This window comes from Trifolium pratense, linkage group LG6 (genome assembly GCF_020283565.1).
Source record: "Trifolium pratense cultivar HEN17-A07 linkage group LG6, ARS_RC_1.1, whole genome shotgun sequence".
NCBI lineage: Eukaryota > Viridiplantae > Streptophyta > Magnoliopsida > Fabales > Fabaceae > Trifolium > Trifolium pratense.
This window is the reverse complement of record NC_060064.1, coordinates 37,230,388-37,299,762: the sequence shown is the minus strand read 5'-3', so window position 1 is coordinate 37,299,762 and position 69,375 is coordinate 37,230,388. Positions and strand designations below refer to the sequence as shown.

Here is a 69,375-nt window from a genome sequence, read left to right as displayed (position 1 = left end):
TTTTGTAATTTACTTTTTTTGGTATAATACTTTGTCATTTTCATAGTAGATATTTACACTCAATCTATATTTTATGTATTATAATCTTTTCTAATCAAGTGAAGCAAGTGATATTTAACAGAAATGTTGAAAACGATTATTACATTTGAATGAGCAAGTGCATGCATTAAACTCAATATGGTAAGAGGGTAATGAAACATGTGAGTCATTAAATCTAGATCCAGTAAAGTTTGGAATTATCACGAAAATTAAACCAAGGAAAAGATGGAAGGTGGAAGTTGTAGACAAGCCAAGTTACCTAATAGTTTCAAGAATATTTCTTTTAAAGGAGATTGAACACAAATCTCATCCATAAAAAACTTTTGAATTCCACATGGCCAAAAAATAACCAAAATCATAATGGACAAATCAATTACTCGCACAAAATCGAACACGACGCTGACATATCAACACCAATAATTTAAAATAATTGAATAATTAAATATAATTATATGTGTCAGTGTTGTCGATGTCAAATACCGAACACATCTTTAATGTGTTGGAGAGTCTGAGGGAAAGCGTTAGGAACAATAACGAGTCAAAACTTCAAAATCATAAGCTAAAAAGCACGAACACTTCTCGAATTAAGCGTGTTTCGGTGTCGGACACGTTTGGTGTCAAACACAGACACAACACTAACACTTATAATTACATTGAATTGTGTCATTTTCTCAAATTATTATCGATATGTAGTGTCGTGTCTGGTGTTCGTGTTTGTGTCTATGTTTCATAGATCACAAGAGAGGTCCGTCCAAAATCTTAATACATTAGATATATAAAACTAATCAGTGACACTTGAACTCGACAGAATGTGATAAGTCAGACACCAAACACGACACAGACACACCTTGGATATAATTTAGAGGACAAATAAAAGGACAAGAGTTACAATGTCAGACTTTGTAGTTTTAAGTCTCTCATATTCATTTCCTGATCTTAGATCTAGTCTGACACTGCTCTAAAGATCCTCTGTCAAAAAGATCCAAAATCCTTCTCTTATCTATTGTTTCTTTTACAACACTAAAATCTTAGACCAATTCTGCCATATTGAGTCCATAAGTGCTTTTACAGCTAAGTTTGTTCCTTTAATATGACACATCTCTGAGTTTCAAATCCACATGCATGTTTTCAAACTAATGTTCAAGGTACAAAGAACCAACACACTTCCGTATTCTATGAACTATTGCATGAAAGCTACTAGTTTCTCATCCCAAGGTAACTTTCTATGTTACTCCACCCCATACCAACTTGTTTTTTAGCTAAAATTTGTTCATATCTAATTATATATCCCTCTATCTTATAGGTATATATACATTTAGTATATGATATCATGTGTAACATAGCATAATCAAGAACAACAATAACAAGTTAACAACATATTGAGAATATTTTCATTAGCAAAAGAAATATCTATGACTATATCTTGCTGGAAACCAACTGTGGAGGGTGATGATGGAGATGTGAAAGGGAAAATTGATGGATTGTTATGGTATAAGGATTTGGGGAACCATCTTTATGGTGAATTTTCAATGGCTGTAATTCAAGCTAATAGTTCATTGGAGGATCGTAGCCAACTTGAATCTGGACCTTTGAGTTCTGATTATTTGGGTCCTCAAGGAACCTTTTTTGGTGTATATGATGGTCATGGTGGAACTGCAGCTGCTCAGTTTGTCAATGATAATCTATTCTCCAATTTCAAGAGTATGCTCTCTCAACTTTATTATAATCATATACTATATGATTTCTTTGAATTATATAGTTTTGATATATGGTGTTTTTCAAATGAATTGAGTCTTCGAAAAATTGTTTCGATAAAGAGTTGAATTAAACGCTTATAGCATGAACGTTTGCCGTAAGTGTTTACATATAAGCTATTTTTGTAAAAAAATACAGTATAGAATAAAGTCAAATTGTTTTCGTATATCTTATAAGCTGTTTTCATAAGTTATCTAGACAACTTATGGAAATCAACGTAAAATAGCTTATGAACATGTAATCAATTGTTTCCGTAAACTCTCGAAGTCTCACAAGTATTTATGCCAGTAGATAATAAACCAGATAAGCCGATCCGAATAGGCTTCATATTGAACTATTTAAACATTGGTATTCTTGAATACTAAGTTAACTTTATGTGTTAATCAGGTTTTGCAGCTGAAGATCAAGGTGTTTCGGAAAAGGTTATAAGAAGGGCATTTTCTGCAACAGATGATGGTTTTCTGTCTCTTGTAAAGAAGCAGTGGCTAACCAAGCCACAGATAGCATCCGCTGGGACATGTTGTTTGGCGGGGATAATTTGCAACGGTATGTTGTATATTGCAAATGCTGGAGATTCAAGAGCGGTGTTAGGAAGAGGGAGGAGGGGAACAAGAGAAACATTAGCTGTTCAGTTATCTGTAGAACACAATGTGAACATAGAAACTGAGAGAGACGATGTTCGGTCAAAGCACCCCTATGATTCACAGATTGTGGTTATGAAACACTCAGTTTGGCGTGTGAAAGGCATCATACAGGTACATTCTTTGAGAGATTTATCAATAAGCAATATTTTTAACTATCGAGCCAAACGCTTTTAATTAAAGAAAGGAAAGACTCAAATCTCGAAGAAAACCAATTTACTTGTATGACAGACAGAACTATCCCTTATAGAGTAGGCCATTAGCAACAACATACTTATTGGTAAACCAAAGGTATCTCTGCGCACACGGAGACTAATCCTCGAAGTAACTTACGTACATATTGAATTTGTCACCAAGGTTTTATATTGCAGTTGCAATTGCGATAGTTAATATTGTAGAGAATCAAAGTAAAATGCAGTTAGTGTAGCCTTATAGCTATAGTCGCAGAAACTTCGATGTCGCAGTTTAGATTGCTTTCAAAACCTTGCTGGTGAAATTACCAAGAAATTATATGTTTTAATACTTCTGTTGAAAACTTAGAACCACTTATTACTCGAATTTCCATGTTAACAGAACTTGTGTTTGCAGGTTTCAAGATCCATAGGTGATGCATATCTAAAGAAAGCAGAATTTAACCGGGAGCCGCTGCCGCTTAAGTTCAGACTACCTGAAACCTTTTTCAAGCCAATTCTCAGTAGCGAGCCATCGATATCAGTTCATAAAATCCAACCTGAAGATCAATTTCTCATCTTAGCTTCTGATGGTTTATGGGAGCATCTTAGCAACCAAACAGCTGTCAATATCGTTAGCAATAGTCCGCGCAATGTAAGTTTTCTTTCTGTCAATTCACAACGATGTTTTCTTATTCAAGAATACTTTTATGACAACTATCGATTCATATGTAACAGGGAATAGCGAGGAGACTAGTGAAAGCAGCAATGAGAGAAGCAGCTAAGAAGAGAGAAATAAGATTCTCAGACCTTCAAAAGATTGAACAAGGAGTGAGGAGACATTTCCATGATGATATTACAGTAATTGTTGTATATCTAAATCCTAAACTGATTGATAATACCTCCCAATGTATTTCACCTCTTTCGATCAAAGACCGTAGGCATGTCAATTCGTAGAGCAAAGAATGAAAGAACTCTAAGAATTTCATTCAGTACCTGTTTTTAGAATTGTTGTATAAAGAAAATAGGTAGATAACTTGACATCACATTCTCCCACAATAGTTTATGGTTATGGTTGAATTGAAACTTGAAGATTATCATGGAAACAATTTCTCTTAAAATCCCATGTTGATAGCTGAAATTAAGAGACTAGTAATCAAGCAAATTTTAAATGCACATGATTCTGTTTGTGATCTGATTAAGGATGTTATTGGTTTTTATTGTGTAAATCTTGTTTTTCCTGCCACTGTGGCCTCAAACTCAAGCACGGGTGTGCAAACAATAAAGTTCTGTAATTTCATTATAATTAATATGAGCGATACATTATAAAATTTGATTAAAGTACTCGGGGTTAGACATAAGAGTCGTCTTTATTAAGCTATGGACAACTCCATTGGGTTGCCTCCTAATAAATTTCACACGAAAATATGTCGAAATATAGTGTCGCCTGGAGCATTCTAAAATAATAGAACCAAGCTCAGATGAATCCTGATGAGACAAATTTATATGATCACTCGATCAGCTACTGTCTTGCAATCAACGACAAAAACAGCCTCGCTGAATCAAAGTTCAGACTTCAGATCCAACACATTACTAGTAACTAGTCCAAAGCCTCTCAAGGGAACTTAAAGGCAACATCAATGGTGCAAGAGAGAAAACATGGTGGTGCAACCCACTTCCTCGAGCTGCTAGAGTCAACATACACCCCTTTAACGAGTTCTAGCATCATCCATCAAGTTTGCTTGAACCCAGTCTACCAAGAATATGAGTTCCCTACTAACTAATTTGAGGACAGTTCTCACCTTATTGAACTAGAGTGACACCTAGCACCCCCCATATACTCTATATCAGAGTTGCAAAGGCCACCTGCTGATTCAAGACTGAGGTGGAAAGAATCACAAAACGTCAATTGGGAAACAAAAAAGCTCCATGAATGGCCCCTAAAGCTCAGTCTCACAAACCACTAGACCTCCGTGAAAAGCTTCACTGACCAGGCAAGTTATATATAATTGTGGCAAGAATGCTCAACATCTTGCTCACATATCGTGCAACACTAGTTACAATTTATCTTACGAAGGACATCTGTACATGCACAGCACAAGAACACTTTTATGCGCCGAAGGGCAATGGAGTTTCTATATGAGATCCCAAGAAGCAGCAACATGGAGTTGAGAAGTATACAGCATATCATTCATGATGGTAAGATAGGCACTCTTCACATTACATCCCATTCCAAAAGGGCCTCAAATCCTACGATCCTCCAAACAAAAGTCAGGAGACTCCGTAGTGCTAACAAGTAGTAATATTAATATATGTTTGTTAAAAATCTTATATAAATTAAGTGATGTTAACATGGCAAACTAAAATAGACTTGAAGTCAAAAATTGAATTATTTTAAACTTTTCTACTAATCAGCCGCATGGTATGATGTTCTCCAACTACAACAAAATCAGCAGCAGCAGCAGCAGCAGCAGCCGACATGTGATCCTTGGTGGTGGTTGACACCCAGTTTTGGGTAGCTGAGCTGAAATGCAATGTCGATGTCAGCTTCTTTGCGGCGAATATACCCTTCTTTTGCTTGTTGGTTGTGCAAAAGTAATGGTGAGTTTATGCATGCCAAAACCCGTTAGCATGCTTAAAATGTGACAATTTTGAAAGGGAAAAGGTATGGCGTTGTTATACGTGATCCAAGTAGCTATGCAACATGGATGAAAATATGAAATTATGGCAATGTTTGGTAAGTTCAATAAGCTAGCTTATAGTTTATTGAACTAGCTTATAAGCTTGTTTGATAAAAATGTGAAGTGTTTGGTAACGAGCTTCTCTTACTAGCTTATAGCATTTTTTGAGAAGCTATTTCAAGTAGCTTATAGCTTTTTACTAATAGTGTAGGAAATACATAATTTAGTTATATTATTGTTAATATTAGGGTCTGTTTGGTAAAAATAAGCTATAAGCTAGCTGATAGCTGATAAGCTAGCTGATAGCTGAAAAGCTAGCTTATAGCTGATAGCTGAAAAGCTAGCTTATTGAAATTAAAGTGTTTGGTAAAATTAGCTTTTAAAGTGGTTATTAAATATAAAATTACATAATTAATAGTGGGTAGTTTTTTTTTTAGAGTGGGTAGTTATTAAATTAAAGGGTAAAAATGGAATAAAGTGTAAAAAGCTATAAGCTAAAAGCTCAAACGCTACTTGAAATAGCATCTGAAAAAAAGCTATAAGCTAGTATAAAAAGCTTGTTACCAAACACCTCTAATTTTTTGAAACAAGCTTATAAGCTCATATAATAAGCTATAAGCTAGCTTATTTGTGTTACCAAACACACCCTTAGAGTAAGTAAGTTTATCCTTTTTATCATTTTTATCATTGAGGTTAAATTTGTTAGGCGACAACCAAATTTGATTGCTCGCGCTCTTGTTAGGACAGCCAATGCTTGAACTAGTCACCAACTGTTTGAGATAGATCCTCTTTGTATTGATATATTATTGCATAATGATATAAACTAGTTTGTTTGATAAAGGGAAAAAAAAACACCACATTTTTACTATTAAAAAAAAGCTTAAATGCTAAGCATCATCATTTTCAAACCGCCTGTATTGCAGAACGATTCTATCCCATGTACCACAAAGCCACAAATTATCTCCTTTCGAATGATTTGGATACCATGAGATCAAACTTGTGTTCTGACGAAATTTTTGTTGTTAGAAATCACAGATCCGAACAGCCTTAACTAGAGTACATTGTCACAGCCCCAACCCACACCTCTTCTTCCACCATCGCCACAATAAATATAAATAACCCTATAAATCTTCATCATCATTAGCAACCACCAAACAACCCAAAATCCATTCTCAACAACATACCCCTTTTTGGGTTGGCCCACAGCCACGTAAGTGTTCAAGAATCTATTTAGAAAAACAGCTTAAAATCTAATTTTGGTATGATAAAATGATCTAAAGAACAACGGTAACACATATATACCAAAGAAAAATCATATGTTTAGGATCAAGTCAAGACTGTTGCTTATCTTAAACTTAAATGTTAAGGCATTTAACTTGAAAATAAGGGGGAAATGTCTGAATTAAATTACTGGTAATTTACTAAACACATTTGCATGAAATAATGGTCCTTCCATTCAACTGTACTAACAAGCAAAAATATTAACCCCAGAATCAGAGTATATTCTATTCTCCAATCATTGGTATAGATTACAAGGTACTATTTCAGTAATAAGAGTACAGAATTTTCTCCACATCCAACACTACAGATATACAATTCTATTCCTTAATAAAAACAACTTCAAAGCGTTCACTTATCTTAAAATAACAGCAAAGGTGAAAAAATTAGAAGCTACAGCCTTACTGAAAAACTTAGTTTAAGCACCTATGTAAAAAAGCAACAGTGTTCAGTCACATTTTAAGTTCTCATTTAAAAAATTCAGATTACTGCATAAGCTAGTGCCAGAAGATAGTATCGGAAACATAGCCTCCAACATTCAGACTGATCCACATAGGCTGAATAATAGTTTTACACCAAACATGATGCATTTCTACAAGCACCAACACATAGTATGATCCCTTTTCAACTAACATGATTCAGATTCAAAGTGAATAGGCATAAACACACATCAACGAAAAACTCAGAACAACAAAGGGGGTGGGGAAAGCAATTTCAGATGCAAGTAAAAATGCAGCCATTATCAGTAGTTCCATGTTCACTCTATCCTTTCACATTCAGCTTAGTGAGAAATTAGACCAAGAACCATTCAGAAAAAAACTTGACAGAACAATATTACCCATAAAAGATGAAGTAATCTAACTTTATCCACCTCTCCCCAAAATAGAAGTCATGCATTAACCAGAAAAAAGTTCATCCTATATGCAAGCTATTCTGTAATAGATGACCTATTTCCTCAGTTATTCATCATTCCTCAAAGACACGCTAAGCAACAAAACCTAGCTAATATTACAAAATACTGGATCAGCATGAAGTTGGATCAGTAAAACCAATCCGGCACTACCCTTTGGCACAATGATAATGAGCATTTAACTAGCAGTAGATAATTATAAACAAAAAAGTTCCTTTCCAAAAAATAACTCCATTCATCTAAAAAAATTTAGGCTGTAGTTTCTAAAATTCAAATCCTTGCTGATTTTAAGATATGTTACACTATAAAAACGGCCAAGAATTACCCAAAAGTGTCACCTAGTGAGCCAATACTGAGACAACAAAAGCAGGGAACTTCTGACCACTTGAATCTATCCACGGGTTGGAGGAAGGTATCAGTAAACAATGAAAGATAGACGCTGCTGGGGACTAACAGTTCAAAAGTAGATATGGTGCGGAAGCCACTCTGTGAATATGGAAATGCTAAAAACTACCAACTGCATAAAATTTCATGAAAAAAAGGCTTATTAAAAACAATATCATAATCATAAATCAGGTCAAAATTAAAGGCATATATAATTTACGAAAGCAAAGGGTAATAGACAAGAGCAGAAGATCATTGACTTACAATAAGAAAAAAAATCCTACAACAAAAGCACCAAGCTTTAAAATCAGGTACCTCCTCCAGCATTGCCGGTGATAGCCGCCTTATAGTATAAAAAACAGAACAAGCATAAGAATCAAAGAAACAAAAGCAAAATTTATTCCATCTTTCTATAACAGTAAATATTGCAACTTCCTAATAAACCAAAGGGACTTACAGGCTCAATGTTTGCCTCAGGATTGACTTGAGAGAGTGTAGTTGATGATGAATTCGAAAACCTGGAAACAAAGAACACAATAACATAATAAGATACCAATCATACTCAATTCTTATATGAAATGGGAGAAACAAATTATGACAAGAAACACAAACCTAAGTGCTCTTGCTTTCTTTTTATCTTCCTCAGCAGGATCAGTCTTGGAACCGGGTTTAAACCTAGCAAGACGAGCTTTCTTCTTTGCATCCTCATCAGCAGCTGTAGTAGGAGTAGGCATTCCAAACCTGTAAAGAAGCACAATCAGAAACATTATAAACTTCAATTCCAATTCGAAATGAATTTTTTTCTCAAGATTTTTAGGGTTTAAAGTTAGAAAGGGGGAGGGAAATTGAATACCTTTCTGCCCTAGCTTTCCTCTTCAGATCTTCTGCTTTTGATCCTTCAGGTCCTTGTAATACAGAAGCAGTGCCAAACCTGAAATGAAAACAAACCCTAATTTCAGTAAATTTGTTTGAAAAAAAAAACAAAAAAAAAAAAAAATTGAGAAAATATTATACCTTTCGGCTCTTGAATTGCGTTTCTCTTTCTCTGATAACTGGACAGTGATACCGAATCGTTCGGCGCGACGCATCTTTTTCTGAACATCGGAAAGTGGAGCGTCGGTTTCGGGTTCAGCAGAGGGAGTGTCTTTGGATTTGTCGGCGTCTGTGTCGGCGAGGGTGGGATCTGAGTCGGGTTTGGGTGAAGTGGAGTCTAGGGTTTCGAGAGGGTTTTCATCGGTTGTGTTGGTGGTGGTTGTGGTGGCGGTTGTAGTGTCAGGGGTTGCCATTGTGAGTGGAGAAGCGACGAATGAGACGGCGGAAGAAGAAGAATCGATGGTTCTGTTAATCGTTTTCTGAAATTGTGTTGTCTGGGTTTTGTTTTTATTCTTTTCACTGACTTTTCATTTTCCTTTTTTAGTATGAATTGTTAATAATTCAAAATTATTAGTACTATTTTGCAATAAAAATAAATTTCCTTAATTGCTATTACAACCTTACAAATTATTTTGTTTGGCAACACATAAACCATAAATTTCTGTATAGTCCACATTATTTATTTTTCCATCTTAGAGGTACAAAATTTTCAATTGATATGATTACTAGGGGGTATACAAGGTGATTAATATTATTTTTTTTGTACCAAAAAAAAAGTATACAAGGTGCATTTTCTCTCCCCAACCTAATTTTAATCACCCGTCCTTTATTTGAAAAATAAAATTGTAAATATAATAATTAAAATGAAGAGTTTTTTTTTATTTTATAATAATTTAAATTTAAATGAAGAGCTTAATTAGAAGAAAAATATATGTACTACATTAATACTAAATTTTTTTTCACCACCAGTTTAATCTGATTCGGGGGTCAATTCTGACATCAAGTGGTTCCAACCCTCTCCCGATCACAGTTATGAAAAGTCGAACAGTAATCCTCCCTATAAAGTTCAGCGCATATTACCACCGAACCAACCAATTGGTAAAACTAAATATTTCTTTTATATAGGTATTTTATTATGTACAGGTAAGTCTTCTACAAGCACAAGCACTTGGACACAAATTTTAGGCACACTCACAAATCTAAAAAATTAAAAGCAAAATAAAATAGTCACATCAATTTATATATTTTTAATCATTTTCTCTTTATTTTTATATGTTTCATGTAAGTGTGCCTAACAAATGTTATTTGAGTTTGTGCCTATAGAAGACTTTCTCTGGAGAATAAGCATATTTTTACTATTTTTATACAAGTGATCACGAGTGTACTAATTTTAGTGGATCTGATACTCCATGCGACATTTAAGCATATGCTGACTACGGATTTAAGCATATGCTGAGTCATGAACAAAAGAGTTTGGGACAATCTTAATTGTATAGTACATGCTTACAAATGACTTGGATATGCCTAAAAAGTACAGTACTAGTCTAGTAGGTGTTTAAAAATCAAGTCTTAAACAGCATGTGATAAAATATAAATAAATCATTTGAAAACAATTACAAATATATACAAATAGTCAAATACATCTTCATTGCATTAGTAAGCCACATGTTATAAACAAAAATAACTCAAATATGGTTTTCATTTAAGCATACACACAGTAATAGAAATACCACGATGATACAGACCAAAAAAGAAATACCACAATGCAAAACAGTGGAAAATTATTACAACTGTAACATAATTTTCAAATGTAATGAACACAACTTTTACCAAATATTACTTGTCAAATTGATATTAAAATTAGAGGATGCCAAGTTGGTAAAATTTTCTTATTGTCATATATAATTAACACAAAAATTTAGTTTTTGAAATTTGAATGGGTTAAACGTGGCACTTCATCACATCTTCATATAAACTCAGCTGTACGATGTATTTCTGGTGCATCCTGCCAATGTTCTAGGATCAAAAGAGCGTATTCACAAAACCTACAATAAAATGGAGTTATAGAAACTGAGATCCACATGTCTCTTTTCAATATTTGACAATCCATACCTTGCACGGAGTACTGCACTGCAATCATTTTTTGCAAAATCGGCTATATAGGGAAGCACACAAGCAAATTTACAGTTACGCGGCATCTGGAAAGGGAGATTGCAAAGGTGAAAATGGAAGACGTAAAAGGCTTAAATAGATGCAGACAATTACATCAGTAGATTACATTACCGTTTTTATGCAGTTATCTGCAGACTATGCAATTACAAACACAGTAATTGCAACCAGCTTGAAAAGGACCTGACCTGATTATCAGATCAAGAATTAATAATTTTGAAAGTATCACAATCATGACAACCAAAGATAAATGGTTGAACTTACTGGTATAAACATTTCAGCATATGGTTCAAAATCACCCAAGACTCTAAGAGCACCTTTGACAAAAAGCACAAGCCTATATAATACAGCAAACAACAAACCAAAATTAGTTTGGTATTAGTATTAGTACTAAATATAATACCAACAACCTCGCCTATGACAAGGTCAATGAATAAATGAACTTTTCACTTTAAGATACATAGCAGGATTGCTTCCAGCAATCAAGCATTCAACAGAGAATATTCAGAAGGATGAACAGAAAATCAAACTTCCTAGTAACATTTAATATTCCTTTATATTATTTATTTATTGAACACATATATTGTCGTCATAACTGTTTATGACATAGTTCCATAGATGGAGGCGTGTTGACTCAACATCACCACAAACATCATTCAAACCAGTCCTAAGATCAGTACACAATTCTAAACAGGAACGTAAGCACCAACCTGCTCGAACAAGACCTTCAATACTCTGCATAATATAAATGGATCAGTGTTTTTCAGGCACAAGGATAGATGCAACATTCTTAATTACCTGATTAATTCCTTATCTGAGTATACCTTGATGGGGTCTATGGGTTTCTACATTACATCACCTTCTGCTGCTCATATTTAATAAACAAAATGCACATTTAAATAGTTTATTAATTGAAGTGTCAACATAAACTAAGAAGGGAAGCATAAGTGTGCATAAAGTGAATAACTTTTTCTATGTGAAAAACTTTCATGGGAATGATGGAATTACTCCATCCACTGATGTGAATAATATTGATAGGGTAGCATTGCCAAAAGACACAAATAGTTTTCCCCAAACAGTGCTCCACCCTACTAAAGCAGTCCCAGTAAAATCACCGAATAAAAAACACATGGAAAAGTAAAATGGTGCAAAAATCACAATCAGAACAGGAAAAACAGAGATGAACTGAATGAGAATTCTATTAGGAGCTCTAACAAACTCTTAATTCAAGTCGAATCATCCAAATAATCACTCAGATGTTACAATATATATAGCCGAAAAGAGAACTAAGAACTACAAGTAAAATACAACAGCACCTGTCAACATACTGGGTACAACAACATAAATTTTAGATTTCCTTATTAAAAGAAAAAACTAGATTGCCATTTTCACAAGCGCAGTCAAAGATTCGGGTGCTCCATATTGCATCCAGTCTTTGGTACACACAAGTGCCTCCACTGTCTCCGGACGCAAGGAACTTCGATACTGATCCATCTCTTTGCTCTTTTTATCAAAGATAGAGTCAGGAGGAACGGTAGAAACTGGAATAGCCAATATGTCTCGGGCCATCTTGGAGAGTGTGGGGTACTTAAGTTTGTTTAGCTTCCACCAACCTAACACATCAAAGTCTGGAACTCGAGGCAACAGTGATTCTTCCAGATATTGATCCAATTCAGACTTCGTCTGATGCGTAGATGTTTCCATGATGTAGGCATCAAAGTCTGTAAGACCATTGTCTGACAACAAAGATCCTCCTTGGGATCCCTCCACCTTCATGTTGCTTCCAGCATTTCCTTCTTCCGCATATGCCGGTGTTAGTGGAAGAGGAAGGGTTGCATACTCATCAAACAGCTCATGAATTCCGTCATCAACAATCTTGACATACACATGAGCATCCTCACCATAGATTTTTGTGAAACTGAACTCAACAAGCTTCATCTTGAAACGAGGATCCATAACTACAGCAATCACCAAAGCCAAACTACAATTTCTCCAGTACTTATCGATCTTTTCATGCATGGGTTTAGTAAGGTTGCTAATGAAGGGATCCTCATTCGTAACAGCACGAGCAAGATCCAAATGTAATTTCCAAACTTCATGAAAAAATGTAATAGCAGTGGGATAAGTTGTTGTCATAAGAATGTTTGCTGCATCATAAAGAGGCTTCAAGTATGTGCAAAGGATCTCAACAAGCTTCCAATCTTGAAAAGACGGGGTTCCTTTGTAATCAGGATCAGAAGTGTCTAAACACGAAAACACTTCCTTCAGTTCAGAAGCTGCAACCAACATTTGATATGTTGTATTCCATTTGGTTTGGTCATCAATAAAAAGGCTCCTTTCACTGGGTACCTGAAGCTGCTGCTTAAGATCCAGGAATTTGTCCTCATGTGATTCCGAAGACTTCACATATTTCACACTTTCCCGAATTTTATTGACAACGCCATGTGCTGAGCTCAACAAATCATATGCAATATTGCTTAAAGTACGGGCAATGCAATTTCCAATTAGCAACTGACCATTGAAAATAAGTGGATTCTTCACAGAGAGTAAAGGTCTGAGATTCTCAAGAGCAACTTCAGTCAGTGGCTGATTACAAGTAATAGTAAAAAGCCTTCCCTCCAAATTCCAATCAGAAATGCAGACAGATACAGCATGGCTGAGAGCAGAGTCAGAATCAGGGAATGGTTCCATCACAACATTGAGAATTCTCCTCTGCAACTTCCAATCACTATCAACAAAATGTCCTGTGATAAACACATAACCTACAGACTGACTTGAAGTCCACATGTCCAGTGTCAGACCAACACGTCCCGGTAATTCATCAAAATACTTCATAAGGTTTTGCTTTTCCACCAGGTAAGTTGCGACACAGTCTCCTTGAATAGTATTAAAGGTCACCATGTTGAACTGGGGTTGCAGATTTTGGACAAATGCAACAAATCCTGGATGTTCAACCATGTGAAGCGGGTAATCATGCATAATGATCATCCTAGCAATCTCATCACGACAACGATCTTGATCAAAAATCATGTAAGGTGTGCCTGAGGTTCTATAACGTCGTTTTGGTGTATTACTGGTATTGCCAGCACCACTACCCCTTGAACGCGGGGTATATGGGCCATACTGATCTGGATCTAAACTACGAAGAAGAGCTGGACATGCCCCCTTGGAAATGTGCCGTTTAAGGTGGCTGGTACCGGCAACTTTTGAGCCAGTACTGTAGGCAAAAGTTTGTTTGCATTGCTTGCAACATGCCCTTCTACATTCAGCACTAACTGCTTCTATGGTAAAGTGTTCCCAGACTATAGACTTTTTTTTCCTCCTCTTATTTGGCTGTGTCTCTGGGGTGTGTTCTTCATTGTTTGGCGAAGTTTCAGCATTTACTATTTCATAGCTGGGAATATTATTAGCATTGACTATCTCATAGTGGGCTTGAGAACTGATCAGCTGATTGTTGTGAAGGGTTTCACTATTTGCCAGGTCATAGTGAGTTATCATTTGGGAATTGGCTAGCTGATCATGGGACAGTGTTTCAGAGTTAGCCAACTGATGGTTGGCCAGTGCCTCATGATGGTCCAGATGACTGTTGGGAAGCGTATCATATTCTTGCAAGTGATTATGAGGTATTTGTTCCACATCTGTGTTATGACTGTCTGCCAGTGGTTCAGAGCTATGCGGCGATTCAGAATTAGGCTGCGACTCAGGGTGAGGCAGTTGATCTTCAGGAATCATTTGGTGATCAGCAAACTGATGATTGTCAACAATAATTTCTTGATGGGAGAGCTGATTGTTGGGATCTATTGTTGAATTGGCCAATTCGTTCTCAGTTCGAGCTTCAGATGCAACCATGTCATTGCTGATTTCGGCCTCGTGCATGACATTCACATCGCTGATTTGGTCATTGTGCATTACAGTCTCATTGTTGATTTGTGCCTCGTGCATTCCAGTCTCATTGCTGATATGCCCCTCATGCATAACAGTCTCATTGTTGGGTTGTGTGTCAGACACAGCTGCATCATTACTGATTCCTGCTTCATGCATGACAGTCTCATTGTTGGGCTGTGTGTCGAACACAACCACATCATTGCTGGGTTGAGTGTCATAAAAAACCACCTCACTGCTTGGCTGTGAATCAGATATGACCACCTCATTGCTCTGCTGTGAGTCAGACATGACCACCTCACTGCTCTGTGATTCAGACATGACCACTTCATCATTGCAAGGTGTTTCAGATGCAATCATTCCCTCATTGATGTCTTGCGCTTCAGATAAAACTACCTCTTCATCATTGTGTTGTGCTTCATATACAACCACGTCCTCATTGCTGAGCTTTGTTTCAGAAACAACCACCGACTCATTGTTGTGCTGTGTTTCCCCATTAGTTATATTCATTTCAGAATTAACCACACCATTGTTTGGCATGGCCTCAGAATCAAGCACCTGGTTGCTTGGCAGTGCCTCAGGGGAAGACTTCTTGTCAAGAGTAGCTTCGGAACCAACAAGCTGATCGCCAGGTGCTGCTTCAGAGTTGTCCATCGGCGTGTCAAGTGTTGCCTCCGAATCAATTGGCTGAGTGTCTTCTGGAGCACCAGCATTGGCTACCTGGTTGTTAGGTAGTGATTCAGAATTCTCCAAATCACTGCTCTGACATGCTTTGGTGTTGTCCAACACATTTGCATCACCACCAGTAGCATGGGTTTCATATGTAGAAAGTTCTTCATTAGGTTGTGACTCGGAATTTTCCACATTATTGTTAGACAAAATTTTCGAATCTTCCAGATCATTACTAGGTTCCGAGTCAGTACTACTGCTGTGTGACTTGTGTTTTTTTACATCAGAGGTTACCACTAATTTGTCTTCTTTAATGACGTCCATCTCGTCGGCATTGATTGACTCATCATTTACATCAGGGGTCACTACCACTTCACCTTCTTCAAGGGTAGCCATCCTGTCAGTATATGTCCTCCTGCTTTACCAAGAAGAAACAAATTATTAATGCTCAATTACACAATTACAATCAGGAAACATTTGGCATGAGTTATCAAGTTATCACATAAAAAAATACAGCCATTAAATTAGCATAAACAATTAAACACATACTGCATTTGTCTGCAATGACTATTTCACACAGTGGGAAGCAAAGAAATCAAGAACTACATGAAAATAAATAACAAAAATTAATGCAGAACATGCAAAGAAATAAACCTATTAATTTTTAAAAATATAGCATGCAATTAAAGTAGCGCAGTTATGAAAAACATAAAGTGAGGGATAAATTCTCATCAGTATATATTTAGCAAAGTGCCATGCCATGCATAACACAAAATTTATTCAATGTGTGAACAAACTCTAATACATTATAGACGAGAAAGAAATTATTTTTACATACATACTGTCATCTGGAATGAGCATATCATGGTTATAATCAAATTTTAAAAATTCAAGGCCTGATACAACAATTCTTGATTACAAAGTGAATACAAAACCCAATCATGCAGACAGCAAATGCAGTTTGTTTTTCTCTAAAAATAGCTAATTAATTTCACTTGGCTGGTTTGTGCGAGTGAGCTAATTAATTTCAGCCGGTGGAAAAAATCCGAAGAAGTCTATATTAATTAATTAATAACATAAAAATGGATAAACCAGAACATAAGGCCAGAAATTGGATCACATACATTTTTATCACATATCCCTAAGATGAATCACATTAGATTGTCAAAGAAAAAAAGATGAATGGCATATTTACTTTGCTAATAAGATAACAAGGCCCAAGGACACAGCAGTAGTAATACCGAAAATCCATTATTTGCTACATTGTATATTTTCGTCTAACTCTACGACATATATTCAGAAATGTAACACGTCAGAAAATTCAAGTCATTGTGCCTAATTTGGATAATTGGGCCTATCTTAGGCCCAGTTGAATAAGAACAGCCCAGCCCAACAATAAAATGGAAGAAATCCACGCAACAGATTATAATCACAAACACTTGGTAGTACAAGTACGCATGACATAATACATCAAGCTCGGGCAAATCTGATTTCAACAAAAGTACTATTGCTTGAGCTCATACATAGTACTATGTATGTACTATCACAGTTAACAGTTAAATTGAAAAGAAAGAAAAAAAATGCAATCTATGATCGATCTTACTAACTTCAAGGATAAGCTCAGATTAAACCATTAGTATCAGAAAGTTCGGCTAGAAAATTGAAAACGCGAGTAAAAGGATTCAGAGATGAAGAGAATTGTAAAAAATAAAAAAAATAAAAAATTGACAAATTGAAAAAAGTTCGGGTTTGAGATCTACCAGCTGTGTGTGAACTGAATCTTGACTGCTCCGCCGTGCCGGATGCGGAAGCTCGGAACCGAGCTTCGGAAAGTGACAGAAGTGAGATCTAGGGTTTAACGGAGGAGAGAGAGATTGGGCTTGGAAACAACCCGATACTAATTTGGACCTTCAATTCGTAGTGGTTAGTTTGATAGGTCTGTAAAGAAAAATAATTTAGTGCAATACTTTTTGTTTTTTTTTTGTTTTTAGACTTCTGATTTTGGACTCATAAAAGGTCTATTTTATTGTAACAAAAAAAAAAGTCTATTTTATTTTGAGCAACATAGATGGGGATATAAGTTGGATCGTCGTTATTCAATTTTTTTGCACCATTAGTTTAATCTGGTCGGAGGGTCAATTTTGCATCAAGTGATTTTGGTCTTTGCCCAATTGCAGTTATGAGGATCGGACTCTGGTCTCCTTACCAAGTTCAGCGCCAACATTTTTGTGACAAGACTCGCACATTTAAATGTGGTGAGACAGGGTTCGAACCCTAAACACTCCAATAATATCTCTGCTAACTACTATTTAAGCTACACTTATGGGTCGTCGCTATTCACCTTTTTTTAATTGCTCGCACTATAAATTATGTTACTAGAAGATATTTTTTGGTAAGATTTATATTGGCAGCAAGAGATTAAATTAGTTATTTAGTCAATATTTTTTTGAAAAAATTTGTTGGGAACGGACCATAGAGTTCGTAATTGGAGTTAAAATCTTTTCATTATTTTTATCTCCTTTGTTATTATATAGTTTTAGGAATATAAATACAAAAATGTGATATTAAATGCGTTCAAATATCTTTTATACACACAAAACATTTAAAAGCTTTGATGATAAAAAAAAAATAGAAAAAATAGGAAATAACGAGCATCCTAACTCTAGTAATCCATAGCCATAGGCTGACAGGCCACCCCCATAACTTACAGCTTAGGGGGCGTGTGAGGGATAACCCACTGAGGGGCCGCATTTTGCTTTGTTGGTTTTGTTGTTGAAATTTTAGCCCAACTTTGTCTTCTTGATGCTTGTAAGTAATTTTCATTCAACATGATCTAAATACTCTCTCTTGTGATTCATTGATTCTAACTACTTACAATCTTGCTCTCCGATTAGTAGCTACTATGAATATTATTTAAGGAGTTGGATTGGTTTGAACTCCAAATTTCTTACTTCTTCACATTTATATTGTGAGTTTAACCATTAAATTATTGGACAAAAAAATTCATTATATTTCGACCAACTCAATCGAGCTTCATGAAACTCAATTAAAGTAAATGTCTATACACACGAGAAAAAAAAAGTTTCAAAACATTTAAAAAGAAAAAAGAAAAAAAAAAGAGAAGAGAAAGTCCAACATAAATAGAAAAAGTCGCAACAATGATATCATCTCAAAGAAAATCATCACATTCTTGATTCTTATATATACCATGCTTTAGATTATATTATACTACATGCATCATCATTCAATGTTATTTATATTCAAACACGACTTCCTCCCTAACTTGTGGTCAGTGGTTGACTATTATATATTTTCCTCCAATCGATGGGATGAGATATTAAAACAACATTAGTATATATATAATATAAAAAATGTTCGTAGTACTAAAATATTAAAACTTGCATCATGTAGCATATTGAGTATTGACAATGATATTAACTAAAATTCAACAAAAAAAAGTCACAATTGGTGGCGAATATTCACACAAGCAATAATCTCATATAAAAACAGAACAATGGCTTCTCCAAAAGCATCATCACTAAGCAAATACTCTGCTCTAGCATCATATAATATCACCAATATCACTAAATCAATGGCAACTGCGTAAGATTTCTTTTTCTTTTCTAATATTCCATGTTCACAATTTTTGTTATTGTTTACCTGAGTCAATTTATTTTCTCTAACTGTTTGTGTTATGTAATTAATCTAGTGGTGTGTTTGAAGTTCGTCCTCCTACGATTGCTCCCACTTCCGAACCACCGCCTCTCTTTGATGGAACTACCAGGTTAATTTTCTCAATTTTTTCACCTTCGCTCGAAATTGAATATGAGACCTCTAACACTTTTTAGTCTTTAGTTCAAACCAGTTGATTTGCATGTTGATATGCTATAACTTATATTGTATAATTTAGATTAATTGTCTTTTTCTCTTAGGTTGTACATGAGTTATTCGTGCCCGTTTGCGCAACGCGTATGGATTACTAGGAACTATAAGGTTGTTAAATTTTAATGGTTATTTATGGTTATTTTTTGCCTTTTTTTTATATGCTCTAGTATAATACTATAGTGTTCATTGAATCATTAGGGATTGCAAGACAAGATCAAATTGGTTCCTATTGATCTACAGAACAAGCCTGCTTGGTACAAAGAGAAGGTCCACCCAGAAAATAAGGTGTTGTAACTTGCAATCCTAAGAAAAATCAACTTCTCATAACTATTTATTTTGATTGAATAATTGATGATCATAAGTTATATATATGTTTCTCCTTAATTATATTGTAGGTGCCATCTCTCGAACATGATGGCAAGGTTTTAGCTGAAAGTATTGACTTGATCAAATATGTTGATGCAAATTTTGAAGGACCATCACTAGTGCCTAATGTAAGCAAGAAAAAATAATTCCCAAACCCATGTTTTTCTTATGTTTAGTGGAGATAATTGATGTTAATTAAGAATTAATGTTTTATATAGGACCCAACCAAGAAGGAATTTGGAGAGGAGTTAATAAAGTATGTTGATACTTTTGTCAAAGATGTGTTTGGTTCGTTCAAGGGTGATCCTGTGACGCAAACAAGTAAGAAATCGTGTTATTGAATTGAGCGAGATGATAGTAACAAATTTTGTGGAAAATAATTTTTTTTTTTATTAGAGTGACACTTATATGATGATTTTATAATCGTTTATGAGGAATATGATGAATAATAGTAAATTATTTGTTCAAAAACAAATAGTAAATTATGAAAAATATGCCTTGTTGGTCATTTGAATTAGGTGCTTCATTTGACTACTTGGAGAATGCTCTTGGTAAATTTGATGGGCCATTTTTCCTTGGTGAATTTAGTTTGGTAAGTTGAAAATGATATCCATTTGTTACTTGCTAGTCATAGGAAATAAAGTAGACATTTGATATATTTATGCTCATAAAAAATAAATAAAGATGACTAATTGACCATAATTCATTTTATTAGGTGGATATTGCCTATATTCCATTCATTGAAAGGTTCCAAATTGCATTCTCAGAATTGTATAAGCATGACATCACAGTTGGAAGGCCTAAATTTGCAACATGGATTGAGGTAAATCATGGAATACCCTTAAACTTGAATCAAATTATTAATTCTACTTTCTTTCTGTTGATAGGATCAAATTATTCTACTCTAATGTATACAGGACACAATAACTGCTAATCTGAATGCATACTAGTTCACTGTTCTACAAGAAACTTGTGATAGCTTGTGATGCAAGTTATAAGTTTAACATAACAATATCTTTAAAATTGTATCTGGTCTACAATATGGACCAGATACATCAGTTATTTAATGAACCTGAAAAAATGAATATTTGCTTATACTACTGTGATGTGATCAAAGAGAGCATGAGTACGTTAAATATCTATTTCAGTATATTGGTTCCCAATAAAAAAAGAGAATTCACTTTGGCATTTTTGCAGGAGCTGAACAATAATGATGCTTATAAGCAGACAAAACTTGATAATCCACAACAATTCGTTGGCTTTGTCAAGAAAGTCTCCTTGGTAAAACATTAAATATGGATATGATCAAATTTTCTTTGTGGTTGGTTCATTTTCAAGTTATATATATGCTCTGTGTCTACTTGTTAATTTACTTTCAATACTGTTGTTATGCAGGGACAGTAGTAGCATCAGATGCAATTGTTTGTGACAGTACTAGTAGTAGTTACATGGAGTGCTCCAAAATTAATGTCGCTGCAAATTTATAATAATTGCCGGTTGTGGAAGCTGTTGTGAATTTCTAATAATGTTTCTGTACCAGCATGTAATGTACTGTATTGTGGAGTATAACCTTGTAATGTAAAATTAATAATAAACATATCTTTGAGTTTACTTCATTCTCATGAGCGGACTGTGCTCCACCCTAGTGAAAGATTATAACAAAAGGGAAATAACCTTCCTCACAAAAGATTATAACAATTTTTATTATTATTCTTTTAATATATAAAAAGGAACCATAAATGACAACTAAGGAACTAAACGATTAGTCAAAAAAACTAAGGAACTAAGAGTAGGAAAACGAATCAATCAATGTTGAGGGTAGTCTCTTCCAATAGACTCAATCTCGTTGGTTAATTGTTAAGATTATTTTTTTTGTTAAGCACATGGAGATATTGACATATTGTCAAAATTATTTTAAATGTACACCCAATATAATAGAAAGTCGAAACTTGTTAATTAAAATGTTGTCAGCAGCAGCTACTAATTTCCGATATTAATTCATCTACCATATAAATATTTAAAAGATAGTGTTGAGAGTTGAGACAACTGCTTAAAAAGAAACTAGAAATAATATATTGCGATTTTTTTATAATATTATATTGGGATTTTTTTTGTTGTTTTTTTTACGAATGGGATTTTTGTTGTTGTTGTTGTGACTTGTGAGTATTTATTTTTGTGTTGATAATTATCGGATTTTGTTTTTTATAAATATCTTTGAATTTAGAGATGAAGACATGAAACTATTCTTCACACAAAATATTATTACTAACTTCCTTTCCTATTCTCACTCAATTGTCTACCCTTTTTTCTCAGCTCTTCATGGACACTCACTCAATAAATTTCCGTCAAAATATGTCCACGTAATTAATTTGTCTTATTTATTTTAACTTAGTAATCTAATATTGTAACAGTACAATTAGTGTCTTCTCTTTATTAATTTGTTTCCAATACTAACCTCCTTTCTCTAATCTCACTCAACTGATTTCCTTTTATTTCTCACTAAGTTTGTTTCTCATTCTCTCACTTTCTAGTCTTCACACCTAATAACGATTAATTACTATTAATTTGTCTTGGTTAGTTATCATCTTTTTTTTTTTACACGTATTATCTTTTATTTTTATTTTTATTTTTATGGAGTCTTGGTTAGTTATTATGAATAAATGGGGACACACTTGAAGATAATATATAGTGAGTGAGTGTATTAACATTAAAATGTAAAATTTGTTACTATGTATAACTAATGATCCTAGATTAAAGGATATCTCTATCTCTATATGTATAAATATCAAGCAAATCCAAATACCTAATTATGCTATAAATATCTTCCTTTAATTCCTTCCTTCAAACCACACCAAAACAAACTTCACTTTTTTCTTTCTTCTTTCAGTTTCTTGCTCAAAACAAAGAAACTCAAAGATGACCAATCATGATCATCATCATTGTCATGATGCTCTTAAGAGGCTTCGTCACGAAATCATCGATAAATCATGGCTTACACTCTCACTCCCATACCATCATCATGATGATGCTTCACTTTCATGTCATGCATCACAACCATCATCATCTTCATCATCATCATCATCATCAACACCATCACCACCTCGGCCTCGGCCATCACCGTTTGTCTACACGCCGTTAACACCTCCAACTCGCCGCCCTATTCAAACAATCTTTTTTCCACAAATTCTCTTTCCAACTCTACAACTCTCTCAACCAGATCCTGACCTAATCATCCCAAAATTACCTCATCATACTTCATCACTCTCTCAAGATTCTCATCAAGAAAAACAAGAACAAGAAGTACATGTTTCTCTTCCTAATACTATTGCTAGTACTAGTACTAGCAATGGCGCGGTGCTGAAACGACGCCAAAGTAATCAACAACCATCTTGTCCCGGGAAAAGGAGAAAACTAAAGACTGACACAATACCACCACCGTTCCCTTGGGCGACATCAAATCGCGCCACATTGCACACACTCGATCACTTGCTATCGGAATTGAAGCTCAAGACTATCTCAGGAACTCTTCAATGCAAATACTGTATGTTTCAACAAGAAGTTCAACTTGATTTGGTTGAAAATTTCAAGAAAGTGACAGAGTTCATCGAGCAGAATATACACGAAATGCTGGATCGTGCACCGGATATATGGTTACATCCGGTGCTACCAAACTGTGAGAGTTGCGGAAAAGAGAAAGCAATGCAGCCATTGATTACAAAGAAGAGAAATATCAATTGGTTATTCATGCTGCTGAGTCAAACAATAGGGTGCCGCACTATTGATGATTTGAAGTATTTCTGCAAACACACCGGCACACATAGAACCGGAGCCAAAGATCGATTGCTATATTCGACTTATTTCGGTTTATGCAAACAACTTCAACCAAACATAGCCTTCTATTCCTAGAGTACAAATTTTTTGTTTGATTTCTTTGTTTTTTGAAGTTTTTTTTGTGTGTTAAGTTTTTCTTTTGGATTGATTCTTTTCATGTGTTGATTGTGTTCATTGTTATTGACATATTGTTACTTTGATTATGGAGTATTACTATTAGTATGTTTGACTATATATATAATTTAAGTTATTTATCATGCTTTTAATTAATCAAATAGATTAAAACTTATTCCATTAATTACTTGAGAAATTGTCACACTGTTTCCATAAAAATTGTCTAATGTAATAGTGATAAAGTGATTTATCATGCTTTCCATTAATCAAATATGGAATTGTTAGGAATCACTCTTGTAGATGCTTAATGCTAGTTGCGGCTATATAAAAGATTAAAAATATTCTCAACTCAACTAATTTATGTTAAGTATTTTAGTCCAATTTCAACTTGTTTGTTTTACTATTTTTCCAAAAAAAAGCTTAGTCTTCCCTACTTTTTCCATTCTTGTGAAACTGCACAGTTTGCTTGCTGCAATATTGAATCAGAATCACTCTGCATCAATGTAGTTTCATGTCACAATCTCCCACCACTTACCTTAACACCCTAACCCTAATTTTTTAGTATAAATAGAGTATGATTTCAGAGAAAAAAAATAAGAGGCTAGAAAGAGGAGAACCGAGGCTAGAAAGAGTATGATCTCAAGATATGTTGCTTTACTTGTAAGGTTAAGAATGATTCAAATGTAATGTAGTCTTTATTTAAGTTTCCTTTTCTTAGATTCAGCTTAATCTTTGACTGATGTTGATTGAATAGAAGAGCAGAATGAGTTCTTTTAACAGATTCAACTCTTTAATCAATAAATCACTATCAAGTCAAAGTAAGTGCTAGTTTTTGCATAGTTTCTTCCTTTGTTTCCACCCTGGATCGTTGCATAGTTTGTTAGCTTTTGCATTTTTTTCTTCTTTGTTTTTCTACATACCCTGTAGTCCTCACTCTTCAAAAACTAAACAGTTGACTACAAGATTTCATCTACTGATCCAATTGGGATATTGTTTGGACTTGTGCCACCACTATAAATCGTCACTTATACACAGAAATTAAAGATGGATTTTTTTGCATAAACTATTTTACATAAGATAAAAAATAAGTTATTCCAACCAAGCTCTATAGTGACAGAAATTTTTGTTGAAATTTATTTTTTCAAGTTTTTTTTTCTCTTTCTGTTTTCACCACCAGTTTAATCTCGTTCGGGGGTCAGTTCTGAAATCAAGTGGTTTCAGCCTCCTCCCGATCGCAGTTGCGCTCCCTACCAAGTTTTTTCAAGTTTTTTTGTTGACACTTTATTATCACTAGCACACCCTCCTAAATTAATAAAAGCTATCACATTATATTTGAATTACTTCATGCAGCCAAACACAGCAAAGACCAGATTCCTCAATAAGACAAACAATAAGGATTATTTCCTGAAAATATGATTATTAATTTGTTTTTTTTTTTGTTTTAGATTATTAATTTGTTTTAGTTAGTGTTTAAATCTAAAAAGAAATTTATGTTAAAAAAAATCTAAAAAGAAATTTGAATAAAGTTATAAAAAAAACAGCTTAACATACATTGAGAAAGTTTGAATAGATAACTGAAATCCTAAATCAAAGGATATCTAACTCTATAAACATTAACCACATCCAAAACCATGGTGATGCTTTTCTGTTCATCATGAAAATATATAAGGATGAATCATGACTTACGGGACTATCACTCTCACCATCTTCATCATCACATTCGTTCCCTTTTAATCCAAAATTATTCTTTAATTCAAAGAATGTAAACCACGATGATAGCACATTCATGTGATGATCATGCTCTTCTAGAAGATTAAGAACAAGATGCAGATGCATCATATCTCTCCAGCTCAATAGCACTCCGAGTCAGATGCATCTTTATCTCGTTCTCGGTCTTCTTGAAGAGGAAATTAGTGATCAATTATACATTAACCAAAATCCATCAGGAAATCATCTCTTGTTTGCTATGGATTATTATAAGTGATTGTGTCCTGTTTATTTTCACTTTGTTTTTCCTTTTGTGAACAATAGTATTATCTGTATTATATTCTTATTTTTGTAACCATCATTGAAATGCTTGGCAAAGCATGTGCTTTGTAAATTAATCATAATTTTGATTTGTTCATGAAAGATGCTTTTAAAATTATTCTCAAATGATTTGGGATTAAAGTATAAACATTTAATAGTTCACCTTTTGAATGAAAAACTATTAAATATTGAAAACAAAAATTGTGTTTATTTGTAATTCTGCCTTAACATCTCTACCATGTAATTGATGTCTCAAAAAAAATCACATGATTCTGCAATCCAATCCAATTTTTCCCCAAAATAAACATCACCAAATTCGAAAAAACACGCTCTGTATTGTGTCCTATAAATTGAGCTTAATGCATATGCTCCATCGGTGTAGATAGAAATTAACTAATTTACTAATATACATTAATGCAATATCATTGAATTAAGAACATATAAACAATGGTTATTCAATCAAATAAAGCGTGTACTTAAAAGAGATATGTGTATTCTGCTCAGCGAGAGCATACAATTTCAAACTCATCGATAAATCTCGTATTTGCAGACGTAATTTGCAAATCATCATAGCAGAATACACAAATCTGAATCTCAATATTAAATCAAAGGCACAAATTAATTTCATATAAATCAAATGAAAAATCTAACAAATGAAAATGAAAATAACAAGGCATCAGATAATAAGTAGAGTTGTGTTCCACACGGTGAATTCGGTGTGTAGGATAAGATTTTTCATCATCATATGCCAAATTAAACAATAATATATATAGAGAGAAACAAAAGGCTATAAAAGAAAAGAAAAAATGTTATAAGACTAATCGAGATTCTGTGAAAGGAGGAAGGAAGTTTAAACCCTAATCGGCGATGGTGTGATCGAGTGCAGTGAGACTCGTACGTATTTATAGGTAGAATGGTGGAGTACTCTTTTTCTTTGGGTTTAATTTACCAAAAGGCCCAGAGAAACGGTATCTTATGTGAATGTGGGCTCAAATTCTTTGGGTTTAATGTACTCTTTGTCACTTTCTACCAAAAAAAAAAACTACCTTTGTCACTTCTCTCTGTTTTTCTATGTAGACAAAGAGACAAATACTCTAAAACTCACCGCGCACAATTGTGATTATGTGAAGTCTTGATTTCAAACTTGGGTGAAGATATTCAACCTAACAATATTAATATTAATATTATCAATTAAACTAGGTCTTGCAGTAAAAAAAGAAAAAAAAAAGTTAAACTAGGTCTTATGGATAATATATTACCTCTATTACTTGTAGGAAATTTATGGATTATTGATGTTTCAACCTCCGAATAACATTATATTTTGTCATAAAGAATAACAACAATGTTATTTAAACCCAAAAATACTTGAATGAGATGATAAAAACTTTATTTCAAGATTAATCGGAAGTTCTAGAGCATTGAGGATATCCAATTTACGTTAAAAAAATATATAAAATAATAATACTAATAGTTTAAGAACTAAAGGCACAATTTTTAGCCGGTTCTTAGGATGAGAACACAATTTAATAGGTGAAGCATAAAAAATCAGGTATTCTTAACATATGTCTTTAACATATGTGTTTAAGGTACATATTAAAGTATTTAAATATAGAAAAGATTAAATTGCATTTTTGGCCCCCTATGTTTCAGAAACTTGCGATTTTAGCCCTTATGTTTCAAAATAGCACTTCTAGCCCCCTATTTTTACCCCCTTTTGCAAAAGGTCAATTTTGACCGAGTCAATATTGATGTGGCAAACCATTTAAGTGACTCAGCTGCCACATCAACTTTAAATAGGGGGCCAAAAAAAATTAATGCTTCAAAAGTTAAATATACAAGTTCCAAATTATAGTTTATACTTTTGCTTCCTTAACATGTGCCTTAAGGCGCATGTTAACATTCTCCTAAAAAATATACTATTAGACTAATGGTCAAATTAAAGAAAATTACAAATAATAGCATTTAAACATTCTCACACACAATCTTATCCCATCCATCTCCAAATATGTTCCAAAATTTCTTCTTGTCGGTGCATTGAATGGAGGATTTGAAAAAACAAATGAAGCAAAAGTTTTAAAATCTTTTCACAATTCTACTTTCTAGTTCTAGGAAATTAAAGGAATGTCATGGAATTGGAAGGATTCTAGACGTGTAAAATTGATTTTGCTTTGTTTGGTTTCTCAAAAGTAGAAATGATTCTGCCTCAAGAATTGATTCTACTTGAAACTAAAAACCGTAACTTTTGATTCTAAAATTGATTTTTACACTCAAATTTTTTGTTCAACTCACTTTTGTATGAATATATCAAAACATAAATAAATTCTATCAAACTCAATTCTATCAAAATTAATTCTGTTCACCACAGAACCAAACACATACTAAAGCTTTTAGGATCATTTATGAACCATGGTGCAGAGATAACCAACCTTCCTACTAAAGCTTTTAGGATCATTTATGAACCATGGTGCAGAGATAACCAACCTTCCTTTTTCGATTCAAATCTCTCTCTTTCTCTTACTCCCTCCATCCCACGATGAGTGACCAATTTTGAAAATGTACACGATTCATATATCTTAGTTTGACCACATTTTTCTACTAATAAATAAAAACGAATATTAGCATATAAAATATTGTTGAATTCGTATCGATGAATATTTTCAAAATATCAAATTTTTATAACTTTTACTATTATACAATTAAAAATATTAATCGTCAAAGTTATACATCGGCATACATGAAACAGTCAACTGAGTCACTCTTTTCGGGACGGAGGGAGTACTTCATTTCATTCCTCCAACACCACATAATGCCATGAAAACTATCTTTATCCTTAAATTTTTTTTTTCCTTTTTCTTTTGAATCCGGAAAGAGAAGCCAGATTTTTAACAGTGTAGGAAAAAAATTGGAACTAAAATTTCACCATTGAATTACCATAAGAGGCCAGTCACACGTATGGGGGAGAGACATAAAATTGTGTGTGGAAAAGTTTAGATACTCTTTTTTTTGGTCAAGAGATGCTCTTATTTTAATTTTGTTTAATTTGTACCAATAGAAACTCTCTTCTTTAAGAGGTAGTGCTTGGTCAATTCAATTCAAATTCAACCTGAATATTTTGATGTGCTAATCCTGAAAATGCTGTATATATCCCCACACACAAAAAAGTCCAAAACTGAACTCTTCACCTTTGTTCATATCTTCACTAAAATAACCACTGGTCTATTTTTTATGGTACCAGCAGTGGTAGCAATTTCATTAGAGCATATTCATATAACAGGCTAAAAAATCAAAACAGCACCTACACAACTATCAGAAAATGCAGCATCAAGTCAGGATAAGCGCATATGGCTTGTTATTACACAAAAATTGGGTGAACCATGCACAATATATGAATCCCTCCATTATAGCTACACTACACACACTCACCTGGCCACATTCACATCATTGTGACAGCAAATAAACAAGAAACATCGCTATAACAACCAATTATTTTCTCACTAGATGGGATTGACTACATGAATCAATCAACACCACAATAACCTATCACGATTCACGTACATTAATCTCTCTTAACGCCCTGTGCTACAATTTTCCTTGTCCTCCATTTGCCTCATAACCCTGTAAGAAAAATGCACCAAACCACCTTATAATGTGACTCTACTATATGAAGGCCATCCCAACATGTTCTCTAATGATTGTATTCAGATTCACAATCTTTATCTAGTAGTGTGTAAGTATAAATCTGTCGGCAAGATTTTTATCACAGCAACAGGAAGCTTACCTTACTTGTTGAGTTTTACTACAAAAAGTACATCTAAAACTTCATAAAACATACCTAAAATTTTCACTAATACTTCCATTGTAAAATAATAAAATATCATCTAACAAGAAATCTGGAGAAAAAGTAAATGGCAACATCCCAAAAATCAAATAACAGCATAAAATAACAATTTTTTGGGGTGTAAAAGTATCAAATACATCCGGGGAAAAAATGTCTACTACTAGCCTACTACCCAACGGCCAACACAAACTGAAAAACTTGACATGATGTTGTCTGGGTCAGGATTTTGAACAAATGTCTGCAACTGCAGTTGCGACTGTCAAGATTTTTGGGACCTACACCATCATATATTTTTGCAAGCACAATAAAGGCTCATCAACAATATTTATCCGCAATACCAAGGATCACAGTGTAACCACGACTGTAATTTAAAATTTAAAACTTAGTCTAGATTATGAGGGGACTCCCTGGAGTCACCTCAGAAAATGAAATAGCTACATGCCTAACAGGTAAACGCTTGGAAGAATAGATCAAATAGACAAAACATGTGAGAAAACAGGACATATTGCATCATCCCGTCCATGAGAGTGCAATTTGAGTGACATGCCTTTTAAAATTTTAATCTGCGTATGAGAAATTCAACAAGACGAGACATACTAAATGAGGGGAAAAAGACCCCATGCATAGACATAAACTTCCATGTTAATAAAATACAAGAAGCAATCGTCTAGATCTACAGACTCGTCAAGGAATTAGCAGAGTCACATGTGCAATCAACGAGATTGAACTCGGCTTGAAGCTACAAGTTGTCAAGTTCCACGGAAATTGTCACAAATTCATACTTCAGTTGTTTGTGACCCTAATATTACAGGACAACATCTAAGGTTAATCAGATCACTATTTTTTTAATTCTTTTTGTTTTTCTGGCCTGGCTAGAGTAGAGACAGAGAGCTACTAAGTCGGTTTAACCCAAATTCACTCAATCGGTAATCATATATTTATGCCATACACATGAAAAGGCTCAAAAATAGAAGAACGCCAAAAATTAATAACACCTCCCTATCCTAGAGATATCCACCCCTAAGTCATATTGGGTTTTTCACAAGAGCTTCACCACAGAAGCCAAAGTTTGTGGCGCTACAGCAGCTCCTCAAAACGCAATAGGATTTCACATAACCACTACATTACGACGCAATGGCAGCAGCTACTGATACATAATAAAAAACTCATGGTTATGGAAAGATTCACCAAATATTTCTTTCTCCACGAGTGTTATTTTAGAAGTTCATCAAAGCTAGTTCTATATATATCCACAAGAAAACCATCCAGCAGTAATTTCGAACCACCATTACTAAAGTAAACTACTAAACTAATCACCTACAACAACACATTGATTACTACCCAAAAAAGCATTTAACTAAAAACCATAGAGCAGTAAAACAAAAGAGACAAAAACTCAGATAAAGGACCTCTAAGCAGAACCACCTTCTCAATCTCAATTCTCAACTCCTAGCACCAGCTCCTTCCTTCTCGAATTTCTGCTTATTGGCTTCATACATGTTATCATCAAAATACTCTCTATATGGGTGATTCTTCGGAACAAGCCTTCGAAACTGATCAAATTGCTTCTCAGCTTCATCTTTCTTTCTAAGCAAGGTATATATAATACCCTGACAAAGATAAGGCCTAAAATCTCTAGGTTCTTCTTTCACCAAATCCTGATAAGCTTTAAGAGCTTCAGGGTAATTCTCTTCCATCACCTTAATCTGAGCAACCAATAACCTAAAATCTCTAACATCAGAAACCCCTTTCTGTTTCTTACACAATTCCATTGCTTTTTCAACTCTATTCAACAATCCTTTCAACGGTTCATCCGACTTCGAAGTCGCCATTACAAGACCATGATAAGCTTCAACTTTAAGTGGATCTTTCTTGAGAATCTCTTCAAACAATTTCTTAGCAGATTCAATGTCTTCGTTGTAGATATACATGTTAGCTTTCAATAAAGGCCATTCAGTTTCTTCAGGTTCGATTTGAATCAAACGGTCTATAACTTGAATCGCTTCATCAACTTTTTGTGCTTTGATTTTCACTACCATTAGATCACGTAAAGCTTCAGCGTTGTTTGGATTTTCGCGTAATATCTCTTCGATTAGGTTCTCCGCTTGTTCTCTTTGAGTGGATGTGTTTTCATTTTCAGTTTCGGTGGTTTCGGTTTCAGTTTCGGTGGTTTGGACGGTGGATGATGGAGGAGAGAGGGTGGCGGCGATGACGGGAGAGTGATGGAAACGCATGAAGAAGAAAGCGGTTGCGGCAATGACGATGCAAGTGGTTTCGATGGCGGGGGAGAAGAGAGAGGTTAGGGTTTGGAATGGGTTAGGTAGGGAAGGGGGTTTTGGTTGTTTGTGAAAGGGAGGGTTGTTTGAGGAGGATGAGGCTTTGATTGGTGGTGGTTTGAACGACGACGACGGCGGCGGAGGGAGGAATTGCGGTGGTGGACGTGAACGGAAGGAGAGGGAGGGTGATAAGGTTGTTGGAAATGATGGACGGTTGTGATTGAGTGTGAGGTTGGAGTAACGGAAGTTAGTTATGGAATGAGAATTCATGGTGAGTAGAAAGAGGATGAAGTAGAAGAAGAGAAGAGAGTAGTGAAGTCTAAAGTCTAAAACCCTCACTCTTTGAATGATGATTAGTTAGAAAGAAGCAGGAAGGGTAGTAATAGTATACAATAGGGTGGATCGGGACTAAAATGCTCCTACTGTGGAGCTCGTAGATTTTTTTTTTATTTTCGTTATCAGTTTAATCTGATTTGGAGTCAGTTCTGATATTAAGTGGTTCCAGCTTTCTCCCAATCGCAGTTATGGACCTCTTGGATCTTGTATTTCATTAAGATATACCTTGTGATTGGAAAATCATCACGTCGGAATTAGATCTAATTTATAGTGAAGCTAATATGCATATCATATTGAAAATGTGTGTAATATTTTGAACAATTAAGATGTGTTTAATATGAAGGTCCTAATATGAACATCTAAAGAATAGTTAAAAGATAGATTATTATTTTTGTTTGAAAATATTGTATTGTTGAAATCTTATTGTTCTTGGCTTTTTACTTTTTTTTTTTAAATACAAATGTATAAAATGCATTATTCTTATAATGTATTTAGGCAACAACCCCAAATCAATATTCCCTTAAGTCTTATATATAAGAAAAAATTTCTTTTCTAGATTTATCGAAAAGTTAATGTATTTAGGCAATATTGTAGTCTAGATGCATTAACTTTACAATAAATTTAAAAAATAATTTTTTTCTTATATATAGAACCGGATGAAATAATATTTAAGCACACACATCAAAGAGAAAAATGTAAAGATAAGCGATTTAATCAAATCAACTATTATTATTAATCAATCCTTTTATATTCAAAATTTTAAAAACCATATGTGTGCCTAAGTATATTTAGTTTAAGTATGCGACTAGGTAAGCATTTCTCACGATCACAATAGTCATCCATGTCATACTTGAGCCATTAGATGTGCCAATTAGTAAATCATAGCCTTTGATTTATTTTGTTCACATAAATAAATAAAATTGCAAGTTCATGAGAGAAGTTAATGAGGGGATCTAATTTGCACACCATCAGTAACCACAACGAAATTTGATCAAGGAAATCGAGTAAATAAAAAAATTTGTTCTTAATTTGTACTCATCAATTATTTTTATAAAAGGGCCAAAAGAGTACAAAGATGACAACTAAACATCCCTAAGAAGCACCATAATGAAATGTAAAATTCTAAAAAGTATAATTCGTTGTACGAAACAAACCTAGTTTTCGCAGCAGCCGCACACAAACCCGAATCTTCTTTTTTTTTTTTGCTTTTTCTTCTTGTTCATCTACTAAAGATGAGGTGAATTAGGGTCAATTTTGATCCGAAATCACATCTCTCGATCGTTTGAGAGTATTTCTTTTTATTTAAACAAGTGATCATTTTTACACATTTAGATTTCGTTTGAGTTTTCTTTGTTGTGATTTTTTTTGTCTGACATTGTTCTAATCACGTCTTAGTGCGGAGTTGTTTGTTTTGAGTTCTAGTCATGGTACGGTGTTTTCCCGTCATAGTACAAAGTTTGTTTTGTTCAGTTTTGCAGATTTGTTTCGATCCAAATTCAAAGATTCGATGACTTTAGCGTCGTCAACGTTGCAGATCCGGAGGCATAACTATTCCGGACACTTGAATCTTATCATATCAATGGTAGGCATTGTCAGAGACATTAGGCCGTTTTATGCTATTAACTCGGATGTTGAGAGCTTGTTCGCAGATTCATCATTTTTAGTTTTTAGCAAACTTGAATATGTAATGGTTTTGATCGATGTACTCTGCTGATTTGAAAAGAAGTACCATAATGAAAAATATTATATTAAAAAAAAGAGTTACAGAGAAACCTTGGAGGGACTAGACCAAAACCCAAAGTGTAAGAATTCATCTGAATCATTAAAAACCTCACAAAGAAAAATCCAATGTAATAAAATCTTGATGAAGGAAAAATGAGTGCACAAATAAAACAAGGATTCAAACATAAACAAACAAGAAAATCAACAAAATCTATATAAAGGTAGCCCTAACCTATTGTGATTAAAATCATTTTAAATAGAGTTAGGTAAACTATCCCACCAAGTGAAGCAATTTGTATATCAAGACTTATCCCAAACAGTGAGGCTATGTTGCATGTAACATGGCTAGTATCAATATGTATACCAATGATATGTTGCAACCAAACCCCAAATTTGATTGACGTAAGGACACAAATCAAAGAAATGCACAGAAGATTATTGACTAGAACCGCAAAGATCACATTTAAAAGCAATAACACAACCTCTAAAACACAATCTCTTAACTCCAAAGATAATAGTAACATTTATAATCATAAAAAACCTAAAAATTCAAGAAATAAATAAAAACTTCATGACACGTTCATGTTCACCCTCTTCTCTTTAATCAACCAACCTATTTATTGTCAAATAACCTCTTCTCTGTTATGATAGAGTCACATCAATAGTTTTATATTATTTCTAACATCCCTCACGCAAGAGTCCACTTGGACTTGAAGTGTGGATAATGTATAGGTCCACCTGCCATATACTTAAATTTCACTTTTTAATTAGAAAGTGAGGGGAGCAGTGATCGAACTCTAGACCACTTAGTCATAAAGACTTTGATACCATGTTAAATAACCGATTATCCAAAAAACTTAATCGAACTATAGACCACTTAGTGATAAAGACTTTGATACCATGTTAAATAACCGATTATCCAAAAAACTTAAACTGTTAGGATATAGCCACATTGATGGTTTTATATTATTTATAACATTTATAAACTCCAAGAACATCAAATTTCCAAATTAAAATTATTTTGCTTAATTATAAAACTATAGGATGTCTAGGAGTGTTCACCTACATTTCATGATTTCAGTTTTTTTATTTTATTTAAATTACAGTATATATAATTTGTCATTCTAAATACAAGTTCTCAACTAATAAAGGAAAAACACGGCTCCCATATATATGCTTTGCCTAATTGCCTCGTTAATTAAACGCTAAAAAAGTGAGCTGAAGTGATCCGACCGGCAAATCATTGACGGCATAATCAAATTTACATTGAAAAATATATTTAATATTTAGAAAAAAAATTTACTACACAATTTTCAAACTAATTTTACTGCTTTTAATTTTTTAATTAATATTTCAGAGATATTAATTAACATTTTTCTAATCCTATATATTAACAATGCAAACCCATTCGTCGAGAACTATTTCAGCCAAAAATCATCCAGTTTTCAAAATACTGAACTCTCCTTGATTGGACCACTGTTTGTTTAGAAAAAAATAGGGTTTTTACTATTAGATTGTACCTCAAAATTCTCATCAATGGATACATCTCTCTCTTTCTCTAGACTCCTCTCTTCTTCCACCACCACATCACTCTTATCTCCCAAAACCAAAACCCTCTCTTCCAATTTTACCCTCCCCCTCAAACTCAACCGTTTCAACCCAAAACCTCTCCGATTTTCCACTTCATCCAAAATCTCCGCCACCATCTCCGTCGGCGACAAACTTCCCGAATCCACCTTCTCATACCTCGACCCCGCCGGCGAAGTCCAAACCATAACAGTTTCCGACCTAACAAAAGGCTAAAAAGCCGTTCTCTTCGCCGTTCCAGGAGCTTTCACACCAACATGCTCACAGAAACACTGCCAGCTTATCATGTGCGATTGTTCCAGCTTAATAGGGTGTTTTAGATTCGTTTTTCAAAAGCTTTGCGCGCGTAAATTGATTCTGATTATGGGAATACTATGCGGCTTTGTTTCTAGCAATTGGGTAAGAATATATTCTGATTCTTCTTTTCTCTATAATCATTTGAATAAGACTATTCTCAACAGTGTGTTATTGTTTGCTTATAATTAAGATGGGATGGAGTATTTATATATAATTTTTTTTGTGTCATTTTGTCATATATAATACATCGAAATGGTAATTGGTTTAGTTTATCCGAGTATGCAGTTAGGGACTTTATGCTCGCTGTTGAAATTTAGTTATCACTGATTTTTTAAAAAATTATATATTAAATAGGGTAACTCAAATTTAAAAAACTAAATTCTTTGGTTTTTTATATATGATGGTTGCCTTTTTATATATGCATTAGGACCGGGATTGTGTGAGTTTTACCTGGAAAAGTCGGTGTACCATTGTTTTAATCGTGTCCGTTTGAATTAATAGTATTGACGCTAATTTGCCATTTGGTTTGTTTTTTTTTTATTGAATGAATATGCTTTAAAAGAAATCCTAAATCTCTTTGTTATTCCTTTCACCGCCATTGTGAATCCCTTATTCGGTCGACATCGACTTTGATTCTCACCACCGAAATCAGTCTCTGCTCTTTCGATTCTGATATCCTCTTAGATACTCCGCCGCCGTCTTCTGAAAGTCGGTAGTCTCGGTCTGTTGACCCACATCCATTTGAGGTTTTAACTATTTCACCAGGGATTGTTCCTGTGAATAGGTTGAGAAATTAGTGAAATTAGTTTTTCGCATCTTCCATTGTATAATTGGGGAAATTTTGGTGTGGGTGAACGGTGGTTTCATGTGGCATAGGCTGTTAGTCTGGTGAAGGAGAAGATGGAAAATTGTAATCATAACGTGTAACGTGGCAAGAAAAAGCCGGTTTGTAAGCTCAATTTTGAAACCTGCTAATTAAAATGATGTGGTACAAGAAAAAGTATTAAAATGATGTGAATACGTCGAGTGATGATGCAGAAAGTAATTACAAACCTTCTGTTCTATTTCTTTACTTGAAGTAAGCCATGCTTGAGCAGTAAGATACTCTATTTGTTCTCTTGCAAAAACCTGATAAGGAAAAATGTAAGCTACAAAGAACCAAAGTCATGTGAATGTGGCACTACAGTCTCACACAATCCACAATCCCGGTCCACGGCTCCACGCGCAACATATTCTACCTGCCATACTGTTTGCAGGTTTGATTGTTGTTTCCATATTTTCTGTGTACACAGTAATTTCATTAATTACCGATATTGATCATAGTTTTTTTTTTTTGACCAATACAGTTCATCACTATAGGTAATAATTATATTCCTTTGAGTCTTTAGATTATACTTTTACTCCACATGTGCTCCCAGTGAGAAGAAAAATTCTGACATACCTCATTGTTTGGTTAAATCTAGGAACAGCCATATTTATACGTATACTTCATTCATTCGATCTTAAATATAATCAAAATGTATTTAGTCTATACTTGATCAAATACGTTATAATTTTTACTAATATTTAAGATTGGAGGGAGCAGGATCCAATGCAAATATTAATTTTAATCTATAAACATACCGTATTCCTTTCGGCCTTATATGTAATTAAAAATAACTTTTTTAGATTATTTGAAAAATGGATGTATTTAGTCTAAAATTTAGTCTAAAATTTAGACTAAATACATCATTTTTTCAATGAACATAAAAATGATACTTTTGCTTAGATACGAGGCCGGAGGGAGTACCTTCTAACACTCTCCTATCTATACTCTATAAAATCATATATTCATAGATGAGATTATTCACACCAAGGTAACGTGTGCAAACCTTACTCCACAAACCTTACTCCATTTCAATGTCTTCTTCCTCAAATAATCCCACAAACCTTACTCCACTCCAAATGTTAGATCTATGGAAACTTAAAATTCCTAGAAAAATCTATAACCACACAATTAGTGCAGAAACTACTAAAGTGTCTGCAAATAGTTCCGATGAAAAAGCAATAACAATAGAACTTCATGTACAAGGATTCTATAAGCTTTTTGTTCAGCCTTTGGCTGGACTTCAACCTATACCAACCGAAAGTGATTTTATTGTATCTCCTATCTATAAATACAGTTTCAAGATTCCTCTTTTCTATCTCTCTATTTTATCTTTCATTTTATCTCGAAGGTTGGCCAATTTACCCATTAGCAAGGATTTAGCTAATTATATTGAACCCTATATTGTTGAAAATTGCATTTCAATGGGACAACAATTTGGAGAGAAAGAATTTAAGATTGTTTTTTATATTGAGGTCGTTGAAATAGATCTGGCAGATTGTGAAGATTGCGATGATTATCGTAGACGCGGTATCGTTTGATTGATATTAATGATTAATTGTTGATGGTTTTCTAGGTCTTGGTATTTTTCTTTAATATATGGTATGTAATTTTATTAAGTCGTGGAATGCCCTTATTCCTGATGATGAATATTAATTGGTTTGTAATTTACTTATAGTTAGAATTGAAATTTATCTATTTGGGTTGGTCTGTGCAGATAATAATTGTATCATTACTTTGTGATCAAATATTCAAATGTGCTAAAGTGATTCAAAAAGAAGCTAAAGGATTAAGAATATATTGGTCATCATATCTACGATCATGTGCAAGACCTCCATTCAAGATAAATATATATTATGAAATACTTTGTTTGTGATAAATCTCATGTCTCTGATGTGTTTTATCGACAAAGTTATTGAACCTGATTTATTGTCATTATGTTTGATAACTTATCATTAGCTTCAATGATTTGAAAGTTTATTTATTTATGCTCATGCAACATGTGTCTGTAGTACGGACTTTGAATATAAATATCAATTAGTTTTAATAATCTGGTCTTACCTTTGGGAAATTTTATTTTTAATTTATTTATAAAAAATTTATCCTTTATAATTTTTACTATTTATGGTTGAAAATAATTGTTAGATTATGTATTAATTAAATATTTTAATTAAACCCGTGCATCCGCACGGGTCTTACACTAGTAAAATCACATTTGATTCTTTATAAAGTTTAATGACTGTGACTGCAACCGAGATTGTGATTCCATACAAAGCCAAAAGCTCCCACCAAATAGCAACGGTCCAATATGCACCAATTTTAGCCAACTCCGATGCAAGACACAGTACAGACAACAATAGTACTCCTTTCTTCAAATTGGTGCATAGTACTTGGTCCTCGGTCACTAAAAAAATAATACACTACGGTTTGAATGAGTCAGCCGAACTGCAGCGTGTGTGTCGTTCCGCAGCGTGTGTGTCGTTCAAGAGTAGTCCGTAGTCATCCGTTTACAAAATAAAGTATCCCTTAGGACAAATAGTGATTTTCCAATATATAAACATCAATATGAGACTTATCCCGTATTTTTTAATTCACACTTCAATATAATCCCTAAGCCCGAGAACTTAATTAGGTGTTTATTCTTCCATTTTTCAATCAAGTCCATTCAACTTTTAGTGGCGGGGCAAAAAAAAAATTAGAGTTCGGAAAAAATCTCACATGTGATAATATATAGATAATCCAACAAAAAATATCAGTTTTGCCCTAAACTAACCTTTAAAAATTCAAATTTTGAACAAAAAATTTCAATTTTATCCTAAACTAACACTTAAAAAAATGCAAAAAATATAAGCTAGAGCTCGGACAGCTATTCAGATTTGCCGGACCTTAGCTCCGCCTATGTCAACTTCCACACTCGTCCCAACACTTTTTAATACTTTAACAAAAATATTTATTTGTTATTGATAAGCTAGATTACAATAAACAAAACAAAACAAAACAAGTTGCACAAGTTGTACTCAATATATAAATTTGACAATACATTTTATTTATATGTACATCAAGTACTCTAACACATGTTTTCAAAAAATTATTTAGTGTATGCCATGTCACACATAGCCATCACTGTAGAGTGCTGACTTCAACTTTCTATATCTTCCAACAAATCAAATGATGCCATTTATGCCGCCCATATATAGGTCCCATATATAATATAATGATACAACAATGTTGTTCCTTAGTCCAATATTATTTGTCCTTGTCACACTATTACATGATTGTGATGTTGTTAATCATGTTATGTTATTATACTTAGTGTATGTTTGATATCATAATGAGTATGTCAAAATCACGCCGATTAAAGCCAGGACAAAATGTAGTTTTTAAAAAATTACGATGAATTATCATGATCATGACATACCCTGTAATACCAAACATAGACATAGACATAGACAGCTATAGGAGCTTCAAACTTCATTTAATTGACAACAACTAAACTAAATTAACCTTATTAATTTGCGTATGAAATCATCTAAACTTATTTATTTAGAAGAATCCAAAACCATGTTTCGTATCCTTTGCCTCATCTCTGTCTCTGAAGCTCTCTCTGCTCTGTTGTTCAAATATGCCTCGAAGAACTCCTTATTCTCTTTCTCTAATTCCTTCCAAACTGTTCTCCATAATATCGCAACACATGCATGCACATTTGTCATTAATTTACTTAGACCATTATCCAATTTAATTTAGGTGTCAGAAAAATTACATAAAAAACAAAATAAGTGAACATATATAATAATATTGGTGACAATAATTATGGGCATTTTTAGTATTGAAAATGGGTACATGTTTAATGTTTTGATCAATTTGTTGTATAGTACTACTAGCTAGCTGTAATAATTAAGTTGATTGATTAATTTGGTAGATATGGCCATGACTGATGAAATCAAATTTTAAATCAAATTGTTTACTGGCTAACAGACATTGCATTTTATACACAGATGTCGGAGTTCGAATCCAGACAGTCCACTTATTCACCTTAAAAAATGAAATTTCTACAAAAAAAAATGCATGATCACTTACCCAATAAGGTTTTTGTGATGAATTTAATTAAGCCATGATCACTTACCCAATAAGGTTTTTGTGATGAATTTAATTAAGTAAATATTTTTTTGACAATAATTAAGTAAATAATTAATCATAAAAAAGTTTATAAAATTAATTTTTCATGTAAGAAAATGACAATGAAAAATCAAGTGAATTTAATTACCAGTGGAGGTGATAACTGGTTTGATATTTGCATGCTTGGAAAGAGCTTCCATGCATTCTTCTTTGCTCATGTTAAATAAGATACATTCCTCTATCAAACGGTGCACCTATTTAAACATATATAGCCATAAGCTTTTCAGGAAAAAAAAAACATATATAGCCATAAGCTTTTCAGAAATTGTATATTAATATGGAAAATTTTTGAAAAAAAAAATCAGAGAAAACTAAAAATAAATGATGTCAAGAAAATTAAAGAGTATGTTTGGTATTACGGTGAATATGTGACATGCTATTATTTCAAAAGCTAAAGTATAGCTTCTGCAAAATCACGGTGGATTACTGTGATTCTGTTACATCTACCGTGATACCAAATATAGGCAAAAACTCACCAGGCGGATATAAGCAGCAGGGGAGTCTTCCATGGCCTTTGATTTTGGTATATGAGACTTTGTATATTTAAAGGCGGTTGGGATGATCTAGCTAGTTTATTAATTAATTATATATATGATATGATAATCAATTAGTTATAACAATATATAAATGTTACAATATACTTATTATGGTGTAGCTAGAGTAAGATAATTTGAGAAGTGAAGAAGGTAGAAAAACATGAATGAGTATATAGAAGAAAATGGTCGAAAAAGGACAAGAAAAGATGGCCAAAAAAGAGAAAAGAAGAAGAAGAAAGAAAATGAAATGGTTGGATTTACAAGGAAGGTGGTGCTTGCTTTGGCATAAGGTGGGTGTTGTAATAATAAGATAATTAAAAGAATTTTGGTTACAGTAAGAGATTGTATAAAAAAAAAAGATTAAGATAAAGAGGCACATGAATTAATATATATATTAATGAGAGGCATCTGTAGTGGGACCCAAAGTACCCACGTGGGAGCACAATGGGGATTGGTGGAGAGGAGATTAGAGGAGATTCTACATGAGGAGCACCAAACGCAATTGTTTTGTTTCTTACGTGGCAATGGAGCCATTCTTCACGTGACACGTGGGACCCCTAATCTATTTGTATATCCGACGTGGCATTCTAGTAGTACTATGGTAGGTTATGGCAGCTCTATTTTTATTTTCTTGCATAGATCTATTCTCCATAGTCCATGTTAATAGTATATTCTTTCCGTGATTTTAATTTAATTGGTAAAAATATTATATTATACTTTCTTCGATCTGTATATATGAAAAAGTTGATTTTTTAGATTTATTGTGAAATTGATGTATTTAGACAATAATATAGTCTAAATACATTTATTCTATAATGAATCTAAAAAGTGAAATGTTTCTTATATATAGGACCAGAGGGAGTATATATATAGGAGGTCAACCCACTTGGATTGTTCTTACTACTTCTTAAAGTCTTAGTTTCGATTCTCGCTAGTGGCAATTTGAGTGAGCTAATTTAGCTTTCTTAAAAAATATATATATATAGGAGGTCGGGGTTCAAATTTTGATCATTCCAGTTATCTATTTTAAGGTTGGAATTTTTAACAACTAAACTACTTAAAAAAAAAATACTAAACAAATCAAAATGAGAAAATTACAGTTTGACTTTGCTTCAAAAAGAAAAAACTACAATTTGACACAAAATAAAGACATTCAAATTTTTTATTTTTTACAACGGAGGAGAGAATCGAACCCATGATCTCATGGGTACTATCCAAAATCCTCACCACTGGACCAAATCTAGTGGCTTAAATTTATAGACATACGTCCCAAAATATAAGCAAAAGTTGGTCAACAAAAATGAATGTATTTGGTCCAAATCTTTAACAAATACATCACATATCTTTGACTCATTTTTGCTTATATTTTGGAACGAGAGAATGTTTATTTATATTTTACTACAAAATGCAGTGGCTCCCCTAGGCTGTTCTATAAAATATCGACACACACATATATATATATATATATATATATATATATATATATATATATATATATATATATATATATATATATATATATATATAGGGGTTTTCTAACTTAGACCCTAGTTAGGTCTAAGTTAGCAAGGTGCACCTTTTCAATTGGACCAAAATACCCATTCTTTTTAATTAATTAACCAAAATACCCATTAATAGACGCAGATCCAGTGTCGCGCGCGTACCGAAGGACCATGGTTACAGACCGTTGATTTCCATCAGACAGCCAAGATCTGATCTCATCCAGACTGTCTGATCAATCAGACAGCCCAGATCATCCTGATCCATCAGATTCCAGCGCCTGCGCCACACTGGATTACAACCTGGAGAGAGAAAAATTTGCTTTTTAAAAGTAGGACACGTGTCACACAATGGTTGGCTGGGCGTGATTTTTGTTCATTTAATACTTTGAACTCAATTATTTCGTTGTAAATTAATTTTTTATTTTTTTATTTTTATACCAAAATTCATAATTTTTTTTTGTCTACAAATAGAGACTTGGTTCGTTTGATTTGGACACCGAAAAAAAAACGCAATTTTTCACTACCTTAATCTCATTTTTTGTCTACTAAATACGTTACTTGTGTGTTGTAATTTAACACGCACCACTCAACCAACTCACTGAAACCATTATACCAGGAAAATAGTAGATAATATTCTGGAACTTTTGGTATATTTTATGAAATTTTTGGAGACCTGAAACTATTTTTAGTTAATTAAATGAGATAAAACGGTAATTAAAAACTAATGTTTGCTTCTGAAACCATTTTACTGGTAGAATGGTTGCACATAGTTATATTCTGAAACCATTTTACTGGTAGAATGGTTTCAATGAGTAATTTATTAATTGTGTTTGCTTCTGAAACCATTTATCTGGTACAATGGTTTCAGAGAGTTGTAATCTGAAACCATTTTGCTGGTAGAATGGTTTCAGTAAGTTGATTATTAGTTATTTGCTTCTGAAACCATTTAGCTTGTAGAATGGTTGCACATAGTTGTATTCTGAAACCATTTTACTGGTAGAATGGTTTCAGTGAGTAATTTATTAATTGTGTTTGCTTCTGAAACCATTTATCTGGTACAATGGTTTCAGAGAGTTGTAATCTGAAACCATTTTGCTGGTAGAATGGTTTCAGTGAGTTGATGTAAGGTAGTGAAAAATGAGATTAAGGTAGTGAAAAATTGGGTTTTTTTTTCTGTGTCCAAATCAAACGAACCAAGTCTCTATTTGTAGAGAAAAAAAAATTATGACTTTTGGTATAAAAAAAATAAATAAAAAATTAATTTACAACGAAATAATTGAGTTCAAAGTATTAAATGGAAAAAAATCACGCCCAGCCAATCAGACAGCGACACGTGTCCTGCTTTTAAAAGTAGATTCTTCTCTCTCCAGGGTGTAATCCAGTGTGGTGCACGCGCTGGAATCTGATGGATTCGGATGATCTGGGCTGTCTGATTGATCAGACAGTCTTGATGAGATCAGATCTTGGCTGTCTGATGGAAATCAACAGCCTGTAACCATGGTACTGCGGTACGCGCGCGACACTGGATCCGCGTCCATTGATGGTAATTTGGTTAATTAATTAAAAAGAATGAGTATTTTGGTCCAACTGAAAAGGTGCACCTTGCTAACTTAGACCCAAGCAGCCCCCATATATATATATATATAGGTATCTAGCTTCTCTAAAGTTAATGATTTGTTTTAAATTATAAAGTGAGTAATTTCAATCATTGATTAGTAAACTAAATATAAATACTTTATGCACATTATAACAAATTATGAACTTGTTACAACCACAACACGTGATTTTCTTACTTTATATTGTATTATGATCACTACAAATAATCTAAATCCGATTATCGGATACACTTATTACGTACTCCATCTGTCCTAAAATATAAACAAAACCTAATTAACAAAAGTTAATGTATTTTGTATAAATTTAGACCAAATATATTAATTTTTATTGACTTATTTTTATTTATATTTTGCCAAAGATAGAGTGTATATGGTAACAATAATTTTATAAGATAGAATAATTGGATGTAATTACACGAGACAACATATCTTTAAAGTTGGTGCTATGACCCACCCAACAGTAATGCCATAAAACAATTACATTGCTTCTAAAAATGTAAAAGTTTACTTATAGAAAATACTATAGTGTCTAGACCAAAATATTTTATATTGTTGATTAAAACAAAATTAATACTGTTGATTAAGAAGTATAAAATGAAATTTTGATTGATACATATTTTGTATTCTCTAAAACCTATGAGCATGAAAGATAACCTTTTAAACTTCAATTTTGATTTAAGGCTCCAAATGACCAAATCTCTTTGTCATTAAAGCGATTGTTGGTTAGATAAGTATTTGACATAGTGTTTTTTCTGTCTAGTCCAGTGATTAGAAATTTCACTCTTAAAGTGGATAAGTGAATGACCGGGGTTCGAACCCCGACCCTTAATGTAATGTCCCTGCCAACCGACCTGATCTCATCGGACTATTTGACATAGTGTTTCTACTGTTGATCAAGAATAAAACATGTTGCCCATGTTGGACGATGAAAATGCCGATTCACATTGGATATGTCTTTTGTGCCATATTTGTTCATACTTTGGATTGAAGCATGATCATTCTTATAGTATCTCACTGTTTAATAAAACTATTATATTTCGTGTTATGACAGCAAACAAAGGGTCTCGATCTATATTCCATTTCCCAGGGGAAAAAATCATAAGTTAATACAACTACAAGACGAAATGAGATTGTATTTGTATTTATGAAGTCAAGAATCTGATGTAACTCCATTTAGATTTTAGCGAGAGCATTCTGTCAAAAAAACCAGCTCAAATATAAGTAGTTAATTAGTGTGCTCAATATATATATATAGATAGATAAACCACTATGTTTGGTCTAGTGGTGATGAATTTGGATAGTATGCTAAAGATTGTAGGTTCGATCTTCAGTTCCCTATTAAACAAAAAAACAAAAAATCTAGATAGATAGATGGATATGAACTGCTTTTAGCTGTTTGATAAAAAAAATGAGGACTGAGATTGATTTAAACATTAAATTGTCAAATTTGTATCGTGTAACTATAGACCGATGGATTTAAATAAGTGATTATTCACATAGATTTGCTTCTTGGTTTTTTTTTTTTGTTAAAAAAAGTTTGTCGTCGTCTTGTGTGACGTTGTGTTTATTGTCGTCTTGTGCGGCGTTGTGTTTGTCATATTTGTAGGCACTTTCATGATGTCGTTGTATGCTATTAACCTAACTCCACCTCAAAACCATGGTTCAAAGGGGAGGATTGTCCAATCCTATATAAACCCTCACACTGGGTTCATTACTTCCGATGTGGGACTCCAAGTTGGGTTCATGAAGCACAACTTGCACATGGAATGATTCATGTATTTTTCGACTTGAATGAATGAATATATTTTTTAGTCAAAAAACTATATATAAACAGATGGATGACAAATTAACGACCGATATCGATTATTGTGTGAAAATGTGTGAGTATTTAAATTTCATAATATTTAATGATAAAATAATTTGCTTTTATACATCAATGATTCCGGGAGGCTAATATTTGTGCTAACATGTTAGCTAAACATGGTCACGATACTCATTTTCATCTTGTTTTGGTCGATATTGAATGTAATTTTCTTCATGCATTCCCTTTTATTGGTTTGAGTTAATCTTAATAAATTCTGCAACAACTTGGAAAATGAACTTGTTTTAAGTTCTAGTCAATTTGCACAAGATTGAAATCAATCGATTCGATAGTAACCATCTTTGAGGGGGAGGTGGAGCTTGAACACAGTTTGAGTGAATGGAAGTGTCATCACACCACACCACACGACCGATGATGATTTGTTCACTATTAACTCAAAATCTATTGTCACTTATTTTGTTATATCTCCTCTCATGTTTCTCTTAGTTTGGGTAAGCTATCACGCTTGTATAAATTGTGAAAATGTTACACTCCTTCAAAAGTGGTAGTTTTTACTTGACAAGATATTCACAAGAGAGGAATGTTTGGTGTTGAGTTATAAGTTTACTCCCTCTGTATTATAATATACTAGTATGTCGTTTTGTCACTTTTACATATATTAAGAAAAATAATTATTGTTGTATGAAAAAGAGAGTCAGAGATTATGAGTTGATTTACAAAATTGTTCTTCATTTATGGTATGGAAAAAATAAATTGAAGAATTGAAAGAAGACAGAGTAATAAATAATTAAGGGTATAATAGAAAAAATAGTAATAAATGTTTCATTGATAATATAAAGCGACATATATTGTGGTATAATTTTTTCCCCCAAAGTGACATGTATCGTCTTTGGTGTCCGTTGGAAATTGAGTCGGAGGGTCATTTATATGGGTCTTGCTCTTTTACATGGGATTTGTGGCACAAAGTTTTTGGTTAACAACGATCCGTTTGGGTTGTTGGGAACGTTTTGTTTCACAAACAGTGGAGGGAAGTGCCTCAAAGGCCTCTTAACAATATGACATGCGATGGAGGAGAGGATTGTCTCCATTGACATTTCTCTCTCATTAAATTTACACCATTAATTTTATTTTTGTAGAAGTCATTAATCATGGCCAAAAAGTAATGAAGGGTGGATATCGACACTAGATTTTCTCCAATGAGATATCCACGGGAGACAATCCTCTCCCCATGCGGTGGTGTGGTTTATATGAAAAGTTAGGGAACAAATATTTGCTTTCGTCAATGGTGCTATCAATAGAAGCAGTGTTTGAAGGAATTAAAAGAGTGTCTTGAAAATGGCTTGTGTGGGTAAAAAAAAAAAAGAGGTGAGACTGATATTTATTATGAATGGAATGCTCACCCCATGAATTGAATTTTAAGATAGACTCATTCCTTATTTTTTTTTTGTTTTAGGATGGGTGATTTACTTTCTCTTATTTTGTGTTTGGGTCAAGTATCTCTTATACTTAATTCCAAAATGTGGGTATAATACCATTTGTACATTTTTATCCAATCAATATATTCATTTTTGCTCTTAGAAAAAAATAATTTCTATACATGTTTAAAACTTCAATAATCATTCCACCCAAATAAAAAAAAAACTTCAATACATGTTTAGAACTTTATATTAATACTAAAAGAAACCATCATTTCCACTAAAAAAATAAACCAAGATTACAACGACAAGACATCAACGAAGACCTTCACATTTTTTAAAATTTAATAAAGACTAAAAGCAAGCTGTATGATTACATTGCAAACCATAATAATCTTAGATCACTTTTGGAATATTATATAAAGTTTCATCATTATGCAAAAAATAAAATAAAAATATTACTCATGTTTTTTTTTTGGTTGAGATTACTGATGGCTTTTAAAACGAGAAATAAATGACAGTGACATGGGCCAGTTTGCATGACAATGGGTCGAAGTCCAACAGGGAAGAGCTTAAAATAATTGGAATAGGATTAAATTTTCATAATAAATAATGAAACTAAGTGTATGTTTAGATCAAAAAGAGGCAAAAAAATATTTTTAGATGTATAAAATTTATTTTGATATATTTAGTTTCTTTCGAGTATAAGTGATTTTGTCTATAGAATTGATTTTATATGAAGTTAAAAATTGTTCGCTTATGAGCCATTCAAAAAAAATAAAAATATATAGTTTATGATTTTAAAATTTATTTTTAAATTTAAATTTAATGTTCAACTCATTTTTATATAAATGTATCAAAATATAGTGCCGTAAAACCAGACATGAACTACATCAATTAAAAACAACAGAAAGGTTACATTAATTATTTATTAGGGACACGACTAAAAGGACACCATCACTCAAATGATTTGTTGATATTTTTAATTGTATATTTCCTTTATTTTTGAATGAAAGGCAATTTTTATTTTTATTTTTAATTTATAGATTTGCACTACTTTTCAAATTGAACCTATCACTCTCATTGTCTCTATTCTTCTTCTTCTTCATGGAACCTCCTTCGTTCCTGTCACTTGCAATACTAAAATTAATAAAGATGACAAAGTGCAAGTGGTCAAATTAATATACATATTCTATTAAAATAAAAAAAATAAAAACATACATAGCCTAATTAAAGTCCACCAGAACATCCAAAAATAAGAAAATAAATACAAGTAAGAAAAGTATATTTTTTGTTTGTTGAAGAAAGGTAATTAAAAAGGCAAATCAGGTCTATTGAATTTGAGGGATTTTTTTTCACCCTACCACATTCTCGGCGTCTTACTATTTTTTTTTAAAACATTTTTGGCACTTAAGTAGCGGACGTACAAATGAGAGTGTTTTTCTTCTTCTCAAATTATCAATTTTTATAATGTCCGCTACTTAAATAACATATATGAAAAAATTTTATATAATTGTATAGGGCACGCGAAAAAATTAATAGAGTGAAAAAAAAATCTCATTGAATTTTGATTACACATCACATGAGGCCTACTCTCCTCCCATGTGGCCTCCTCAAATTTATCCATCAAGTTTATGAAGTTGTGTGACATAAAATTGAAGCTATGTTGCCATAACTTTGCAAATACCACTACTTCACTTCAATTACATCATCTTGACAACAAGTTAAGAGTTTATTTAAAATTTTCAAGTGAAATAAACTAGTTAAATTTTTAAAAATTGATGTTATCTCATTTCATTGCAATCCATTTTATAATTTGGTAGGTAATTTAGTGTAGTGGTCAAATTTGGTTTAAAACGAGTTGAATGACGTATGATCGAACTCCATAGTCCGCCAAGCTCCACCAATATTTTTGACTTTTATATTAATGTTTCTCTCTCATCGATTCTGGCACCACACATATTCGAATTGTATTGTATATAGTGTCTGACTTTTGTGTGTCTAAATGACACTCTTTAATAATTTCTAATGAGATTAGAAGAAACGTGGATTTTTGACTTCAAATCATAAATAATATAAAATTGCATATATGAGCAACAAAATAGTAATAATTGACAAAAAGAACAAAATAATAAGGAAATAGATGCATAATTTTTTTCCAACCATTGTAGTCACTATATTTCAACATTCTCAGCTTCTCATTTCTACATGTATTTTACATATATCTTTTCATTTGTCAAAAATTAAGAAGGCAATGCAATTGCAACCTTAGCAATGCTAAATTCTACACATAGTTAACTATTATCTATATCTCACATTTATTTCAAATTAAAAAAAAAAAATCAATCCTGATTATAAATTTATAATACATAAATTATCCTCACAAAAACTTTCTTTTCTTTCCTGATATTGTATGATTATTCATCCCATGATACATTTTAGAAGCTCCAATAGAATTTCCAGGAAAAGCTAAACTCAAATAAGTTGGAACAGATTCATCTAGATTATTAACACTTTCCTTATCATAAGTATTGCTTGATAAATAACTCTCTTCTTGGATACTACAAAGTGAAAGACTAAATGAATCAACACCATCAATATTTGCCTTTACTATCCCAAATTTGTTTTGATTTTGATGATTTGTTTGCTTTGGTAAGACCAAGTTGCATGATTTTGAGGAATTTTTCTTCTTCTCATTTGATTGAAGACTAGACAATGATAACTCACATGAAGGTTCATTTGGATGATCAACTTTTGGATTAATAGTACTATGTGTCTTATCTGGTGTAGATGGCTGAAAATTTCTTATTAGATGTTGAAGTTGATCTCTTGCTTCATCCCTTTCTTTGCAAACTATTGTTAATGTTTTGTATAAATTTTTAACAGTTTCCTCATATTTCTTTATCTCAGCATTTGCTTCCATTTTTGCTGATATTAGTTCAAGCCTTGTGCATAGAAGCTTGTTCTTGATCTCCTCAATGCTCTGTCATTAAAAGATACATTATTTAGTCAATTATATACGAAGCACAAACACAAACACGGATACCAGACATGACACAAACACTGACACATTGACATCGATAATAATTTAAGAAAATAATATAATTCAATGTAATAACATGTGTCGGTTGTCGTGTCGGTGTCTGACACTGACGAATGTCCGACACCGAAACACACCTAATTCGAGGAGTGTTAATGTTTCAATGAAACTTAGAATTCAGATCAATATAATGTGATGCCAACAAGATATTTGGAACAATAATGATGAGATAATTAATACAAAAATTGAAATCTCATCACTTACCTCATTTTTGGAAGAAGTCATATTTATAGCCAGCTATGAACAATAGTTACAATACAAGTTGTTGCTTATGTAAAAAACTCTAATTGGAAAATTCATGTATGTTGCTGATGTAGGTAAATAGGATTTTGAAAATAAATGTAACATTGTTTTTATATTCCAATTCAAAAGTGGTTTAGTTGTTAAACTCACCTAGTTTATAGGGATGTTGTTTTCCATTATATCATTAATATCCACTTCTTTAATTGTTAATTTCTTTTGGCTTATTTTAGGTCCTAAATTATAGAGACAATTATTTGGACAATTCAAAATTAGCCTTTGACAGATGAGGTACAGTTTTGAATAGTGTATGTATGTGATACTAAGGAACAAATAATGGTTAAAATTCAACTTTGTCTGTAACAAATTCATTTTTTGTTGCAAGAAGACATAACTGCATGTGAACTGGTTTCTGTTTTGAGACCAATTTTTTCTCTGTAACAAATAGTAATGGTTCTACCTTATGACTCATGTCATTTATAGAGGGTATATAATTCGACAAATGTACAAAGAAATGTAAATAAATTACTAGACCAAAGATAATATATATAAATGCACTACATATTATATTACATAAGCCACTATACCTATTGGGAAAAACTGTCAACAAAAATCCCAACACAAGATTATATAAGATTATTGGATTTTTTTTAAAAAGAATTTAATGACGCTATTGAGACTTGTTTAGTATCTGTTCTATTGTTTAGGATATGTTTAGGATCTGTTCTATTTGCTCCAACGCCACAATGAGGGAGACAAGGATTCAATCGGCATTGGGATGGTCAGCGCCGCCTTTGGTACAGACAGAGCAAGCGGCGACAATAAGCGGTGGAAAAAGAAGAGACAGTAAGCAGCAGAAGAGGCGACTGGTGGAAAATACGCGTATCAATTTGTTTTCTAACTATATCAACCATAAAAAAAAAAAAAAAAACTATATCAACCGCGTGATAAATAGAGACTCATTAAATGGAATAAAACTGCACTCTTAACTAATAATAGAAGGGAAATAACAGCCAGCTACAATCCTTATCCTCACATATATTTTTTTGTTTAGGAACGTTAAAATTAAATAAAATTGTGAGTTTTCATATCATCTTTGGCATTCTTGTGTCAAAAAAATAAATATCATCTTTGTATTCTCCAACAACGCGTGTACCTATTCCTTGCAAAATATAAATATCTATCAAAAGCCTTATATATAAAAAACAAAAGATATATTAAATAGATTCAATAAAGGATTAATTCCAAACATCAAACATGTACGTAGCTAGAAGGTTTGTTTTTTATTGATTAAAAAAAAAGGTTTGTTTTTTATACTTTTTAATTTGATTGGAAAACATATAAATTTTCCGCAAGTAATTTTGTTGGACAAGGGGAAAAAAATTTGGTCATAGATTCATAAGTTGAACCGGCCCGGTTGTTCAGTGGTGGGCCGGCCGGTTTATGGGTTCAGCACTCAAGCCGTCCGGTTTATGGGTTCAGCAGCTGGGCTGACCGGTTCATGGGTTCAGTCAGACACGGTTCATGTCAATTTATTCCTTTTTTTTCTTCTTTTACGGTAAAAAGTTTCAACTTTTAGCAACAAAATGAGTCGAGAACAGAGCCACACATAAAAAAGCCACACGCTTCGATGATCCAGACATACAACTTATTTTCATAAAATATAGCATCAGGACTCATTATTCGTGAAAAGCCAGCAAACTTCACTCCAGTTCCTTAAGAAAATCATGGTTGTCAACCAACACCTACAAAATTCATACCAATGTGTTAAAATATGGCACATGTTCAAAAAATATGACATGACAGTCAAGTGTGTTTTTTTCAACAGAAAATCAAACATGTAAAACCCTGAAAGATAATAAAGCACAATTTTCGTAGCAGCTGTCTTAAAAAATAGTGACATGAATGGCAAAAAAAGGTTGAATCCATTTTTTCATGATCCAACAATTTAAGTTTCTAGTCAGAATGGATACTCTACTGACTTTTACATTTTTAAGAACTACTGGATAAACATCCTTTACCATGATTATGAAAAGAGGTTCAATATGTAATTTTGCTCCAATACCCAACCAAAGAGCCATGACGGTTGTTGCTACTGGACGGCGAAGATAGGTTTTGGAACTTAGGTACTGTTAATAATCCAGCGGGTACTGAGACCATTAAAAGAACGCCCAATAATATTTACTGGGGGAACTGTACGAAGTGTTTGAAATACGGGAAAAAAAAAATACCACTCGGGCAATATTTCCAAAGGAGTAGCAAACGGATATTTGGGTTCCCCAATCATTCATGGTTCGAGAACCGCTAGGCTTAACGCGTTACAGGCAATAGTACCTAGATTGAGATGAGTACACGGTTACGTTATAGGCACATAAGCTGAAATGACCTAAGATTGAAACGAGTACACGGTGGAAAGAAGATTGGGATGAGTACACGACGTAACCGTGGGAGAGTAAAATATGCCCACTAAACAAAACCAGTTGCCTAAGACCTAAGCTCAAATCATCACTGACTAAGTATCACCCTAAACAACCTAAGCAGTATCACCCTAAACAACCTAAGCAAGAACAGAAACGATTGTCATCCTCATACTCTTAATTAGCCTAAACTTCATATAAGGTTCTGGCATCAATTGTTTTTGCAGGTTCAGTAAAAGCAACCTTCTACAGGTTATCCATATTACATCATGATGGATGGATGTGTATATTTTTGTCTTTTTGGTTGCATGTCGATGGACAAATAGTTGTCCCATGATTTGGTGAGGTCAGGGGACAAGATTATGGATATTGGTCCAATCTATGACTTTATTTTGTCTTGTACTGTGTTCACTATCCAAATCAAACATGGCACATTTGTTTTGTTGTCCAGTCAAATCCTTTATTTGTTTGCAAAACACACAGACCCTAAGTTGCAACCTTACTCAACATAATAAATTAAAATGCAGAAAAAGGGAGAATATAAAACTTACAGTTTTCCATCCATCTGGATCTAAGAAAGAAGTGATCTTTGTGTTAAGGCCAGGAATTGGCCCTGGCTGCCTGGTAATCTTCCCTCCAAGCTCTTGAGTGACTATGTCGACTACCTCAGCACTCTTGTATACATCATCAGTGCCAATAGCAACCTGATATATAATACACCACACAAATTTTATCAAGTGGTACAGAAATGTGAAGATACCAGTTTAGGCTTGTAGAAGGAAATATAACGTTTAGCTAACCTGAGCATAAGCATTTCCCTTGGTGTATTCAGTGACACCATAGTTATATGTCAGCTCCAATACAACTGTCTCGTGCTCCTCTGCATACCCAAGCATAGCTAAAGTGTACTGTAGGATGTGCAGTGTAATTCAGGAACATCATAAGCAAATTATTGTTAATGCTTCAAATATGTTCTGGTCTGTGTGGATTGCTAACATTAAGTTAGAAAGGAGCTCACCTTGTATTGAGGTCTATCAACCTTCTTCACCAGCTTCAAACCCAAAGCCTGTGAAAACATGATCCAGTAAGAACACGAACTTGACCAATAAAAAAACATGGTTGGATTAATAAACTAATAAAGTGTTATATATAAAACTATTTATGTGCTTTTCGCCCAATATCTTAAACTTTAGTTTGCTAGTTCATGACATGCTACCACTGTCTCTAAAACCAAGTGATCCAGATATTGATTCTTGTCGCTCCTGTTTTTCTAAAAAAAAATAAGTTTCAGCCCAAAGTTGGAACTCGGGTGGGTTTATGCGTTGTCCACTCTCAAGCTTGGCAGGCTCATGCGCCAGGGGACATGTTAAATTTTTACCTAATAATACCATTCAATGTGCTTTACCTAACAAGTTAAATTTTTAGATTATTGGTTCATAATAGAAATAAACATAAAACCACAATATATCAAAAGCAGTGTAATGGTTGGTTGTGTCAATCACAAGAAAAAACTCCTTATTTCCACAACCTAGATTTTTTATGCCACACAAAATACAAGATAAATTCAGTCATTTCATGGTTGCCTAAGCCAATCGTAAACAACAATGCAGTTGCTCTACTTCAATGCAGTGTCTCTCAACAATGCAGTTGCTCTACTTTATTTCAACTATCAATATAAGCACAAGACACTAAACATCCAACTCATCTCAAGGGATTCTCACAATCTTCCCAAAAATGGGAAAAATGGATTAGTAGAGCACCAAGCAAAAATACCAGATGATATATAAAAACCATTCATGACCCTTCACATAATAACTCAATCTTTTAGGATAGTTAGGTTATAACATGTTATTTGAGCCTGTGTGTCCAAATTGCCTGGATTAAATCTTAATCCATCATGTTTTTCTAGATAGATTTATACATTGCCAACACTAAAAGGCCAGTAGAGACATTCATGAGTCTTCACTTAATAGTTTAAAGCTTTTGGAATATTTGACTTAATAAATAATTGAAAGTGTTCTCTATATCAATAGGGAAAGATTTACTTGTAAAAAATGTAACTACAAAGACACTCTTTCATCTGATAGGCCTAAAATTGCTTAGCTAGTTTTCCAATGGAGCATAATCAAGGCAGCAGTTTATTGGCAGAACATTATTGTGTCGTATTGATCTTAGGGAGGTGATACAAAGATGTACTATCACCAAAATATCAGCAGAAAGTAAGGCTTATATTCACAGAAAAGGAAAAGAATAATAATTACAATTTTTTTGAAAAATTAGTATGTTCAATTTATAAAATTTAAATGGGCAGGCATTTCAGTCGTCAATATTTATGAAACTGAGGTAAAAGCAGAGGACCTGTAACAATTATGATAGAAATGAGAGTGATGATGACATTAAAATGAATGTTCACCAAACGAAGAAATCGACTTTGAAGTTACCTTTTCATAAAACTTAATTGAGCGCTCTAAGTCACCAACACGAAGCATTACTTGGCATAATGGCTCAGGTGTTGAAGCTCTTTCAAGAATTTCGAAAATATAACCATCAGGATCCTTCACAAAGGCAATAACAGTTGACCCGCCACTAACTGGACCAGGCTCCCTAGTGATGATTCCACCCTTAGCTCGGACATGTTCAACAAATTTATAGACCTAAAAGTGGAAGACATACTCACTTCAATTTTAGTATAAAAGTGGCAAGTAGATTATCAAGCTTTTGTGAAAGTAAACTATAGCTTACATCTGGAGTTGCGATAGCAAAATGTCCGAAACCAGTTCCAATATCGTATGAGGTCACTCCGTAATCTGACATCATCATATGTAGAATCCAATGTCAAATTCAATTAAACACACAACGGTACGCAAAGGTATATAGAATCAGAGAATCACAATATACATATGTTACACTTCATGCATGAACAAAAAAGGTTTACAGTGCAACATACTATAAGTTAATTCCACAACAAAATTGGATGTTTCAGGGCCAAATCCAAGAAAAGCATTAGCATATTTCTCTTCAGGAACATCTCTTTTCCTCAAAAGCTTCATTCCAAAAGCTTCAGTATAAAACCTGAGAGAAACAACGAGGAAATTTTAAGCCTCTAAACACACATCACAGCACATTTCAACAATCCAAGTCAACTAAACCTTACTTGATGGTGCGATCAAGATCACCAACACGGTAAACAGCATGCAGGAAGCGGCGCTTATCTTTTTTCGGCCATTCCAACAGCTCAGCATTAGGTTGTGCAGCCTCAGCCATATTCAATGTGAGTGCAAATACTCTGCAACATCATCATACAAAAGCTAACTATTATTTAAATGTCTAGTTTCATCAAAGAACATCAAACTTGATTCTACCTCCTATCAAACAAGGCTTCAGTAAATATCTAAAATTTTAGTAGATATCAAAATGTTTGGTTACTGGGTCCGCTATAGCGCTATACTGTAGGAGAATTTTAACAAACCACTTTGTTCAGCAATACGCGTTTTAGTTCAAACTGTTAATCAAACAGCAGCTATAGCATAGCAGAGCTTTAAACAAATCTCAATTTTTTGCAATCCACAAAAGAAAACACTGTTTGAATCAGCCTCCAAGATTCAGTTTGACAATAAGTGATACCAAAAGTAGCTTCTTTGTTAGATTAAAAAAAATCACTTGATAACAAAATAGTTTGCTAGTAAAAAATATCTATGCAAAAACTAACCACCAAACTAGTCTCCGAGTTTGTAGAGGACTCTCATATAGGTCCCTAACATTATAACTATTTCAAAAAGTCTCCGACTTTATTAAACTTTCAAATTGATCCTTATATTTAACCACTTACTGTCAATTAGATCCTTATATTTTAAGAACTTACTATAAATTTGGTCTCTATATTTAAGCACTTACTATCAATTTAGTCCCTAACATACTCTCAAAAGGACTAGTATGAGTTAAATTTGACAAAGTCAGAACCTTTTTGAAATATTCATTCATAATCTCACGGACCAGTTAAGTGTGTCATTCAAAGTGAAAGACTAATTTAGTGATTTACTCAAAACTAATTCTACAAAATCAAGTTTAGTCACAAAAATGATCTCGAAAAAGCTCATCCACATTCACAATAACTTACTCAAATTACAAATTAGTTGCCACAAAAATTTAAATTGCATATATTATTTAACAAAATAATAAACAAACAATCGAAAGCACATGCACCTTTCATTTCATAGGTAAAAATTAATCTCAATTAATTAATTAGTATGTGATTTCATAATCATAATTTCATAATAAAACAAGAGTAACACTGTAAAGCAAGATGAAAATGGTGAATTAATTAACTTGATCAGACAAAGTTAGAGTAAGGTTTAGAAAAATAATCGGTTATTTTACGATCTAACAATATACAAGCCGTTAAAAAACGAGATTTCTTAACAACACAAAATATTGAGTTTGATATAGTAAAGATATGAGCAGTTACATAAGAGTGTGAATAAAATTGGAACGGATCGAGCAAAGATTAGAGAAAATGGAAACCCTAGTTGCAGAGAGAAAGAGAGAGAGTAGGTACCAGTGAGTGAGAGTAACGGAGGATTGTAAGAGAAGAAGAATAATCTAGAAATTTAAGGATGATGCATTGCTTTAATAATTGAGTAGCGTATAGTTTGGTGAGAGTCATTATTATTACTGTGATGTGATGATAACGTAACAATCTGTCACTTAGGTTGTGTACGTGGCGAATGGTTATGAGTTAGTGTATCGGGACGGAGTTGTGGGTTGAAGGAGGAGGAAGAAACAGAACTGACGGGGCGTCGCCGGCTGTGACATACGTATCGCAATTATTAGGAAGAAAGAGAAAATACAAATTGTCCAGGTGGCGTATTCTTAGAGATTTGATTAATCTAATGGAGAAAAGTGAGTGAAAGTTACTCTAACGTTCCCGCGCTAACTTTAGAGAATCCAGGCACGTGTTACATACAGTACAGGGATTTTGCGGCGTTGTGGTGGTGGAGCAAAAGCAAAGTCAAAACGAGAGAACAAGACGGAGGAGAATCGAATCAAATCGAATAACATAGCCGCCACCGCCAGCATTTGAAACTGCAACACCGATGGCTATAACCGCCACCATTTCAGTTCCTATTACATCACCAACTCGTCGCACACTTTCCTCCGTTAATTTCTTTCTCTCTTCTTCTTCGTCCCGATCCATTTCCGCCACACCACAACGCAGTTTCAAATACCCTAATTCCCGCCTCGTTGCTTCATCCATGAAAACCGAAACTCCCGTTAAATCAACAACCTCCACTTCATTCCTTCACCAAAAGGAAACTGGCTTTCTCCATTTCGCTAAATATCACGGTCTCGGAAACGACTTCGTTTTGGTGAGTTCATGTTTTGCACTCGATTTTATTCCAGTTTTGATTAATGATTAATGATATTGCGTGTTATGATGAATAGATTGATAATAGAGACTCTTCCGAACCAAAGATTAGTTCAGAGAAAGCTGTGCAAATATGTGATCGTAACTTTGGTGTTGGTGCTGATGGTGTTATCTTTGTTTTGCCTGGTATTAATGGTACTGACTATACAATGAGGATTTTCAACTCTGATGGTAGTGAGCCTGAGGTAGTTCATTCATTCTACTTACAAATATATTTGGCTTGTTTTCATAAACAACTTAATTAAGTGCTTATGATAATGTGTTTATGTATAAGTTATTGATATAACAAATGAGAAAATATTTTCATATAAGTTCGAGAGCTCTTAGCAATAAGCTGAAAACAACTTATAGCTTAAGGACGTATCATAAATTGTTTTGATAAGTTTTCTCAAACACTTTCATGTGTGCTTATGCCAGTAGATAAGCTCAAATAAGCTAATCCGAACACGCCCTTGTTCTGCTACATATCGTGATTTGTCATGATCTTCATTAACTCACAAGTGTGCTCCCTTTCTTACATTCTTAACTTTTTTCTTTAGATGTGTGGCAATGGAGTGAGATGCTTTGCCAAATTTGTTTCTCAGCTCGAGAGTTTACATGGGAGACACAGGTAATTTTGTATTTAGATGGCGCAATAAATGATGATGAATTGATGGTGATTTTATTACCATGGCCTAGTAGTCATCGCAGTTATTATAGGTAATCTTGAAATTTCGTCTTACATTGTATTTTCATACTTTGTAGTTTTACCATACACACTGGTGCTGGTCTGATTGTTCCTGAAGTCTTGGAGGATGGAAATGTATGTTCTTATTCTTATACAGTATGAAGCAAATATTTGCAATTTTTTTGGCACTGATGTTTGTTCAGAGGCACCAACATGGTGCTTCCAAGGTGCCTTTTTGTGTACTGTTGTGAAGCTCTGAAGTTGTACAGTGTCAAGCTTAATTGGTATTGGTTTTCCTTCTTTAGCTTGATGGATGATAATACAATTGATTCAGGTCAGAGTTGATATGGGAGAACCGATTCTTAAAGCATCAGATGTGCCTACTAAATTATCTCCAAATAAGGATCAAGCTGTTGTTAAAGCAGAGATAGATGTTGATGGAATTATCTGGAATGTTACCTGTGTTAGCATGGGAAATCCACACTGTTTAACCTTCAGCAACAAAGAAACTCAGGTCCTTATTCTTGTCAAACAATAATCATTTCAGTTACAATTCCCTATTACATATTATACAATACATTTTGGATCTATTTAATGGAATGAAACACTATGTAGGAGTAGCAAGAAAAAACATTGAGCAATAAGATGATATTACAATTAAAGACATTGCCAAACACAATTGAATGTCTAGCCATAAGGCATTTATTATATCAAAAGAAGAAAAACACCTTTGAAATTTTGTTATATATTGTTTTACTTGTATATATTGTAAAGCATATCTTCAAATGTCAGCTTTTATCTTCGTACATACAAGACCTTGACATTTTTTCATCTCTTGGTCGGTTTTGCAACAGAATTTGGTTGTTGATGAATTGAAACTAGCCGAAATTGGCCCAAAGTTTGAACATCATGAGATGTTCCCTGCACGAACTAACACAGGTCAGATTAGTCTATTTTTTATGATCGGAATATGGCTGTCAGCTTCATTTTGATATTTGTCCTATACCCACTCCCTCAAATTTTCATTTCGGCTGCAAGGTCTTTTTATTTTTTTTCTTCCTTGATCTTCTGGGCAATATTTTTCTGTTCTATTAAGATGGCAATTTACTGACTTGTAACTAGCAAAAAATTAATTCTTGTGGGACTAAGTCAGACGGTATGTCTAGCTAAGCTTTGCTAGGGGTGCCCGTGCCTTCACCCCTTGTTCAGAGCATACAATTCTAATCAATTATGCCTCCAGTTTTGATATGTTATTCATTCCCGCCAGAATATTTTCTTCCAGATTTTCAATTCCTAAAGTTCTAGTTCCTTGAATTTGACCCCAAATGGTTTAAACGATGTGTGAGTGGATCATCAATGTGTTCTTGCTGCAATTGTCACTCATATTGTATCTTGTGATTTAATATGCAGAGTTTGTGCAAGTTCTTTCTAATTCTCACCTGAAGATGCGTGTTTGGGAGCGTGGTGCAGGTTAGAACATCTAATTTCCAGGCTGTGTCTGATTGGTTCTGTCAGTGTGGTTAGGATAAGTCTAAGGTGTCTCATTTTGTGCGGGAAAGCTCATTTTTTGTTCCTTTTAACTGTTTATGTGCAGGAGCAACTCTTGCCTGTGGAACCGGAGCTTGTGCTACAGTTGTTGCAGCCGTTCTTGAGGGTCGTGCTGGGCGGGTAAGTTTGCTGTTTGATTGTAATACTATGAAAACTGTTTTCTTTTAAAAACAATCATAATAGTATATACAGACACGATAAATGTGATTGCCATTGCACAAGTGCGTCTATTTGTAATCATGAATCTTTTGTATAATATATTTATATTTAGGACAAAACTAATACACAGTGCTTTAAGTACAGTTTTTTCTGTCCCCCAATCAAGATAAAACTCTTGTATTAAGCATTCCACATCACCTAATGTTATTTGATAATAACTGCCGTATCCCCTCTCTCTGGAAACAGAGTAAGATTTGGACTAAATTACAGAGTAAGATTTGGAATTGGTGGCTTCATTGTGTATGGAAGCAGAGAGAGAGAGAAAAAAGAGGAACGAATGTCACTAACTTTTCATGGGTACAAGAAAAAAGAGGATTGGAATTGACAATTTATTGTGCGAGAAACACAGGTTTTTTTTTTGCACGAAACAGAGAGGGGGGGAGAGAGGAAACGGCAATTATCAAATACAGGTTAACATTAAGTGGCGTGGAATGCTTAGTACACGTGTCGTATTTTGATTGGGGAACAGAAAAAAACTGTACTTATGGCACTGAGTATAAGTTGTCCTTATACTTATTGAAGACTTTTCCTCCTTAGAGATTTCTTACAGCCTGAGTTCTGCAGTAGTTATTGGCTTGACGATTGAATTGATCTCTCCCTATTTTTCATTATTTATTCAACCAGAGAATCTTCTTAGTTTTCATTATTTATTCAACCATAATAATACAATTTCCTATTAGCCCCAAGTTCTAGCGTTTCGACTGCGTTAGTGCCTCTTTTAGTATGCTCTGAACATACTACCCTGCTTCATCAGTGGCGTGGGTGGCCTGGACTTTTCTAACATTTCAGCTGTATTAGTGCCTCGTTTGGTATGCTCTCAGCATACTACCCTGCTTCATTAGTGGCATGGGTGGCCTGGATTTTGTTCAATACCATTCTTTGAGGATGTGCATTGAACACTATTCGTAGAGCTTTGGCCATGCATTTTCTTTTACCGGTTGCAAATAATCATTTTACTTATTGTATGCGTGAGTCGTGCATCGTACTATCTGTAGAGATTTGGTTAGACATTTTCTTTTATCGGTTGCAAATCATTATTTTTCTTATTTTGTGCTTCAGTTGGTTGCACTAGCAGTTGTTTCTTGGAGTTGGTTTCAATTTATATCTCTTAAGATTATATTGGTATTATTAGAACCATTATAATATGACTTTGCCTGGTGTGATTCCTTTCATTGATCGAATGAGTGCTAGCTGAAAAACATATATAAAATCAGTTTAAATGTGTTTTAGACTCTTGTAAGACATAAAATATAGGTTTTAGTTCTATTTTTTTTTAAGTGAATATTGTTGATTCTTGCTGCTACCATAAATATGTTGCCTTCACAAGTTTAACAAATACCTGGCTGCCTGTAATGTACCTTGATTATTCTTTCCAATCTATCATTTTGTTGCAGAACTGCACGGTTGATCTACCTGGAGGGCCTCTTCAGATTGAATGGAAGGATGAAGATAATCATGTCTATATGACAGGTTCTGCGGATCTAGTGTATTATGGCTCTTTGCCCCTTTGAAACACAGCCCCTAAATTATTATTAAACCCGGTACTTCGTGGAGTTATGAAATGCTTGATCATAAATGTATAACAGAAGTGTATTTTCAATGTCATATTTTAGTTAATGTTTTCGCGACAAATTCATTGTCTTCCATTTAAATCTAACTGTATCGATCGATCATTTGCTTATGGTTTACCATAAATAGACAACCATACTTATTAATCTTGAGTAATAATGAGTGAGAGGGAGAATTAGAGAAATGTCTGAACTCAAGTTAGGATGTTAATCTGAATGCTGGACAACGAGAATCAGATGATAACAATGTGATCTATCAATGATTATCCACTCACTAGTTGCTGCAAGAGATGTATATACTATATAGTCAATGTGTGAACCATCACATATATTGTTTTGTTTAAATGACCTTCAAGAGGTTTTCTACTTTCAGAAAATGGAGTAAGGAAGTGATTCGTAAAAAATAGTTTAAGTTCGAACACTGTGAAGAAACAAATGTGTTTTTTTGAACTAAACAAACTTAATTTATATCATTAACTAATAAATGTTCAAATGTTCAATACATAAAGAAATAATATCAAATCTATGAAAACTAACCCAAACATTGGCCGTCCTAGTAAGAAACAAATGTGTTACTCTTGAAACTTTGTAATATTTGGTAAATCTATATTTATCTTTCCATGTTAGTTGATAGTTACATATAAAGTATCAAAGGCCTCTTTGGGATTAATAAATAAAAGTCGAATTTGTGTAGATTTTTTTATTTTATTTTTTAGATCACTTTACTATTTTTATTTACTAGTATATGAGTTTGAATGTGAACACTCATAAATGCAAGCCAATCTATGAGTGAAACTCATGATCAAATGCATGACGTATCCATGTAAACGTAGTATTTTTCCTTAATGAAAATAGTTGAAATTTCCCTTGGTCCAATACATTAATTATTATATTTCCTCTTGCACCAAACCTATTTTACTACATTGCCATGAATCTTCATATGTTTTCCAAATTGTTGATCATTTTTGACTGTGTGTGAAAGTCTTACTACTTTGCCGGAATTCGCATCCGCCGTTCAAAGTGTCTCCGTTCAAAAGCATGGCCAAAATTTTCAGATTCTTCTACCAACCAAAGCAGTTGGGAACACATTAAAAGTACAAATTTCCTATCCAATTCAAACAATCCAACTCAACAAAATCCTTCTTTAGCATACTAAACTAAGCAGACGAAACAGTTATGTTACACTAACAAGGTTGTTCACATGTTGGTATAGAATTTTTGTCACTATTGAACTTGAAGAAACAACATAGAAAGTTCTCAATGAAGTTTCCTAGTACTTGTTTCCCACGCCACTTTGTTTGTTTCCTCAGTGGCCCCCACACGGCCCAATTGTTAAAACTTAAGTTAGCGTAGGGATTAAGCATTTAAGCCTCACATCATGGACTTAAAATTAAGCTATTAAAAAATCAAAATACCAAAAGAAGACAAGCCTAACAAGAATATTCCAACTAAACTTAAGCAACAATTAAGGGCATTTACGTCATTACAATGAGTCAAAAAGCGTAGTCCAACAATAATAAACATCATATTCATAGTATTATATTACAGCTTCAACAATTGGACTTTCCTAAGATTTTCAACAAAAAACAAAGTCCACACAGACTCACACGTTATCTTGACTCATCTCAAACAAAGCCTATAAATACCAACTCACACATTTCATAAGTTCCAAACCATTCAATTATTCAATATCCTAAACACAACACAATATTTCTAGACACTGAAAATTTCATCAAACACATACCAAAAACAAAAACAACTCAATTTTCACTTTTTGTGATGGCAATGAAGAGACAAAGGAGCAATGAAGAAAGCATAGATTTAGTAAATTGTCTAATGCTACTTTCTTGTCCACAACAAAAAACCATTGAAAATGGTGAATATGAATGTAAAACATGCAACAAAAAATTCTCATCATTTCAAGCTCTTGGTGGCCATAGAGCTAGTCACAAGAGAGTTAAATTATCTGAAGGTGAAGAACTCAAAGAACAAGCAAAATCTCTTAGTTTATGGAACAAACCCAAAATGCATGAATGTTCTATTTGTGGTATGGGATTTTCTTTGGGTCAAGCATTAGGAGGACACATGAGAAAACATAGAACTCTTATCAATGAAGGGGTTTCTTCTATGAATGAAATTATTGCAAAAATTCCAATTTTGAAGAGATCAAATAGTAAGAGAGTTATGGGATTGGACTTGAATTTGACACCTCTGGAGAATGATGATTTGATGATGTTTGGAATGAAGTCACCCATACCCCTAACACCAATTCCTCTTTCTTTGTTCTGATCAAGTTCAACTTTACATTAGTTTTAACATTTTTTTGACATGTATTCTTTGAATTATTTTGTGTAAAAATTCGTTGATTCTTTTCCTTATAGATAAGGTTTTCCTTGTTCAATGTACGTGTAAACAGATACAGTTATCCAAAATTGATATTTCAACACCAAGTTATTTATCGATTAATTATCTCTATAATCTTTTTTTTTTGACAAATTATCTCTATAATCTTTTGTAACGTGTACATGTAAATTTCATTCTTTTTATATTTTTTTTACACTACTTGATAATTTGGAGATATTTATATGACAATTAATAAGAACAAATCACATATATATGAAATAAAAATTGGTAAAAAGTTATGTGACTTATTCTTATTAACTATTGGATAAATACCTTCAAATTATCAAGCGATAACGTAAAATTCATAGTTTTGCAAATGATTATTTTATTTCAATAACTAACTCTCAAGTCTCAACAACCTCCTTGTAGTAATGCCACATTAGCCTTGTTTCTTGAGGCTTTTATCCTTGTAGTAATGCCACATTAACCTTGTTTCTTGAGGCTTTTTAAGACATTTATTATATAAGATTGGCATTAAATAAGTATGTTGGTAGCATACTATATTTTTAGGTGAGAACTTCGCTACCCAACACCACATCTTGGGTTGCTTGACCCATTAGATTTGTCTTAATTGTATTGGTTTAGAAAACTTCAATTAATGCATGTAATTAAGAAATAATAGTTTTAAATTGTGGCAGTATTAGTTTTTGTAATTACAAATTTAGCCCATATGTCTTTAAGAAAGGTAATGATTTTCAATGCATTTTGCTCTGTACGAGAATGGCCGCGTGAAACTCTCGGCATTGCATTGGTAATCTAATCACTAGGACTTTAATTAACTTCTTTTCAAAATTATCAAGTATTTTTGCCGGATTTTTTTTAAAAATAATTTTTTTTACCGGAAAATAATTTTTTGTAGAGGCCTCTAATATGAATTAGGGATATCTACGGTAGGCAGGGGCGGACTCAGACATGAATTATCAGTGGGGCTAAATTTTTTTAGCATTATCGAACAAAATTTATCATCATCCCAATAATTTAGTTAAACAACAAACAATATATAAAATTACTATTAATAAAATATGTATATTCAAAAAAAGAAGGTCAACAAAGCAACAATCCAAAAAAATTCTATTAAAAAAAAAACAAGAAATTATATCAAAAAAATTACAAAATTCTCGGAAAAAAAGCTATAACTTATGGAATATATGTTAAATCATACATATTACTATCATTTGATACTTCACAAGATTCTACCTTGGACCAAAATATATAGAACCCAAAATTATACTAACTTATAAATTATTTTGATAAACTAATTCAATTAGCTTATAACTTATGGAGTAATTTTTATTCCAATTTTACTCGTATCATCTTACTTGAAAAAATTAAACCTATTGTTTTATGTTAGTTCAATAGTTAATTTTACTCAATACTACAAATTCAATTAGAGATATTGAGCTATTGAGCTTATTCGTTGCTCAGTATATCTCGGGATCAAGAAATAAGATATTGAACCATACAAGAGTGACACTGTAACGACCCAAATTTTATTATTCGTTATTTAAGTGTTTAATTATTTGGTGACGTGGTTTTTAAGTAAGATAGTAACTTTAAGTTATTATCGAGAAGTTAAGTTAACGCGCGAGTTTATGAGAGTTTATGCGAGTAGGGCCATGTTAGTGGACTTTAGGCCCAATGGGCCTTGTCTCCAAGTGCATCATTTTATTTGGTACGAAGGAAAAATGATGGAGGAAAGAAAATTACGCATACCAATGAATGAATTTGGACTAAAATTAGCATTAAGCGCATGATTTCTGGCCCCAAACACCTACATTGGCCACCCCTTCGTCATCACCACTCTTTGCCGCCGCCTTCATATCCCAGCATACGAGGGCAGTGACGTCCTTGCTTATCCAGAGCGGACCCTATGAGAGACATACTTCAAGAGGGCAGTAAGGGATTGGGAGCGCGCAATAGCAGCAGCATGACCACCACCAGCACAACATCAGTAGCAGCAGCCACCACCTTACATCCCCCAGCAGCAGTTCACAAATTATAAGCTGGGGATGGCTGCCTCCACTTATGTGTAGCACGTCAGGATGGATTGGAGACTACCACACTTTTCACCCCAGCTGATGTCTGTTGTTCAAGCCTATCTCGGATCTACTTCGATCCCTCCATATAACCATCAGTTCCCAGAGCAGACCAATCTGACTCGCCTCTTTCAGAGGCAGAGCACTAGACTGGTGGAGCACCAGAACCATGTGCAGGACACATGGAGTCATTACCGGTAGAGACACCCTCCTAGGCCAATGAGGTTCTTTTTCTTTCTGCCTTTGTAATTTATTTTTTCCTAGGTTAGTTAAACTCCCTTACGAATGCTTGGTTGTAATATTTATAATATTTATAAATTCTAGTTATTTCTATTCAAACTCTTTTGTTGTCTGGTTTTAGTTATTTTAATATTGATCACATTAGAATAAAATCTAAGGACCTAGTGGATATCGCATAGGAAACAAAGCTAGTAATCCCGACCGAAGTATGACATATTAAGGCCTACAGGAGACCATTAAATTCAGTATCTGCCGTCTTAGTATAAGATTGGAACGAGCGTTAATTTCTACCTTGCAGAGTTTGCCTGTAAGTAGGTCACTAGTTTTAGGAACACGTGACAACTTATAATTTAGGGGTCCCCAGGGCGATGAGACCAAAGTTTAAACGAGAAAGTGGAGTTCTAGACCATGGTGTCTAAATAAAGCAAGGGTAACCTTTTACTAGGCTATGTAAAAGCTTGTAATAGAAATAGGAACAGATATTGCTTCAAACCTATTTCCAAGAGTGTAAATCCTTTTTTTTTTTTTTTTTTTTGAAAACTTGGTATCCGGCCTTAGGAAATAATTAGGCCACCAAGCAGGAGTAAGGGGGATCCGACCACACTTAACCATCTTGTGTGGTCACACACACAACATTTATTTTCCGCCATTTAGTTTATGTCATTTATTTCTTGCATTTACTAAAGTACCCGCAAAGATACCTTCTTAAATACACAAAGCGAAGGCAATTATCTATATTCCTAAGCGAAACTAGTAACCTTGACACAATCCTTGTGGATAACGATAAACTTATCACTTTATTACTTAGTAGCGATTTTGTGCACTTGCAGGCAGAGTCGACCGTCATATATATAGAAAAAATATAAGATAAATACAAAAAAAACAAATATATAAAAAAATATAGATAAATACAAAAAACAAATGTTATGCATAAAAATAGGAACAAAACAAATTATAGATAGAAACAAAATAGAATAATCTATACTCATAAAAATATGAAGAAAAAAAAACAATATTTTTCATAAAAAAAGAAAAGAAAGATAAACAGTATTACTATCGCGTTTACTACTAACCACTAATAATAATAAAGTAAAATAGTATCAAACTTACTAAAGTACGCTAATATTTTTTTGAAGGAATAAAGTACCCTAAATATTCTTAATAAAGTTTATAATTTTTTATTAAAATATACACGGGGCCATTATTATCACTGAAACATAAAAAATTGAATTAATAAATTTACAAGAAAAAACACAATAATTTCACTTATATTTTAACAATATTATATAGCAATGTTTTAAATATTTAATTATAAATAAATTTTCTACCATAATATAATAACAAACTTAAATATCGTATTAAAGTCAATGACCCGTGCGAATGCACGGGTCTTTAAACTGGTTATATTTAAATACTTTAATTATTATATTTTAATATTATTGTTTAGGTGATATTCAATTAGAATAGCTACTTTGGTGGAACATTTTAGACGGTGAGACAAGAAGTGGTAAAATATTCTCTGCTCAATCCTCGCTCCGTTGACATCCCTACTCATGTGTATTATTCAAAAATGTAAATTTTTCGTATGGACAGCTTACAATGTTTACTTGATTAACCAATTTGGGTTAGTCTGGTGGTATTGACTTGAGACCCGAGAGGATGCTTCTCCTTAAGTTTGGGACCTGAGAGTGTGCTCCTCCTTAAGGTCTCAGGTTCGATTCTCTCTGATGTCAATTTAAGTAGACTAATTTAACTTCTTAAAACAAAAATTTACTTGATGACTCATTTCAACTTTAAATTCCACTTCATTATACATATCAATTGAGTCTCATATTTACTTTCAATTTGA

The 69,375-nt window shown here is 33.4% G+C and overlaps 11 protein-coding genes and 1 non-coding gene across 16 annotated transcripts; 5 read left to right on the top strand and 7 right to left on the bottom strand.

Annotated features, from left to right (window-relative positions):
* The first annotated feature begins 941 nt into the window (after positions 1–941).
* On the top strand, positions 942–3,834 carry LOC123891540 (probable protein phosphatase 2C 38). The gene is made up of 5 exons (XM_045941421.1): positions 942–1,254; positions 1,343–1,740; positions 2,182–2,549; positions 3,024–3,260; positions 3,344–3,834. The coding sequence occupies exons 2-5, from the start codon at positions 1,452–1,454 to the stop codon at positions 3,560–3,562; spliced, it is 1,113 nt and encodes a 370-aa protein (XP_045797377.1). The 5' UTR covers positions 942–1,254; positions 1,343–1,451; the 3' UTR covers positions 3,563–3,834.
* A 2,882-nt stretch (positions 3,835–6,716) lies between these two features.
* LOC123889209 (protein MODIFIER OF SNC1 11) lies at positions 6,717–9,287 on the bottom strand. Of its 2 annotated transcripts, XM_045938431.1 has the most exons (6): positions 8,873–9,287; positions 8,712–8,789; positions 8,471–8,599; positions 8,316–8,376; positions 8,123–8,201; positions 6,717–7,991 (listed from the first exon to the last, which is right to left on the bottom strand). In XM_045938431.1, exons 1-5 carry the CDS (start codon positions 9,142–9,144, stop codon positions 8,166–8,168), a joined length of 576 nt encoding a protein of 191 aa, XP_045794387.1. In that variant the 5' UTR covers positions 9,145–9,287; the 3' UTR covers positions 6,717–7,991; positions 8,123–8,165. The 2 variants fall into 2 exon arrangements, 1 of the variants encoding a protein (XP_045794387.1); XR_006802428.1 differs by having other exon boundaries at positions 8,123–8,376; positions 8,873–9,248.
* Positions 9,288–12,081: 2,794 nt separating this feature from the next.
* On the bottom strand, positions 12,082–17,517 carry LOC123893019 (zinc finger BED domain-containing protein DAYSLEEPER-like). Of its 2 annotated transcripts, none has more exons than XM_045942934.1 (2): positions 17,212–17,517; positions 12,082–15,866 (listed from the first exon to the last, which is right to left on the bottom strand). In XM_045942934.1, exon 2 carries the CDS (start codon positions 15,845–15,847, stop codon positions 12,275–12,277), a length of 3,573 nt encoding a protein of 1,190 aa, XP_045798890.1. In that variant the 5' UTR covers positions 15,848–15,866; positions 17,212–17,517; the 3' UTR covers positions 12,082–12,274. The 2 variants fall into 2 exon arrangements, with proteins under 2 accessions (XP_045798890.1, XP_045798891.1); XM_045942935.1 differs by having other exon boundaries at positions 12,082–15,869; positions 17,212–17,498.
* A 1,376-nt stretch (positions 17,518–18,893) lies between these two features.
* LOC123890661 (glutathione S-transferase L3-like) lies at positions 18,894–21,313 on the top strand. The gene is made up of 10 exons (XM_045940316.1): positions 18,894–19,054; positions 19,161–19,235; positions 19,384–19,444; positions 19,535–19,621; positions 19,732–19,830; positions 19,921–20,023; positions 20,221–20,294; positions 20,418–20,525; positions 20,900–20,983; positions 21,098–21,313. The coding sequence occupies exons 1-10, from the start codon at positions 18,966–18,968 to the stop codon at positions 21,104–21,106; spliced, it is 789 nt and encodes a 262-aa protein (XP_045796272.1). The 5' UTR covers positions 18,894–18,965; the 3' UTR covers positions 21,107–21,313.
* Positions 21,314–22,618: 1,305 nt separating this feature from the next.
* Positions 22,619–23,608, top strand: LOC123892209. Its single transcript, XM_045942023.1, has one exon. The coding sequence runs from the start codon at positions 22,619–22,621 to the stop codon at positions 23,606–23,608; it is 990 nt and encodes a 329-aa protein (XP_045797979.1).
* A 2,736-nt stretch (positions 23,609–26,344) lies between these two features.
* On the bottom strand, positions 26,345–26,428 carry LOC123893327. Its single transcript, XR_006803433.1, has one exon. It is a non-coding gene; the product is annotated as a small nucleolar RNA R16 (small nucleolar RNA).
* Positions 26,429–29,001: 2,573 nt separating this feature from the next.
* Positions 29,002–32,142, bottom strand: LOC123889841 (protein SLOW GREEN 1, chloroplastic-like). Its single transcript, XM_045939346.1, has 2 exons — positions 30,939–32,142; positions 29,002–29,290 (listed from the first exon to the last, which is right to left on the bottom strand). The coding sequence occupies exon 1, from the start codon at positions 32,057–32,059 to the stop codon at positions 30,956–30,958; it is 1,104 nt and encodes a 367-aa protein (XP_045795302.1). The 5' UTR covers positions 32,060–32,142; the 3' UTR covers positions 29,002–29,290; positions 30,939–30,955.
* A 7,439-nt stretch (positions 32,143–39,581) lies between these two features.
* On the bottom strand, positions 39,582–41,670 carry LOC123893053. The gene is made up of 3 exons (XM_045942972.1): positions 41,249–41,670; positions 40,861–40,966; positions 39,582–40,263 (listed from the first exon to the last, which is right to left on the bottom strand). Exons 1-3 carry the CDS (start codon positions 41,279–41,281, stop codon positions 40,136–40,138), a joined length of 267 nt encoding a protein of 88 aa, XP_045798928.1. The 5' UTR covers positions 41,282–41,670; the 3' UTR covers positions 39,582–40,135.
* An 8,172-nt stretch (positions 41,671–49,842) lies between these two features.
* Positions 49,843–52,407, bottom strand: LOC123888552. 2 transcript variants are annotated; one of them, XM_045937628.1, is made up of 2 exons: positions 50,968–52,407; positions 49,843–50,646 (listed from the first exon to the last, which is right to left on the bottom strand). In XM_045937628.1, the coding sequence occupies exons 1-2, from the start codon at positions 50,986–50,988 to the stop codon at positions 50,044–50,046; spliced, it is 624 nt and encodes a 207-aa protein (XP_045793584.1). In that variant the 5' UTR covers positions 50,989–52,407; the 3' UTR covers positions 49,843–50,043. The 2 variants fall into 2 exon arrangements, with proteins under 2 accessions (XP_045793584.1, XP_045793585.1); XM_045937629.1 differs by lacking the exon at positions 50,968–52,407 and adding an exon at positions 50,841–50,942.
* Positions 52,408–52,554: 147 nt separating this feature from the next.
* On the bottom strand, positions 52,555–58,103 carry LOC123888551 (lactoylglutathione lyase GLX1-like). 2 transcript variants are annotated; one of them, XM_045937626.1, is made up of 9 exons: positions 57,976–58,103; positions 56,575–56,706; positions 56,368–56,492; positions 56,163–56,227; positions 55,862–56,074; positions 54,439–54,486; positions 54,221–54,328; positions 53,972–54,124; positions 52,555–52,748 (listed from the first exon to the last, which is right to left on the bottom strand). In XM_045937626.1, the coding sequence occupies exons 2-9, from the start codon at positions 56,682–56,684 to the stop codon at positions 52,707–52,709; spliced, it is 864 nt and encodes a 287-aa protein (XP_045793582.1). In that variant the 5' UTR covers positions 56,685–56,706; positions 57,976–58,103; the 3' UTR covers positions 52,555–52,706. The 2 variants fall into 2 exon arrangements, with proteins under 2 accessions (XP_045793582.1, XP_045793583.1); XM_045937627.1 differs by having other exon boundaries at positions 57,886–57,994.
* A 166-nt stretch (positions 58,104–58,269) lies between these two features.
* Positions 58,270–62,911, top strand: LOC123888549 (diaminopimelate epimerase, chloroplastic). The gene is made up of 9 exons (XM_045937625.1): positions 58,270–58,786; positions 58,863–59,030; positions 59,385–59,455; positions 59,590–59,647; positions 59,847–60,026; positions 60,367–60,451; positions 60,923–60,982; positions 61,107–61,180; positions 62,674–62,911. The coding sequence occupies exons 1-9, from the start codon at positions 58,514–58,516 to the stop codon at positions 62,788–62,790; spliced, it is 1,086 nt and encodes a 361-aa protein (XP_045793581.1). The 5' UTR covers positions 58,270–58,513; the 3' UTR covers positions 62,791–62,911.
* Positions 62,912–64,506: 1,595 nt separating this feature from the next.
* Positions 64,507–65,313, top strand: LOC123889445 (zinc finger protein ZAT11-like). Its single transcript, XM_045938784.1, has one exon. The coding sequence runs from the start codon at positions 64,627–64,629 to the stop codon at positions 65,134–65,136; it is 510 nt and encodes a 169-aa protein (XP_045794740.1). The 5' UTR covers positions 64,507–64,626; the 3' UTR covers positions 65,137–65,313.
* Positions 65,314–69,375: the final 4,062 nt, after the last annotated feature.

Excerpts from the sequence above, each read along its gene's own strand:
- LOC123891540 (XM_045941421.1), top strand. The coding sequence starts at position 1,452 with ATGACTATATCTTGCTGGAAACCAACTGTGGAGGGTGATGATGGAGAT. Across the intron at positions 2,550-3,023 it reads GTGTGAAAGGCATCATACAG|GTTTCAAGATCCATAGGTGA; the intron begins GTACATTCTTTG and ends TTGTGTTTGCAG. Across the intron at positions 3,261-3,343 it reads TTAGCAATAGTCCGCGCAAT|GGAATAGCGAGGAGACTAGT; the intron begins GTAAGTTTTCTT and ends CATATGTAACAG.
- LOC123889209 (XM_045938431.1), bottom strand. The coding sequence starts at position 9,144 with ATGGCAACCCCTGACACTACAACCGCCACCACAACCACCACCAACACA. Across the intron at positions 8,600-8,711 it reads AGGAAAGCTAGGGCAGAAAG|GTTTGGAATGCCTACTCCTA; the intron begins GTATTCAATTTC and ends GCTTCTTTACAG. Across the intron at positions 8,202-8,315 it reads CTGAGGCAAACATTGAGCCT|GCGGCTATCACCGGCAATGC; the intron begins GTAAGTCCCTTT and ends TTATACTATAAG.
- LOC123893019 (XM_045942934.1), bottom strand. The coding sequence starts at position 15,847 with ATGGCTACCCTTGAAGAAGGTGAAGTGGTAGTGACCCCTGATGTAAAT.
- LOC123890661 (XM_045940316.1), top strand. The coding sequence starts at position 18,966 with ATGGCTTCTCCAAAAGCATCATCACTAAGCAAATACTCTGCTCTAGCA. Across the intron at positions 20,024-20,220 it reads TGATCCTGTGACGCAAACAA|GTGCTTCATTTGACTACTTG; the intron begins GTAAGAAATCGT and ends CATTTGAATTAG. Across the intron at positions 20,526-20,899 it reads AATTTGCAACATGGATTGAG|GAGCTGAACAATAATGATGC; the intron begins GTAAATCATGGA and ends GCATTTTTGCAG.
- LOC123892209 (XM_045942023.1), top strand. The coding sequence starts at position 22,619 with ATGACCAATCATGATCATCATCATTGTCATGATGCTCTTAAGAGGCTT.
- LOC123889841 (XM_045939346.1), bottom strand. The coding sequence starts at position 32,059 with ATGAATTCTCATTCCATAACTAACTTCCGTTACTCCAACCTCACACTC.
- LOC123893053 (XM_045942972.1), bottom strand. The coding sequence starts at position 41,281 with ATGGAAGACTCCCCTGCTGCTTATATCCGCCTG. Across the intron at positions 40,967-41,248 it reads CTGCTGCTTATATCCGCCTG|GTGCACCGTTTGATAGAGGA; the intron begins GTGAGTTTTTGC and ends ATGTTTAAATAG. Across the intron at positions 40,264-40,860 it reads ACCAGTTATCACCTCCACTG|TTTGGAAGGAATTAGAGAAA; the intron begins GTAATTAAATTC and ends TATGGAGAACAG.
- LOC123888552 (XM_045937628.1), bottom strand. The coding sequence starts at position 50,988 with ATGACTTCTTCCAAAAATGAG. Across the intron at positions 50,647-50,967 it reads TGACTTCTTCCAAAAATGAG|AGCATTGAGGAGATCAAGAA; the intron begins GTAAGTGATGAG and ends TTTTAATGACAG.
- LOC123888551 (XM_045937626.1), bottom strand. The coding sequence starts at position 56,684 with ATGGCTGAGGCTGCACAACCTAATGCTGAGCTGTTGGAATGGCCGAAA. Across the intron at positions 56,228-56,367 it reads TGTTGTGGAATTAACTTATA|ATTACGGAGTGACCTCATAC; the intron begins GTATGTTGCACT and ends TGATGATGTCAG. Across the intron at positions 56,075-56,162 it reads TTGCTATCGCAACTCCAGAT|GTCTATAAATTTGTTGAACA; the intron begins GTAAGCTATAGT and ends TTCCACTTTTAG.
- LOC123888549 (XM_045937625.1), top strand. The coding sequence starts at position 58,514 with ATGGCTATAACCGCCACCATTTCAGTTCCTATTACATCACCAACTCGT. Across the intron at positions 60,452-60,922 it reads CCCTGCACGAACTAACACAG|AGTTTGTGCAAGTTCTTTCT; the intron begins GTCAGATTAGTC and ends TTTAATATGCAG. Across the intron at positions 60,983-61,106 it reads TGTTTGGGAGCGTGGTGCAG|GAGCAACTCTTGCCTGTGGA; the intron begins GTTAGAACATCT and ends GTTTATGTGCAG.
- LOC123889445 (XM_045938784.1), top strand. The coding sequence starts at position 64,627 with ATGGCAATGAAGAGACAAAGGAGCAATGAAGAAAGCATAGATTTAGTA.